At 39.9% G+C, this 72,089-nt stretch overlaps 1 protein-coding gene across 2 annotated transcripts; it reads left to right on the top strand.

Annotated features, from left to right (window-relative positions):
• The first annotated feature begins 19,547 nt into the window (after positions 1-19,547).
• On the top strand, positions 19,548-44,737 carry CD83 (CD83 molecule). Of its 2 annotated transcripts, none has more exons than XM_027862754.1 (5): positions 19,548-19,754; positions 19,938-20,056; positions 39,444-39,675; positions 41,495-41,601; positions 43,254-44,737. In XM_027862754.1, the coding sequence occupies exons 1-5, from the start codon at positions 19,721-19,723 to the stop codon at positions 43,392-43,394; spliced, it is 633 nt and encodes a 210-aa protein (XP_027718555.1). In that variant the 5' UTR covers positions 19,548-19,720; the 3' UTR covers positions 43,395-44,737. The 2 variants fall into 2 exon arrangements, with proteins under 2 accessions (XP_027718555.1, XP_027718495.1); XM_027862694.1 differs by having other exon boundaries at positions 19,935-20,056.
• The last annotated feature ends 27,352 nt before the right edge of the window (positions 44,738-72,089 follow it).

Raw genomic sequence — 72,089 nt, 5'->3', positions numbered from 1 at the left:
AAGCACCAGTAAAGCAAGGGATTCCTGCCTCAGCACTGGCAAAGAGATCCTTGCAATCCCCCTGTGATCAGCCACTCGATTCCCCCTCAGTCTGTGGGTCGGAAGCGGCCCCAGAAGCCACGCTCGAGACTTGCGGCTGAGACCTAGCTCCTCTCTCCCTGCAGTCACAGACTTTTCCCACTGACCTTCTAAGTTATCTTTGGCGTTCATGAGTTGAGAAGTCTGGAAACCGCCACAGCTGCCCGCGATTCAGTCCTCTGAGGCCTGCTGCAGGGTCGCTGCGGCCTGCGCGCTCACGCTGAACTGCGCTCCTCTCCCCGCCCGGCGCGATATACCTTTTCGATCAACCATCCAGGCTGTCTTTGGCTAGAAATTTGTTTCACTCTGTCTTTTTGTGGGTTCTGCTGCTTTAGAATTTGTCTAGAGCCATTTTTTTAGGTATTTGGAGGGGTTTGGGGGAGAGCTCAAGACAGTCACTGCTTTCCCTCTGCCATCTTGGCTCCGCCCCCCATAAATGTTTATTAATTGATTGATAAATCATGGAGACAGAAGTTGGGTTTCCACCGCACAAAACACTTGGTTATCTGAAAATATCCAGGTATTTGTCAGGCATGTATAAGGACATTCTTGTTCAATTATGAATGTGATTAGGTAGCCTCTACAATCCCTTTCAAATGTGACTGTAAATTTATAACTTTTTTCAATTAGGACCTTGGGTTGGTAGGAATAATCCATGAATGGCCCTAGCACTCCAATGACATCCCCTTGACGTCAAGGGAACTGGAGGAAAGTCCCTGGTGTGTTGATACATGCCTTGTAGATGTGTATCTTCTGGATCTGAATAGAACAGGTCTGATGCTTCTTCTGTAGAACAGCCTCTGAGATGCTTGAAGACAGCAATCATGTGTACCCAAAGTCTTTTCTCCTTCAGGCTGACTACCTGATCTTTCAAATAATCCTCAGATAGCTTGTCTTAAGGTTCTTCACTATCCTGGTCTCCCTTCTCTGAATACTGTCCAACTTATCAATATCCTTAAAATGTGGTGTCTGCAGCTGTATACAACCTTCTAGGTAGAGGTGTGTTTGTAAATGTTTAACAATCAGCTGCCTGGGAAAAAAGTGTGTACAATACACTTTCAAGTTTAATTTGCATTATTAACATTTTCTCTGTCACTTCTTAAGTCTAGTCAACTAAGAAAAACATAAATCAAGCTCTGGTTTGTAGCATTTGCTGATTTCCAAGGTATAAATGTTTGCACTGGAAATTTAACCATAGGCTTTCCTCAGTCAATTTAAGCTGGCTCTAGTATGCCCATGCTGCTAGGTGTCTGATCAAGACTGAGTACAGTGAGATTATCATGTTCTGAGCCTTGGACACTTTGCTCCTCTTGATTCATCCTAAAATCAAGTTAGCTTATCACACCATTGATTCATGGTGAACTTGGAGTACACTATAGCCTCCAGATCTTTTTCATAGGAATTGCTCTGTAGCTATGTCTCTCCCATCATATAACTGTTAAATTGAGTGTTTTTGAAACCAAGCATAAGACTTTTTATTGTGGCTGTTCAGTCATGTTTGATTCTTCGTGACCCTATTTGGGGATTTCTTGACAAAGATGTTAGAGTGCTTTGCCATTTCCCCCTCCAGCTCATTTTACAGATGAGGAAACAGGCAAACAGGGTTAAGTGACCTGTTCAGGGTCATATAGCTAGTATTTGAGGCCAGATTTGAAGTCAAGTCTTCTTTATTCCAGGGCCAGCACTCTATTCATTGCACCACCTAGCTGGTATAAAATTTTACGTTGATCCAATTAAATTAAATTAAATTTTATTAGATTTGGCCCAACATTCTTGCCTGTCTGTGCCGGTCACGCCGTGCACTCTCCTCCTATAAAGAGCAGGCTGCCAGGGTCATACTTACCAGTCTTCGGAGCCTACCCGGATAAACACAGAGACGAGCCCCGATCAGGAGGTGCAAACACTCGAGCTTTATTCAGAGGCCATCACAGCAACGCCAAGCAGGAAAGCAAGAGCAAGAGAGCAGGAGCAAGAGAGAGCGAGCTCCGACCCCTACTGCCCCTATATACCTTCCTAGCCCCTCCTCCTCAGCCCGCCTACCAGTGAATGATTGTAGGATCAGATACCAGAAGGGGATGTCTGGGGTTAGCGCTGCACCAAGGGAGAGGATGTGGAAAGGGAGCTAGGCCCGGATACCGGAAGGAGATGTCTGGGGTTAGCGCTGCACCTAGGGAGAGGACTAGACAAAAGGAGCTTGTTCTCTGCCGTCCCACTCCCACGTGGCACAGCCCCCTGCCTCAGGAGCACATGCTCCAGCTACTTTCCCGTATCCTGTTCCTACCCCAGTTCACCACAACTCCACATGGCACAGCCCCCTGCCTCGGGAGCGTGAGCTCTGGTTATTTCCTAATATCTTGTCTCTGCCCCATCTTGCCACAATCCCCACGTGGCACATAGCCAACATCAGACAATCCCTCACACCTATCAAAGCCTTTTTGAATCATGACTTTTAAAAAAAAAAACATTTTAAATTGATTCAATAAAATAAGCTTTTCCGTAACATAGTATGACCAAAAAAGATGATTGCACATGAAATTCCAAATCTATTTTGTTCAACTAGCTATTCCTTTTAAACATATAATAAAATTATCATGTAAATTTCTTTTTTTTCCTTTTTTTCTCCCCCTTCCCCAGACCTAGAGATGACTACCTTTAGACACAAATAGGTATGTATGTGTAAAATTATTCTAGATATAGTTCTATTTATCAGTTCTTTCTCTGGGTGCAGATAGCATCTTTCTTCATATGTCCTTTATAATTAATTTGGGTATTTATAATAGTCAGAATGACTTATTTGCTCAAAGTCTTTCTTAAAACAATGTTGCTGTTACTGTATACAATGTTCTCTTGGTTCTACTCATTTCACTCTTCATTATTTTGTGCAAGTCTTTCCATGTTTTTCTAAGATCATTGAGCTCATCATTTCTTATAGCACAGTAGTATTCTATCACAATAGATCACTTGTTCAGCCACATTGAATTAGTTAAAATTTTAATTAAGCTGAAGCATAAAAAATTCTACTCCAACCCCCCATTTTAACAGTGTATATCTCTTTTTCTTAATTGTGTTTCTTGTAAACAATATACTGCTGGATTCTGATTTTTATTTCATTCTGCTGTTTCCTTTTTATGGGTGAGTTCATCCCATTCACATTCAAAGTTATAATTACTATTTGTGAATTTCCTTCCATCTTATTTTTACATGACTTGGTTAAACAATGCTGTTAGCTAATTTTCTTAGCTTTGTATCATCACCTGTGATAAGCTGTTCCTCTATGTCTTTAATAATAATGGTGATAGTGGTGTTTTAAGGTTTGTAAAATGTTTTAAAAACATTAACTTATTTTATGCTGACAACAATGCTGGGAGGTTGATTGAGGGGTGTGCTGGGGCCAAGTGAGATTAGCTCAAGTGACCTTCATTGTTAAATTTTTTTGTGAGCATTTACACCAAAAAAGTAAGCAAATGCTACAAATTAGAGCTTGATTTATTGCTTTCTTGATTGTCTAGACTCAAGAAAATGATAGAGAAAATGTTACCAATACAGATCAAACTTATAAGTGTGTCATAGGTACCCTCCCCACTCCCCACCCCCCACCAAGAGCTGATTGTTAATTTCACCATTTACCAGAGTATTACTTGGCATTGTTACTCCCATTTTATAGATGAGGAAACTGAGACAAAGCAGAGGTTGTGACTTGCTTGGGTCATATAGCTAGTATCTGAGGCCAAATTTGGAATCAGGTCTTCCTGACTCCAGCCCCACTGTGCCACCTAGCTGCCTCTGAGAAAAAATGTTAGCAGCTCAGGGCAAGGGACAGATCACTGGAGTATTCTATTACAGACTTTTCTCAAAGTGAATATTGGAGAGCTGATAATTAATCTTTGGTTGTGGTCATTCAACAACTTCGAAGTCCACTAATCATACTATTATCTAGCCTACAATTCTTCATTTGTCTATAAGGACTGCATGAGAGTTTTTGTTTTTTTTTTCAAATGCATTGATAAATCTAGGTATGATTGCTTCATCTACAGCATCCCCCTGATTTAACAGTCTAGTTACCCAGTCAAAAAAGGAAATGAACTTAGTCAGGCATAAACTATTCTTGATAAAGCTGTTCTGGTTCTTTGCTTCCTTTTCTATATGTTCACTGGGGTGTAGGGGGTGTTCAGGGAGGACTAGCACCCCTGATGTGATGCTGCCAAGCTCTTCTCAGGGCTGCTCATCTACACTTTTCACCCAACTCTCACCTGTGGCTCCAAGAAGCTGTAGCACGTGCAGTGACCATAACCTGGTAAAACTGTCTTAGCATATGAGCTACAGCAAAACTTGGTCCTCAAACCCATTGGTGAGTTGAGGGGATGTCTACCCCAGGCATGTAAAGACTTCTAGGGTGGAATGGGCTGATAAGAACAATTTGTTCCAATGGCCACGAAAGTGGCTGAAGCAGGCACTATAGAGCTTGGTCAGATATTGAGGATGCCAAGGTCATCCGCTGCATCCCAGGCCATCGCCGGTCTCTTGACTTTTGTCTTGCCACTGGATTTCGATGACTCTGAAATAGAGAGTGAGGCTGATGACCTTGTGCAACTCTGCCTCACTTAAATCCAATTTAAGTGAGAGTCAAGATGTTGTTACCTACGATGTCATTGCTCCTCTTCAAAGACGAAGGATGAACAAAATTATGCTCACTAGCCATTCCTTTAATAATACATTCTAGAATTTCACCAGGAATCCTGTCTGATCTTCTTCAGGCAGAGAGATATATCAATGTCATGGAAAGTTTCTAGGAAACAGAAACAACACAGTCACATCCTTCTAGAGCCCCATGAGCTTTCGTGGGTCTGATTTTCACTTTAAAAACAACCAAATTCACCCAAAGTACAAGGTTGTTGATCTACTAAAAATCCAGTAGCAATACTGTTGACCTTTCTTTCTTCCTGAGTATCTCTAGTAAAGACTGCTTTTAAGTGTACTTAATTGCTCTTAATGCAATTCATCTGCTCTGCATTTCTCTACTGACCTTGAATCACAGAGTTCACATTCATCTTTACATCCCCTATAGAACCTACTCCAGTGTCCAGCCCTTAAGCATTCAGTAATAGTTGTTGCACACCAGTATGTAAAAAAAGCAGGGATAGTAATTATAATCTCAGACAAAGTTAGTGTTAAAAATAGATTTAATCAAAAATGAAAAAGAGAAGCTGTATTATGTGTCAGCAATATTATTCAATATTGTTTTATACCATTTTGAATACCTAGACAGTATAAAATACCTGAATGTATACCTGCCAAAACAGACATAGGAACTATATGAACACAAACATAAGATATTTTTTATACAAATAAACTCATCTAAATAATTGAAGTAATATTTATTGTTCATGGGTATGTAAAGCCAATATAAATTTTAAAATGACAATTTTATGTAACTAATTTATTTATTCAGTGTCATCACAATTAAATTACTAAAAATTATTTTACTGAGTTAGAAAAAATAATAACAAAGTTCATTTGGAAGAACAAAAGGTTAGGAACTTCAAAGAAACCAGGAAAAAAGATATAAATGAAGTAGATTCAGAAGTATCAGACCTTGAACTATATTATAAGGTAAGAGCGTTGTTGAAGTATAAAAAGGATAATTTTGATTATTTTAAATTAAAATTTTCTTGTATGAATAAAACCTATGTAGCCAAGAAAAGAAGGAATACAGAAGATTGGGGGGGAAACTTTCATAGACAATCTCTCAAATAGGATGTGATTGGATTGGAATATTGCTGTGATGGAGGAAATGATGATCTGGTTGATTTAGAAACACATGAAAAGACTTGGACTTATGAGGGAAGATGCTATCCACCTTCAGAGAAACAGCTGATAGGAGGAAATAAGCATAGAGCAGTCTTACATATATTAATATGAGTGTATATGTGTACATATGTGTATGTTTATAGATACCTATGTATATGTAAATATAACCATGCTTAATTGTAGCCTTCTTTAGGGTGGTGGTGGGAGGCAGGGGGGAAAAACAAAGTTAAAAATGCACAGCAGAAAACAAACCAACCAAAAAAAAAAAAAAACCAACAAGGAAGCAAAGAAAAGTTGGGCAGCTTTGAAAATAATATGTAGAATTTATTATATAGGTTTTCTTGAAATGGAAATGAATTGTTTTATATTGAATCCTCTCTTATGGTCTGCTGTGTACATGGCAATGTTTTTTTTTTTTCTTCTTCCCACTTTGTATTTAAGTTTAAAATAAAAATATTTACCAAAAAAAGAATAAAGGGAAGAAATCAACTCAAAAAAAGAGTAATAGTTGTTGCATAAATAAAGGAATGGCTACAACAAAAATCTACTCTAATGTCCCTCAAAAAGCCCTGGGGCCTCTGGTTTGTTCTCCTCTGTTCCACTTATTGCCACATCATTGACTTGGAAATAAAAGGATAGTATCATAGATCTATAATTAGAAGGAATCTTGGAGGTCATCTAGTCCAACCCTCTGAGGTCCAGACAGGAATATGCTGAAGCCAGCTGGTACCAGCTGAAGAGCTGATAGTTAAATTTTCAATGTGATTAATTATACCTCAGAAACCAGCAAATGCTTGCTTTGTTGTTTTGTTTCTTTTCTAGACTAAAAAAGAGGTGATGGAGATAATGTTGATAATGCTGAGTAAATTTAAGAGTATGTTCTCTGTATATTTCTCCCCCCCAACCTATTGTTCTCCAAAGGAGTCTCAGTTTCCTCATCTATAAAATGGAGATAATGTTATTTGCACTGATTACCACACAGTATTCCTAGGATTTTAGAATCTGAAGCACATTTTGGGGTCCAGATAATTAAATAACCCCATCCCTGGGTCACACAGGTAGGATATGGCAAAGTCTGGATTCAAATCCAGGTTCTCTGACTTTAAAGTTCAAGGATCTTTCCACTGTAGCACCTATACCCTTTGAGGCATTCCTCTATTCCCCATTAGATCCTGCTATAAGATGGCAGGACTGTGTTTTCAATGGAGTTTTGCATCCTATTCAGAAATACAGATATTGATCTACCTGATTTTATTGCCACCTTCCCCTCCTCTGTCATTGTTGTCTTCTTCTCCTTCTTCTTTTTCTCCTCCTCTTCCTTCTTCTTCACTATCATCTTCATCTTCTTCTTCTTCTTCTGTCTGGGTCACCAAATTAGATTCAGTGGAACTTCCCCATATATATATATATATATATATATATTTTTTTTTTTTTAGACCAAATTTAGCCTCTGAACATTCAAAATCTGTGTCTCTTGAGCCCTGAAATTTCCTGCTGTTACCATTCTTGGTTCACTAGACTGAGAGAACCCTGCCCTTGGATATTCATTAGTAAAACAGGGAGTGCAAGGCCCCAGAACCTTCTTCCATTGACAGCCTCCCCTCTATTACCCCACCTCTTCCTTGCACGTAGCTTCCTAATTTAGCCCATCCCTGCCCTGCAGAGCTGCCATGGCTACTCCTTCTGAATCTGAACTAAGAGGCCTGGAGTAAAAGCCTAAGAAGTGTGTGGCAGAAGTGTATCATTGTCCAAACATAATAAGAATAATAATGAGGGTGATGATAATGATAATATAAATAATAATAACAATATCTAGCATTTATTTAGCACTTTCAAGTTTGTTAAGTCCTTCATATGTGTTATCTCATTTGATTCTTACAACTCTGATAAGGACTAGAGAGGTTAAATGACTATATAAATACATATGTATGTATGTATGTATATATATATATATGTATACACACACATACACAAAGGCATCTCAGTTTCCTCCTCTGTCAGATGGGGATAACGTTACTTGCGCTGCCTACGTGCACGTAGTGTTCCTAGGATTTTAGAGTCTGAAGGGACCATGGAGATTCTGTTCTCACCCCACCCTCACCCCCTGACTTTAGGCTGATCTCCCAGTTGTAGATCTACTTTCTGGACTTACATTCTCTTTTAGGATAATTCCTAAGATAATAGAATCTGGGCAGACCTTCCATATTGAGCCCCTCAAGTTTCCTTGACCCTCTAGGGCTGGATGAACTTCTTATTCTGGCTGGCCTGGGTCTTATTTGTTCCATCTTCAATCAAAACAGTCTTTAAACTTGGTGATATTGTAATATTCTGCCTCCATATGAATACATGAATGAATGAATGATTTTTGAAAGTATTTACTCTTTACTTTGTGCCAGGCAAGGGTAACAAATTCTGGAGATACAACTACAAAAGAAGTCCTTGACCTTAGGAAGTTCACATTCTAATGAGGGAAACAACATATTTGGTAAAAGATATTTTTGTCTTATTGGAGTTGGTTGATTACCCTTTCTGGAAACAATGATAGAGCTGGTCTGATTACTGTTAACGGTAAAGGCAGTGTGGGTATACAGAACAAAGAACCCGGAAGACCTGGATTCAGATCTCTTCTCTGATATATACCGGCTGGGTCACCCAGAAAAAAAAATCATTTCACTTCCTCTTGGTGGTTTTTTTATAATTAATTTTATTTATTTTTAGTTTTCAACATTCACTTCCATAAGATTTTGAGTTTTAAATTTTCTCCCCTTCCTCCTCTCTTTGCCTCCTCCCCCCAAGACGGCATGCAATTTGATATAGGCTCTATTCATACATTCATGTTAAGCATATTTTCCCATTAGTCATGATGTAAAGAACAATTAGAACTAATGGGAGGAACCATGAGAATGAAGCAATCAAACAAAACAACAAAGGAAAAGGAGAGCAAATAATGTGCTTCCACCTACATTCAGACTCCATATTCCTTTCTCTGGATGTGGATAGCGTTTTCCATCATGAGTCTTTTGGGGTTGTCTTCGATCCTTGCATTGCTCAGAAGAACCGAGTCTATCAAAGTCAGTTATCGCAGTGTGGCTGTTATTGCGTACAATGTTCTCCTCATTTCACTCAGCATCAATTCATATAAATCTTTCCAGGTTTTTCTGAAGTCTGCCTGGTTTATGTTTTTTTTTGGGGGGGGGAGGCAATTGGGGTTAATTGACTTGCCCAGGGTCACACAGCTAGTAAGTATCTGAGGCTGGATTTGAACCCTGGCCCTCCTGATTCCAGGGCCAGTGCTCTATCCACTGCCTGCCCCTCCTCTTGATGTTTTATCAGTTGCAGGAAAAGGAGCCAACCCCCTTTGTAAGAAGGGGCTTCGTCATTTGGGAATTTCCTATACTGATGAAATCAGAGATCCATTCCCTAGGAAGGGGGGAATGGTAGCAAAGTGGGCCATCACCAGTCAGAACACCGTAACCCTGCAAGCAAAAATGAGCATAATTATGGTTTAAAGATAATAGCTATCTTTAGCTTGCTTGTTTCTCTATTGCAGCTGACCACAGATGGCTGTGAAGTCCCTCCTCTTTTGTCCTGACTGCCTCTGTGTGACGCTTAGTGATGCTTCCTGGATGCAGTTCTGTGCATCATTAGAACAGCTTGGGGTGGGTGGGTTTGTGATGTGGTGAGAAGAAGATTCCTTCTGGTCTGACAGCAGTTACTTGAGAAAGACTCATTAGAGTAGGTGGTTGTTGTATTGACATGTTCTCCAGAAGTATTCCTGAAATAATTCTATGGCCTGCAGTGCAGGAAGTATTGCTGGCAGCTGCCTGATGGATGGACACGTTCTCATCTTGCCCACAGAGCTTGATGCACATCTTCCCTTGATGCACATGTGCGGTGGCCTTAGGGCCAGCCAAGACAGTAAGTGAAAGTAAGCAACACCTGGTGCTGTGCAAATACTATCATCCCTCAAACGACTTCTCCCAGGAAAAAACATGGACGCAGCAACTGGAACTCTCTAGTAGAGCTTTCTATGAGAGAATATAGACCCACAAGGTATAGAACTCCCCTAAAGCCCTGGTGCATCAGCAGCTAAATATAACACACGGAAGGGGGGCTGACTGGCTGCTTATTGATGTTGGTTAAAAACCAAACTAGCTTGATTTAGAATTTTCTCATTTATTATGGGGAAAAAACCAAAACCACCTGCTCTTTTATAAATATGGAGATGTGCAATGATAGGGTAATTGAGATGAGCAGGATAACGTGTTAAGGGACTTACTGTAGGGCCTCCAGCTTTGCTCCTTGACCCTCAGGATGGAGACTATCTGAGCACAGAGAGTTCTTAGCTCTAACATGGCTTATTTGCGGTTCTAAGTTTAAACTTTGCAAATAGTGTGATAGGTAAAAATGTGTAGATGAGATTTGTGCCTTGCTAGCCTGTTTGTGAGGTGCACACAATTATCAGTCAATAAATTAATCAATTAACAGTGCCTGCTATGCTCCTGATCCTGTACTGTATACTGACAGTACAAATACAAAAGAGAGACACCCTGACCTATGTCAAATTGCTTACTGTCACAGGGATTAGGGAGGTGAGGGAGGGAGAGAGAAAATTTGGAACTCAAAATTTTTAAAAACGGATATTAAAAATTATCTTTACATGTAACTAGGGAAAAATAAAATATTATTTAATAAAAAAAACAAAAAAAAAACAAAAGAGAGACAATCCCTATTTTCAAGTAGCACAGATTTTACTAAGAGTATTCTACAATGTAGTCCCAGGAAGAAAATACAGGATATATACTTGTAGTCGGAATATGGCATTGAATCTCAAGCGTTTCCAGTATCTCTCTATTCCTGTGCTGGGACTAGCCTATTTACCAACTTGAACCTACTTCAGCAGGTAGGAAAGCCATGTAGCCACTACTTTAACCTTTAGGGCCCTATAAGTAACCTTTGTGAGTGACTATCTCTGCCAATATCATAGCTCATTAGCCTCCACTGGAGTATATGCCAGTTACACATCAGCCACCTATAATCTTAATGAAAATATTTATTGAAAATGCAAGGCAAACATAGGTCTTTATATAACAGTCTACCCAATTATATGCTCCATCAATGCACAAGAGCTATGGGGAAAATAGGCACACACCTAAAGTCACAGGACAGAAAAGTACACAATTTGGGAATTCATGTGGCAAATGAAATTCATATCTCTGAAACTGTAGACTTTGATAGCCTGTTTCCATCTTAGGAACTGTCCATAGAAATTCCTTGACATGCTTAGAGTCTGTGCTGAACAAATGCTTCTGTTGTTAAGCTGTGATGATCTATGATGTGCTTGACTAACACCTTACTAGGCACGACATTTCAACTGTCTAGTCAATTCATTGGCCAGCTTCTCAGCTCCCAAGCTTCTAAGCTCTGTTCCTCGGTTCAGCTGGACTTAACAATAGCAACTTTATTTTTTTTTAACTTTTTTTTTTTTAGGCAATTGAGGTTCAGTGACTTGCCCATGGTCACACAGCAAATAGCAACTTTAGTATACATCATTTCCATCTTCAAACATGGATGATGCCTTTAACAATAGGAAACATGTACAAAAATAGAAATTTAAAAGGATGATATAAAGATGAAATAAATTATTGATAATATATTTTTATTTTTGATTGTTACCAAAGCAACATTATGTTCTTTTACAAAAAGGCATATTTATCTCATTGTCTTTAGTCTTGATCTTCTGACCAGCCACACGCAGCTTTGACTTTAGCCCTTCAGCTGCAGGATCTTTCTGGCCATAAGCAACCAGTACTTAACTTGTGCATTCAGACTCTTGAACTCATGAGGTTTTGTCAAGACTGTGCTCAGGGAAAGAAACACGAAGCAGAAGAGGCAATTCGTACCTTGGGTCCCAATCTCAGGTTCATCTAGTCAAATGCATATTTTGCCATGAGCTCTTCTAACCATGATAGTAACTATGAGGAGGGGGAGGGACAGAAATCCCCTCCACTGAATAGGATAGTCTGGCACCCCAAAGCAAAGCTGATATGCTGAAAAGAGGGAAAGAGACAGAGGTAGACACTTTGTTCTCTTTTTAAACTGAGTGGGAAGCTTTTCCTAGCTCAGATAACAATCATCTTTAATGCAGCCTCAAAGTCCTGGGGGCCAGCAGGGGACTATTATGTCATCTCAAAGCACAAGTAGCTGAGTCAGATCACAAATTTCTACCCACTGAGTCAGAGGGGGCATGCTCAGCTGTATGGAAGATGCCCCAGCTGAGCAGATCAGAAAGGCTCCCCTTATCACTGCTCCTGTGTATATCTAGTACTTTATGTACATTATCTCACTTGGTTTCCACAATAACCCTGTGAGATTGGTACTGCAGGTGTTATCAATTGTATAAACACAGGATAACATAGTGTAATAGTCTTCCTAACTTTTTTAGTTGCATTTGTCTATCAATGAAACATTTTTGAGCATGAACTCCTGATATATGGATATTTATAAATTATATGTACTACTGTGCTACTATATTATATACATAAGAAACATAAAACTAGAAATTAAAAAGGATGAGATAAAGATGAACTACGTAGGCAGCTAAGTAGTATAACAGATAGAGCACTGGACCTGGAATCAGGAAAACTCATCTCCTTGAAATCTGGCCTCATAACACTTACTACCTATGTGACCCTGTGACCCCTGGCAGGTTACTTAACCCTGTTTGCCTCAATTTCCTCATCTGTAAAATGAGCTGGAGAAGGAAATGGCAAATCACTCCAGTATCTTTGCCAAGAAAACACTAAATGGGGTCATAAAGAGTCAGACACATGGTTTTTGGCAATGCAACTTAAATTTTAAGTGTTTTGTTAAGTTTTGATTACTTCATACTAATTTTAGCTAATTTGTGGTTGTTAGGTCACGACCGACTATGAGTCATTTGGGGTTTTCTTGGCAAAGACACTGGAATGGCTTGCCATTTCCTTCTCCAGTTCATTTTACAGATGAGGAAACTGAGGCAAACAGGGTTAAGTGTGGCCAGAGTCACACAGCTAGTAAGTGTCCCAGGCTGGAACTGAACTCAGGAAGATGAGACTTTCTGATTCCAAATCCAGTGTTCTATCCACTGTGCCACCCAGCTGCGTGTGTGTGTATATATATATATATGTGTGTGTGTGTGTGTGTATGTATATATACATATATACACAATTTATATATATACACAATACATGTATATGCATATGTATATACATATATATGTATGTATGCATGCATCTGTATATATATGTATATATATATATATTTAGCTAATAGCTACTATATATGTAAAGGCCAGACTTGCTGCTGATGATAGTGACTATAAATCCACATTTCAAATAACATTCTAGTTAATTTGCCATTTGTTGCCTAAACTTGTCAGATTTGATTAGGTTGTCCTTGTTTTTAACCTTGAAATGTGGCTGATGAAGAGCTTACCCTGGGAGTAGAAGAAGAGTAGTCTCAGCCTTTTCTGCTGCTGTTCATCAGTGTTTCTGTATCAGTATTATTTTCAATCCACAGTTTTTTAAGTATCGTCTATTTTGCCAGGGTTACTTTAGTCACAGCTAGACAACCTGATCTACCAATCCACTTAGCTAGGCATGCATGAACTTCAGTATATCACAACACACTGGGTAAATAAACAAGTCATTCTTTTTTGGGTTGGAGCTTCCTTCCATCAGGACATGTTACCTACCACTTGTGATAAGTGACTCTCACACACAGACCTAGTGAGGGCATCAGTGTCAACTCATGTAGTAAATGTTTCTAAAGCTCAAATTCTTTCTTTTTAAGTTATTAAATGTATGTAGAAATTCTAATATTGTCTTTCAATACCCCAATGGATCTTGTGCAAACTGCTTTAGAGACCCAGGCATAAGGAAAAACCCTATCCTTGAACCTTGGGTTCAAATTCCAGCTCTCGACCCAGGGCAAGCAACTTGACCTCTCAATGTCCTAGGCATTGCTATAAGACTATTAGTTGCAGAAGGTCCAAGGTTCTTTCCACCACTCTAGGCTGTTTTCATTTTCATATTTACCCGTGAAAAGGAGAGCCTAATAGACATAATGCTTTAATCCAAAGGAATAGATTTTTGCAGAGGAATTTTATTCCTTTGGCAATTTTAGACAGTGTGGAAGACCAGTGGGGAAAAGATCGGGGTAGGGTTAGGGGTCAGGGAAGAGTTAACTCCACACCTGCCTAATCACACTGATTACTGGGTTGTTGGCTGCCTCTACTCTGTCTCTACTGTGTGCTTAATAAACCCTATATCATTCTGTCTTCCTCTTTCTCTCCCTCCATCTCCTTCCCTCTTTCTCTTTCTCCCTCCCTCCCTCTTTTTCTCTCCCTCTCTCTCTCATTTTTTTCTCCAAGGATAGCCTGCTATAGCCAATAAAAGGCTGTTCCTGGAAGCAAAAAATCTGGGTTCAAAGCCCTCTCCATGATACATTCTAACTGTGTAACTCTAGGTAAATCACCTAATCTCTCAAGGCCTCAGGCAATAAGTTATAGACAAATAGTTGCTCTTCATTGATGGAGGAAGTTTCCATATTGGGAATTTCCTAGAGGGCTAGAATAACAGGTTCATGCCCTTACCCTCACAGGGACAATTAAACTTACCTCTTATTTCACATGTGAATGGGAACAATGTAAGATACTTTGCTTTTTCAAAGAAGAAAAACAAATAACACATGACATACCGGAATTTATTTCTCGTATGATTGTCTATTAAGTTTATCTAGTTGGAAAGTACAGGGTGACTCAGATACTGGACAAAGGGAAAAACCATACAGGGAAGTTTTTACCAACAAACGTAGTTTATACACTCTCAATATGGAAAGTTTTAACTTCCTTTTCTGAATCTCTGTGGTTCTCAAAATCTCTTGTGTGAGTGCACAGAAAGCTGATGACCTTTTACTCCTTACTGTTTGGCTTTAGGGGGTTGGTTAATGGTGGGGTCCATGTGTGGGGAGGAATGTTGGGCAGGGAGATGGGGTAACAACAGATGCCTCATTGATACATCGAAAGCAGTAACGTGAAGGGTTTGGCAGGAGATACTCTTCTGGATGAGTGAAAGTAGACAGGAAAACTTTGGAAAATGTTTATTTACTTCCTTGCTCAAGAATTACAGTAGCCAGGGCAGCTAAGTGGCATAGCAGATAGAACACCGGCTCTGGAATCAGGATTTCAAATCCAGCCTCAGACAGTTACTAAGCTATGTGACCCTGGACAAGTCACTTAACCCCAATTGCCTCCCCCCCCCCCAAAAAATGAGAGCAGCCAAGGTGCTGGCCCTTAGGGCAATGGTGTGAGAACTTTTGAAAGCTGAGGTCCAGAAGGTCATTCCTTTGACCTAGATGAACCAAGTTGGACAAAGGATCATAGATTTAAAGCTATAAGGAACTGACTAATCTCATTGTACAGATGAGGAAATGGAGGCCCAGAAAGATTAAGTGTATTATCCAAAGTCACTGGAGATGGTGAGAGGCAGAGCAGAATTTAAGCCCAGAGCCTCTGACTTCAAATCCAACCCTATTTCCATTGAACCATCCTATAAGAGACAGGCAACAAGACAAGCAGTTGTGGCAAAGCATCTTTATTGCTGGCTGTCTCTCCCCTTTTATAAGGTTCCTATCATGCTTCAGTTCACAGAGTCATTGACTAACCTAAGAAATGGTAGGTGGGGACAGGCAAGGGTAGCATTCCTGGGTTCTATGCCAGTCATCTCAGAAAATAATAGTAATGCTTGAGTTATGATTTATGGCTTATAAAGTAGTTTGTTCATAACGATTCTCTGAAGTAGGTAACTGTTAAACCCATTTTACAGATGAAGAAACTGAGGCTCTAACAGATTAAGTGACTTTCCCAGGGCCACACTAGGAGAGAACGCATGAGGAAGCTAGGAGGCACAGTGGGTAGAGTGGAATCAGGAAGATTCATCTTCCTGAGTTCAAACTGGCCTCAGACACTCACTAGCTGAGTGACCCCTGGACAAGTCATTTAATCTTGTTTGCTTCAGTTTCTTCACCTGTAAAATGATCTGGAGGAAGAAATGGCAAACCACTTTACTACCTTTGCCACGAAAACCCCAAATAGGGGGTCACAAAGAGTCAGACACGATTGAACGACAAAAATATGAGGCAGGGTTCCTTCCAGAAAGGCTCCTGACACCAAATCAAGCATTTTATCCACTTTGGCTTCTCAACTCACATAACTGAGTAGTGTCCAGATGAACTGTCACAATTTAATGGAAAAGCACGTGTGGAACATCTAACTTTTTTATATATTACAGCATATATGTTTTAAGCTGAGCACAAAAATTCCTAAAGAGCATTTTACCACACAGTGTAATCCATTGTGAACAATTCCTTAACCTATTAAGAATGAAAGTGATCAAAATCACTCAACAAACTGTTAATTTACCATTTGTTTATCAAACATCTCCAATGTGCCAGGCACCATGCTAGAGGCTGGGGGTTTAAAGATGAAACAAAAATGAAACAATCCCTGCCTTCAAGGAACTTACAGAATGATAACACATAAATAAACAAGTAAATGAACAAAATAATGGCATGGTAAATGGGGGTGGGGAGGACATAACTAAGTATATATATAAAATGCATATAAAATACAAGGTTAATTTTTTTTGGGGGGGGAGAACATGCAATTGCGGAGATCAGGAAAAGCTTGGTGAAGTAAGTGTCCTTTTTTTGTCCAATTTTGAAGGAAATAATGAATTCCAAGAGGCAGGAAGGGAAGGGAGCAAGCCTTTATTAAACACCTCCTATGTTGCAGGCCCTGTGCAAGCTGCCAGGCACTTTACAGACCTTATTTCATTTGATCCTCACAACAACATTGGGAGGTGGGTGCTATTATAATCCCCATTTTACATATCAGTAAACAGAAGTACAGTGACTTGTCCAGGGTCACATAACTAGTAAGTAGCCAAGATCAAATTGGAACTCAGGTCTTCCTGACTCTAGTCCTGGTACTTTATCCTGTACATCACCTAACTGCCTAGAGTGCATGAAAGTAAACCAATGTAAGTGTTCACAAGTTGAAGATGGAGTGCAGTGCATGAACATGGAAGTGACATGGTTCACCTATGCTTCAGGAAAATCACTTTGGTAGTTGTATGAAGGATGGATTACAGAAGGGAAAGATTTGGGGAAACAAACAAACATTCCTTTTCAATATGGTTTTCTCTGGCCTATGACCAGGCTTTAAAATGTCTAATTTTCCAAAGACATTAGTGGTCTCTACTTGCATGCTGAATGGTGGATGGGGTGAGGGGTGAGTGGGGGAAGAAGGGAGATAAAGCTCTAGTATTGAGGAGAGGGCACAAGGCAGCTTGGGTGTTTTGCCTTGTAAGAGAAGTAAACCTTAACACAAATACTTGACACAGAAACCTCCAAGAGATAGATATTATCCCAATGACTTTAATATAGTGATTATGTACAATCATAAGAATTTTCTTAGATAAAGAAGGTTCAGGAGAATGGAGATGTCAGCTTGTGGTTTCAGAAGGACAAATAAATACAACTTTCTCTTGTAATCATTTGCCCCCTTTTTCTTTCTAGAGAAAATAAGATAAATCCATCTGTAATCATCTTCTTGAGTTCACTGGTAAATGCCAGAGGGCTTCTTCCCAATCAGGGCTTCCCCAAATTCAATCAACCTTAGTAACATTACACTTAATAAAATTCAGATTGACATTCACATTTTTGTTGTTCAATCGCTTTTTCAGTTGTGTGTGACTCTTTGTCATCCCATTTGGGGTTTTCTTGGCAAAGATACTGGAGTGGTTTGCCATTTCCTTCCCTAGATCATTTTACAGATGAGGAAACTGAGGCAAACAAGGTTAAGTGACTTACCTAGGGTCATACAGCTAATAAGTGTTTCAGGCTGGATTTGAACTCAGGAAGATGACTCCAGGCCCAGCACTTTATCCACTTTGCCACTTAACTGCCCCCAACATTTACATAGGATGTGACTTTAAATATCTGTTTTAACCCGACCCTGACTGAAGTCCAACTCCTCTGCTCCATTGTAGGGTGTTAGTGACCTGTGGGTTCTTAGAGGCTGTGCTAAGGATGGACAGACTGCAGTTGGTCCTGCCACACTGGAAAGGCTTTGACCGTGGACCTGCTGATGAACTTGCAAGGCTGTCGTCAGAAGACTAGTCAGGCTGAGTTCGTAAGGGCCCATCACCAGCTGGGCCACAAGGTGATGGAATGGGGAACATCAGTAGCTCCATGGTGACCTTGATGTACACCACCATGGGGAATCCGTGTGGGTGGATCCAGAAGACATGCTGATAAAATCACAGATCCTGTTGAAGTATCTGAAATGGACCCAACCATGATCCGTACCTATGGTTTCATTTGCTGTTGGGGATTCTAGGTGAAAAAACTCTTATCCATGCAGATTAGCAACTGTTCAGCAATTCAGAGACGTCAAAAAGTTGCCAGAGTCAGTGAGAGGTTAATTGACCTGCCCAGGGTCACACAGTCAGTCTAAGTCAGAAGCATGACCTTCAATACTTCCTCCAGACTCTGAGTACAGATCTCTGCCCGTCATAACTTGTTGCCTTTCATCTACCCACATGGTGTGCCATTTAAAAATAAAATATGTGTATTTGTGGTTCATATGCTAAAGTATTACAGCAGATAGCACCAAAGGTGCTGGCCCTCAGGGCAGTTGTTTGAGGACCCTTGAAAGCTTAGTTACAGTAGGCACAGTTAATGTATGCTGAAAGTATGCTCTTTTTACTAGATAAAGGAGACAGGCCAGGTGAGGAACTGGAGGAAACTGATTTCTTTCCAGGGCATTAGGGACTCGGATCAGGACATCTGGAAAATTAAGATGTTCCTTAAAGTAAGGATTAAGGACTCCCACGGGCTAAGGAGGAGTCCTTGAAAAAAGGATCTGAGATGCTTCACTGAGGCACGTCTGTGACCCTAGGTAATAGAAGGCAAGCCATCTGAGGGCGTGCATACTGTCAGGTCCTATCAAGCTGGAAAGGGTGGACAAGTCTTTAATGGGTTGGCTCAGTCTATCGTCTCAGAACCAGCCCAAGTTCATTAGGCATCATCTACAAAGGCTGGTGAGCCAAAGCAAGTCGTGAGGGGGAGGAGGGGTTATGATATGCTCCTCTTGAAGGAGTTCCCACCCTGCTGAAATCCTGCATCCTTTAAGCAGAAAATGAAAGAAGAGTCCCCCCTCCTCCCCCCGGAGTAGTTCTGGTGGCAGTAGCTAATGGTTGGTGGGTTCCTCTGGAAATCAGAGAAGAAAGGGGCTCCCTGCACTTACTTTCCGAGGCTCCCCTCCACCCCAAAGCGCCCAGCTCTCTAGAGCCAGGGCGGCTGGCAGAGAACCGGGCGAGAGAGGGGTGCAGTGTACCTTGGGGCTCACAGAACAGATGGTACTGCCTCTAGGCAGGGAAGCAGCCTAGTAGAAAGGGAAGAGAAAGTGAAAGGCGGGGGAGAGGGAAAGGACAGCAGGGGGTGGAGCTGTCCACGCCGTTGGGGAGGGGGGTGGAGTGGGGGATGCCCCAGAGTGGCGCAATATCTTGGGGGGAGGGACTGGTCCCCTTAGTCTCTTCTCAGGGGGATTCCCTAAAGCTCAGGGGAACAAGAGTGTGACGACATAGGGAAAGCCCCAGGGTTGGCTAGAGAAGGTTGAGGCCGCTGGCTCAGCTAGCCAGATTGTGAGATTTGGCGTCCTGGGAGGCAGAGCTTAACAGACTCCACTGCGTCTCTGTGCTCAGCCGCGGCCAGCCCCGCTCCCCAAGCCATGTGCCTCCTCCAGCTCCTCATCCTGAGCAGCGGTAAGTGCCAGAAAACGACCCCGAGCTCCCTTCCCTCGGGCTCTTGGGGGTTGAGAGGTGGGGAGGGGCTCCATCACATTTAATTCTCCTCTCGCCACCTTTCCTCACTGCTCCCCATCCATCCTCCTTTCATCCATCCACACTGGCTCACTGCACATTCCGTGTCCCGGCTCTCTCCAGCAGCCTGGTGCTTGGCGCCGGCGACTCAGGTGGTGGAAGTGATTTGTTCAGAGGATGCTCTCCTGACTTGTACAGTCCCCTGGAACCCTCAGACCCCATACACGATGATCTTCTGGCATAAGGTAAGGAAGACTGGAGCAGGGGCAGTCCCTCCTGTTTGGCGGCGTTGGGTCAATGAGCTTGAGCAGGGAGAACTCAGTTTCTGAGGTGTTTCATGCCTTTCGGAGAGTGACCCAGTGAGAGCAAAGGGGAGAGAGGGTATCCTGAAATCCTAGATAGCTCAGAGAACACGCCCTCAACTCCCAAGGCTCACCGTCAGGCCGCCAGGCTCAGAGAGAGGGATCCTTCCACACCACCCAAGGCTTGACTCTTCAGTGTTACTCTTCCCCAATTATAAAAGCCCACCGTCTGAGAGGGAATGTATAATTAGAATTCTTTCTTTCTCTTCTTCTTCCCCCCTCCCCCCACTTCTAACCTGGATTAACTTCAGGAGTATTTATGACTCCTCAAAACCAGAAGGTCCCCAAGGTCAGAAATAATGGTCCATTTAGAACTTGAAAATATGAAATAACTTCATATTCCTATAATATTGTGCCTGGGACATATGTATGTATATATGTACACATATGTGTATGTGTGTGTGTATGTATGTCTATATGTGTGTGTGTGTGTATATATATATACACACACACACACACATATATATCTATATATACAACCAACTGTTGAAACCTGTTTTTTTAGTTCATTCAAACTGTCAACTTTCAGTTATTCACTTTATGGATTACCCATTGCCTCTGGTCATTCTCCGGCAAGGCTGACAACCAGACCCAGAACAGTTAAACTGGGGAATCCTTGAGCATATGTCCTCTATCTATGGGTGTACAAGTGTACACGAACAGATCTAACTTTCCTCATCTGAAAATGGAGGAGTTTGATGAGATGTTCTCTAGGTTCCACCCAACTGTAACATTTTCTGTTTGGAAGAGGTTATCTGATTATATTCCCCAAATGAAATATAAATTAATTTTTGGCATTAGATAGCAGCAGCAGTTAAATTCTGAAAAAAACATGATGCCCTAGTGCTCATCACTGATTTGCTATAGGGACTTAAGAGAAATTAGTCATCTATGAAACTGAGAAATGTTTGCCACCCACATTATAGCGAATGCTAAAAGAGAGCTTAATGTCTGTGTCTTTCATTAATCACTTATTATATATATAATATATATACATATACATACATATTATATACATACACATATATAATATGTATATATATATACACATATATCCCTATATTGCTAGTCCTCTATTTAAAACATTTTATAATTTTTGATGTCTTTATTTTCAAATCACATCAACTTCTGAGTATATCCCTTTCCCTTCCCCCCATTAAGCCATCCCTTTTGATAAAGATTTCAAAGAGAAAAAAACTAGCTAGCACATCTTCCATGTCTGATAGGGTATGCAATATTACACATCCATAGCCCCCCCTTTCTGCAATGAAAGGAGGAAGGTGCTGATTCTCTTTTTATGTGTATGAGGCTTGTTTCCTTAACTAAACTGTGTTTCCTAAGGGCAGGGGACTGTATCTCATACTTCTTTAGCATCCTTCAATGTTGGGGGGAGGGGTCCTCTGTTAATGTTTGGTTTTTAGTTGATGTGAGCATCAAGTGGAGAGGGTGTTTGATCATCATAAAATTCTAGATAGATTGGCAGAAGGCAGAGTCCTGAGATTGCCTGGTTCAGCAATACCTGAAGAACAAATCCTGTTTGTGATAGCCAAGATGAGGTCATCCAGCTTTTTTCCAAAGACTTGTGGTCACAAGAAACTTACTACTCTATGGGGCGTTTCATTCCATTTTTGGACAGCTCTGATAGAGGGGAGAGGGGTGAAACGGAGGAGAATAAGCATTGGTATAGCGACTTCTAAGTGCCAGGCACTGTGCTAAGCACTCTACAAATGTTATCTCATTTGATCCTTACAACATAATGCTGTTATTATCCCTATTTCACAGTTGAGGAAACTGAGGCACATAGAGATTAAGTGATTTGCCCAGGTCACATGATTAATAAGTATCTGAGGCAAGATCTGAACTCAAGTCTTCCTGATTTCAGGCCCAGAGCTCTTATCCACTGCTTACCAGCCTCAACCTTATATTTAATTAAGTGGAATTCAACTGCCATTCATTAAGTGCCTATCACTGTGTACCAGGTACTTGGAGATACAATGACAGAAATGAAAACAGTCCCTGCCCTCAATGAGCTTAAGTTTTATTGGATGGAAATACAAATAAGTAAATATAAGATAAAGCCCTCAGAAATGGGGAGTGAGAAAGACAGAGGATTTACTTAACAATTTGGAGAATCAATCACATTTACCTCCCTGTAACTTCATCCACTGTTTCCAGCTTTATTCATCAACCATGCCTCAGGTCTTTCAGGTATTTGAAGACAGCTGCCATACGTAACAGAAAGAGCATTGCATTTGGAACCACAGGGCCTGGATTCAAATTTCAACTTTTTTATTTACTCGTTTGCACGGGTGATACTTCCAACCCCCAGACTTCACTCACTCCATGTTGCCTATTGAAATATTTTCCTTTTTGGCCTAGATCATGTACCACTCCCTTCATGAAGCCTTCCCCAATTTCCTCCATTGGAAAATGGTCTCTCTCCTCTCAAATTTCTTTTAGAAATGAAACAAGAATTTATGAAGTTCCTACCAGGTACTGTGCTAAGTACTTTATAAATATCTCATTTTATCTTCACAACAACTTTGGGAGAGAGATGCCACATTTTCCATTAACCCCAGTTTCTATTTGAAGAAACTGAATCAGGCAGAGGTTAAGTGACTTACTTAGGGTCACACAGTAAGTATCTGAGGCTGGATTTGAACTCCAGGCCCATTCCTGTATCCACAGTGCCACCTAGCTGCCTATAGCATTTTTCTTTGGATCGCGGATATTCTTTCTTCCTTGGTAATTATTTGTGCACATATTACTTATCCCTGCCTCCAAATTAGATTATAAACCCCCTAAAGCCATGGACAATGTTGCTTTTCATCTTCATATCTCGGGTTTTTTATATAAAGTATAAAAAAAATTGAATTGAATGTTCCCCAGGCTAAACATTCTGAGTTCTCTCAATCAATCCTTAAATGGCAAGGTTTTATATCCCTTCACCATCCTAGCTATCTGCTTCTGGCTCTGTTCTAGTTTACCAACGTCAATGCATCTTCCATTCAGTCACTCACATAATTTTCCTAAAGCTCAGTTCTGATCATGTCAACCCCTCCACACTCAATAAACCCCAGTGGCCCCCTATCCCCTCCAAAACCCTCTGGCATTCAAAGCCCTTCATTACCTAGCCCCCTCCTACCTTTCCAGTCTTCTTACACCTTACTCCCTAACACCCACTCTTAAGTCCAGTGATACTGGCCTCCTGGCTGTTCCCAAAGAAGGCATTCCATCTTTCAGCTCTGGACATTTTCTCTAGCTGTCCCTCATGCCTTGAATGTTCTCCCTCCTCTGCAGGGAGGACTACTGACCTCCCTGCCTTCCATTAATCCCAACTAAAATCCCATCTTTTACCAGACCTTCCCCAACCCCTCTCAGTTCTAGTGCCTTCCTTCTGTTATTTCCTATTAATCCTGTATGTAGCTTACTGTGTATATATTTGTTTGTGTGTCATCACCCCCATTAAACTGTGAGCTTCCTTGGTGCAGGGACTGCCTTTTTTTTTCTTTTTTTATATACCTAGCACTTAGCACAGTGCCTGGAGCATCAAAGGTATTTAATAAATGTTGATTGATTGATTGATTTCCTAAGATGTGGTGCCTAGAACTGGATATAATATTCCAAATTTTGTCTGACTAATAATAAATTTCACTTTTATAGTGCTTGAAGGTTTGCAAAGAACTTTACATATGTTACATTATGGATACCTCACAGTACCTCAGGAGGTGGATGCTATTTTATCAGATGAGGAGACTGAATGAGTTGCCCAGGGTCATATGGCTGGTATCTGAGGCAGAATTCAAATTCAAGTCATCTTGACTTCAAATCTTTCACTCTGTCCACTAAGCCCCCTAGCTGCCATGACTAGGGAAAAGTACAGCAGTAAGGTCACCTGTCAGTACAAAAACAGAAGTAATTTTTTCCCATTTAGTCATTAGTCATTTGAAATATAGCAAATATGTTTTTATTCTTCATGATCACTCAGCTAGCTTTATTCTTGATACCTCTGTATTTTCTTCCTTAATTACTTAAGGGAGGAAACCTCCCCCCCCAATCCCTCCGGGCCCCCCCCCCCCCCCCCCGCCCCCGGCACCAAAAACCCCCCCACAACAACCTAATAGCTCTGAGCTAGACAGATGTGGAATTAAATAGTCATTAAAAGAGGGGTAGATGTGAAGAGAACCTACCACCCTCTCCAAAGGGTAATCAGCAAGCAATACACAAATCCCCAAGGGTGTAATTAAAAAATACTTCATGAAATAAGTGGAAGAATTTTTAGACTATAAAGTTCCAGCTGCTGTTAAGTCCAATCTTTTTGTATTAGGTCATTTGGAATGATGTGGTAAACCTTAGTCATTAACCTTTGCCTCTTATGGGCCTTTAACTGATGCTCTAACTGTACAGCTGTGGGTGGTTGTTTTTATAGACATATTCCTTGCATTATTTACTCTGCAGGAAATCTTAGGACTTTATCTCTCCTCATTTTCAGCCACCCCTGAACATTTTCCTTTTTCTCTGTTGTCTGTGAAACCAGGCCATTTAAAATGAAACTTGGGTTTTATTAAAACAACAACAACAACCCATTGAGTGTTGGGATGCAAAGGAGTAATCGCTATGGCAATAAACCAATCAGAGATAGCTAAAGTGAAATTTATTAGACTTTTCAATGGTTCTACCAAGTTTGGGTACATCCTGCAGATGTTTGTGATTTTCCAGCCCAATAATTATATGTTTGTATTGATTGTATTTGTGCCACAGAGAAGAAAGCAGTGTTTGGGGGGGAAGGAGAAGGAAGGAGGGAAGGCCTGTGGTGAAATGTTATTTTATAGAAGAGAAAACACCTTGTAATTTTTTTCCATCACTTTCTTGTAAATTGTACAAATGAAGCAGAAAGAAAGTCACAAAAAGAAGAATTTTAAGTAGGTGTCTGTGTCAGGTTAGTTATCCCAGCTTATTTTATCTTTAAAAGAATGCATATTTTTTTAAAAATCATTTTTCTCTCTCTATGGCACTGAACAGGATATTAGAGCAAGTGGGTTAGGCAGATGCCATCTCTGAAGCTGGTTTCCATTGATAGGCATACTGAGCAAATTCCTGTAGAATCTCTATATCATTATTTCCATTCTAATTACTCATAATTACAAATTCCATCGAGCATCTCTAGTCTTCTGGGCTTTGTGCAGCACACAATCCCCGTCCAAATGGCATTGATTTACTTGGGATAAAAATCAAGCCCATACAAGTCATGCATTTATCAAATAATTTTAACCAAAGAGCCCAAAACCCTCTGTAGACAGTGTTCAGTTTGTTTTTACACAATCCATGTGAGTCTACGAGGGATGCCATTTTGTTCTACTGATGGGGAAATAATTGGAGATATAAAAAGGTGAAGTTTTCGATGTATTTCCAAGGTAGTGAGTCACTAGTGAGATTGTTCTCAGGCTGAAGTACCCTGACTCCATTGTTTCTTCCACTGGACCCTGGTTTTTCCCAAATGAGAACCAGCCAAGGCCTCTTGTGTTTTTTTCTGTCTTCTTAATCCTTCTCTGGTTTTATGTGCCTCTGCTGCTATTCACTATGCCTTAATAAGAGTAAATGAGCAAAAAAAGAGATAAGAGAAAGACCAAGAAGTGACTGTCTTCGTATAGTGGTCTATAGCCTATGGCACTATGCTATGTATTGGGGATACAAGGAAAGGCAAAAGATAAGGAGTTCACAATCTAACAGGGAGACAACACATATAATATTTTACTCAAAATGACAGAGAATAAACAATAGTTGTCAATATAGGCATACATATCATCTACAAATAGACTTTTGACTCTCATCAGCAACTGGAGTCCCATCTCACTTAGTTGGGTTGGGCTACCAGACCTCTAGGGCAGCTAGGTGACACAATGGATAGAGCACTGGCCTTGAGTCAGGAAGACTCATCTTCCTGAGTTCAAATCTAGCCCCAGACACTTAATGGCTTTGTAACCCTGGGCAAATCACTTCACCCTGTTTTCCTCAGTTTCCTTATCTGTAAAATGAACTGGAGAAAGAAATGACAAAGCCCTCCAGTATCTTTGCCAAGAAAACCCCAAATGCAGTCATGAAGAGTGGGACACGACATTAAACAACTGAACAACAACAAACCTGACAAAAGGGAAGGGAAAGAAATGAGAATTTAGGTAGCATTTATTTACTTGGGATAAAAACCAGGTACTGTGCTAATTGCTTTTAAAATATTTTCTCATTTGATCCTTACAACAAAACTGAAATGTAGGGTCTATTATTATCCCCATTTTACAGTTGGGGAAATAGGCTAAAAGAGGTTAAGTGACTTCCTCAGGGTCACACAGCTAGTAAGCGTCTGAAGTTAAATTTGAACTCGGGTCTTCCTGACTCCAGGCCCAACATTCAACCCAACACTATGCTACCAGCCAACTGTGTACACATGAGGTTGTGTAGTTTGTCCTTCGTTCTCAAAGAGGACTATGACATCAGGGAGGTGATGACATGACTGGCAATGAATTGGATTTGAGTGAGGGAGGGCTGTGCAAAGTCACCAGCCTCAGTTTCTCCTCCAGCCATCTAGACTTAAGATGGAAGGGAGGAGGAAGTGGGGCATGTCACATAGAAGAGAAATGGAGGCTCTGGAGTACAGAACTAGGAACAATGAGTGGAGGATAAAGAGAGAGATGGTGTAAGGAAAGAAACAACTTCCTAACAAATAGTGCTGTTTACAATTAGAATGGAAGAAAGGGTTGGATGGCCACTCTGGGAGTAAGTAGGCTACTGAGGCTATTCTTCTCCAGGTGTGGGTTGGACCAAGTGGGCTATGAAGTCCTTCCTAACCCTGAGATCCTGTGAGTTAAAAGACCCAGTTTCCCCAGCTGGCTTTGACTCTGAAGAGGAGCTGTGTCAGTGACTTTGGGCAAGTCTATGGACCTCAGCTTCCTCATCCAGAAAAGAAAGATAAGAGTCATATAACTTCACAGGTTTGTTGTGATGAGACAAGACAATTCGGGTAGAGCACGTGCATTACCAGTAAGTATCAGTTTTTTTTGGTTATAGGAATAGCTATAATTGATGGTAGCCACAAATAGCGATGTAATCTGTTAAAGTATGCAGCTGACGCTGCCGTGATTGAGAGCTAAGAAAGATGTCCTGCCTACGTAGAAGCCGTCCAGGATGAGGTAAAATGAAAGAGGATCTAGTCTAGGAACACCCGTTTGGTCAGGGTCAGGGTTGAGTAGGGATGCGTCATAGAACAAGTGACCTTTTTGGGATGAGTTATAAGGGAAGAGAAAAAGGGGTAACAGTTGCACGTGTAAAATCAGACTTTACATTTTTATTATTATAACAGCAAAATTGGGTCAGCCCAACAGTCCGTCCAAGCTAGCATTTGCTCCCTGACAGTGGCATCAAAGAATGTTTTGTGTGAGATTCTGGTCATTAGCATTATGAAATGCCTACTATGTGCTGAGGGTCAAAGACAGATTTGAACCTTCTGGACTTCTCCTTATCCTGTTATATGTTATAGTCATGAAATAATCTAAACATTTCTGGAACTTAGTTATGTTTTCTGACTATTATCTCTTGAAGTGACAAGTCATAGAAGTCAGAAGAGGCAGACAAGGGCAGAGTGCATTGAGAGAGATGAGAGGTTGGGGTACATGTGATCTGCAGATCTACGAAGAGGTACATTCAGCCTGGAACCAGCAGCTGGTCCCTGTTAGGCCTCATTAGCATCTTGGTCGCTAGAACCATCTAGATAGCAGAGATTCCTGGGCCAAATTGTGAAGTAGGAAAAATTTTCTTTTAGGTCCTTCCCATATTACCCCATTAATCACTCTTTCCTACCACCACTAGGTATTCAGTCTCCCCTGCTGTGATGCCCTATATGACCTTGTCCTCCCAAGCCAAATCAAGTCAAAACTAGTCTTTATTAAGTGCCTACTATGTATCAGGCACTGTTTGAATTATTGGGGGTACAAAGAAAGGCAAACCAGTTCCCCTAGGGGAGGAGATAACATGTAAGCGACTATGTCTGAATAAGAGATATGCAGAATAAATTGGAGCAGATATATGAACAGCAGGGGGAAGGCACCAAGATTGAGGACTGGGAAAGGTTTCCTGAAGAAAGTAGGACTTTAGTCGACATTTGAAGGGAGCCCTAAGGTAGAGATGAGGAGGGAGAGTTCTCAGCATGGGAGACAGCCAGTGAAAATTTGTGGAGTCAAGAAAGGGAGGGTCTTTTGCTAGTTACCGTGAGGAGATCAATGTCACTGGATTGAAGATTATGTGGATGGGAGGAAGATAGGGAGGATTCACATTATAAAGGGCTTTAAAAGACCGACTCTCCAAAAACAAAACAAACAAAACCCCACACAAACAAGCAAACAAAACATTTAAAGCACTTTCTCATGACAACTTTCTAAGAGGCTGGTAGAATAGTATTATCGTGCCCATTTTATAGATGAGGAAACTGAGGCTCAGGAATGTTAAGTGGCCTAGTGGTTAGCTTATTAAGGGTCAGAGCCATGACTTGAACCCAGACCTGTCTGATGTCAAAACTAGTGCTCTTTCTACTATCCCATATTGATAACCTGAGGGGAAGAAGGAGTGAGGTGTCATAGTTTTAAGACCATCTATAAACTTTTACTTGCCATTTGGTTCTTTTAGTACTGTTGGTATGTACATAGGTGTGCTAGGCTTGGAGTCAAGCAATCAATAATAAACATTTAAGTGCCTACTATGTGCTAGACACTGTACAAAGTGCTTGGAGTTAGGGAGACTTTAGTTTAAATCCAGCCTCAGATACCTAGTAGCTGTGTGACCTTGGGCAAGTCACTTAACCTATTTGCCTCAGTTTTCTCATTTGAAAAATGGGGATAATAACAGTACCTACCTTTCAGAGTTGTTGTAAGAAACAATGAATTAATATTTGTACTTAGCACAGTGCCTGACACATAGTAGGTGCTATATAAATTCTAGCTATCATCATCATCATCATCATTGTTAGATCAGCAAGTGGACATTTATTTCCTGGAGGAGTAAAATCTTAGCAATCATGATAATTATCAAATGGCCCGATTTCCACTCATATTCCCCTGGTGTGAGGAGGGAATAAGGGAGGCCACCAGCCTGGTGGGTGGATTCCCTGTGATAAACTTACAGTAGCCCTGAATGGGGCAGCCAGGTAGTGTAGTGGATAGAGTGCCAGACCTAGAATCTGGAAGATCTGAGTTGAAATCCAGCCTCAGACACTTACTAGTTGTGTGACCCTGAGCAAGTCATTTAATCCTGTGTGCCTCAATTTCCTCATCTGTAAAATGAACTGAAGAAGGAAATGGCAAATCACTCCAATATCTTTGCCAGGAAAACCCCAAATGGAGTCACAGAGAGTTGTATGCAACTGAAATGACTCAACAACAACAACCAGGATAGGAGTCACACAGGATGGACCGAGAAGACAGATTCTAATGATTTGGATGTTATTACATAGGGAATAATATATAGAGAAATATTAGAATATAAGGCTGAAATATCCTTAGAGAACAATCTTTTGCAAAATTGTACTCACAGTAGTAAAGTACCTTGCCCAAGGTCACATAGCTAGTAATTAATTAGGAAATGAGTCCTTATTGAATAATTCTGAGCAGACAATCAGAGTTAAGTGATTTGCCCAGGGTCACACAGCTAGTAGGTGTCAAGTGTCTAGTCTGAGGCTGACTTTGAACTCAGGTCCTCCTGACTCCAGGGCCAGTGCTCTATCCACTGTGCCACCTGGCTGCCCCTACTGTTTTTAGTTGATTGCAGGCTCTCCCTTTGGGGTCCTTCAGTGACATAACCCGGTGGAGGGAGAAAGCATGAGTGTGGGTCCCTTCACTGGGAAAGGACTCACTCGCGGAATGAAGACTACATTCTTAGCCAGGAATAGAAGTGGCACCTCTGAACGTCACTCTTGTTCCTGTCCATAAATCTCAAAAGAAGCCACAAAGGTCATGCCTTTTAAAGAGCAGGAGGAAGGAAGGAGCCAGCTGACAGTTGTAGAACAGAAACAATTTTTTTCCATGACAAAAGAGGGAAGATGAGTGGTGTCAGATCCTCCTGGTCTGGGCTGAGTACCTGGATAAAAAGCTATAAAAGGACAAGAAGTTTCAGAGGCTCCTCTTGGTGAAGCAAAACCAGTTCCCCACTTTTGCCTCAGCCCACCCTCTCTAGGAAAGGTAAGATTTCATGATAGCAAAGCCCGGAGTCGAAGTTGACCCTCACCAGAAAGGGGCTGGAGGAATCTGTGTCAAAATATAAATGTGGGAACTTAAGTATTTCAAGGAAACAGCTAGGTGGCTCAGTGGATAGAGCGCTGGGCCTCTAGTCAGGAACACATCTTCTTGAGTTCAAATCTGACCTCAGACTCATCCTAGCTGTGTTACCCTAGGCAAGTCACTTAACCCTGTTTGCCTCAGTTCCCACATCTGTAAAATGAGCTGGAGAAGGAAATGGCAAGCCAGGATGGGGTCAGGAAGAGTAGGTCACAACCGAAACAATTGAACAACAACAAATGAAGTTAACCATATCCCAATTTTTATAGTAGTCATCAATGTATCTCATCCTCCTACTTATCTTTGTGTCCATAGTGCTTGGTATAGTACTTTGTACTTGGCAGTTCAGTTTGTTAGGAAGAGATTATGTGAACCAGGAAAGTCTCAAATAAAGATGAAAATGCTGATATATGCTTGATGAATTCAACAAAGATTTAAAGATTTAGTTTAATTAAAGATTTAATAACACACCTACTATGTGTGAGGCCCTGTGCAAAGGCCCAGCTTAATTCCTTGGTCATTTAAAAACTATTAAGATGAATCATTCTGGTAACACCTGTAAATCTAGCCTTGTCAATTAGACTTAGTAAATTCCAAGGAAGAAAACCATTTTTCTAATAAAACTACCCTTAGAAAAAAAAAAAAGAAGCTCATGTTAATGCTAATACATTCTACCCTCGTTATGACATCAGCCTGGGAGCCAAACCATTTTGCATGTAATAAAGAGTTGTTTTTATGATGAATGGGGATTATATTGGCAGTTTAATTGAGTTAGAAGCCAAGGTACATGAGGGTTCGTGCACAAAGAATGCAATAAAAGAAAGCTATTTGATAAGATTGGAAAGCACTAGGTTAATTTAATACCAATTCTGTGCTTTTAAATATATTTTACCAAATTATTAGATGAAATATAGGCGAAACATATACACACATATTTTGTCCTGATCTGTGATTTCATGGGCTCAGCTTTACAAGTGTATTACAACCTAGTATCTCAGCTTTGTCATTCAATCATTTCAGTTGTATCCAACTCTACTGCCTTTCCCATCCATATTCATATATACTCTTGTTATATTTGAAGAAGTCTGTACTTGGGGAAAAATGGTGAAGAAATGAAAGGGGGAAAAAAAAGACTGCTCCCAGTTAGGGAGTAGAACTAAATGAAATGTTGGTGTGGTTGGGATTTGGTGCTAACAGTTTTCCAATATTCATTCAATAACTGTTTCAAATGAGTTTTTCTTTCATTTGAAAATTCTTTTGTGTGGTTTACAACTCAATTAAAAAGAAAGAGGAATATCTCTATGGACTCCAGTTTGGCATTCAGTGTGGTTTATTCAAGTCCTTGGTTCATGCTCGGGTTTAGTCCAAATGCCTGCCCAGATGAAGATGCCTGCCCTGTTTAGTCAAATTAGTGGCCTCAGAAGTAGTCAAAAGAGAAGTCATTGATGTCTCATCTCTTTGATCTATTGTAGTTCAGTTGAGGAATGAAACTGCTGACTGAAAGCTATTATGAAAAGGACACAGCATAAGTAAATACTATCAAGAAGAATTGGGCTGTTTTGAATGATTAGTGTCCAAGTTGTGATCTAGCTTTTAAAAAATTAGTTGGTTGAAATGTGCCTTTAAGCTTTTCTCATCAATAGTTTTTTTTTTGTTTTTTTGTTTTTGTTTTTTTGCTGTGAATGAATCATAGGGGTTTTTGCCGTTGTTAGAAATGACTATTTCAGAGCAGCTAGGTGGCACAACGAATAGAGCACCAGCCTTGGAATCAGGAGGACCTGAGTTCAAATCTGGCCTCAGACACTTGATACTTAGCTGTGTGACCATGGGCAAGTCCCATTGCCTAGCAGGGAAAAAAAAAAAAAAGAAAAAAGAAATGATAGTTTCCTAAAATGCTCTAAAGGGGAGCAATGATATATTCATACATGCAAGCCATTTGATCTTGCCCATAGTTGATCTTTTTGTCCAGTTTCCAGGTTAATAAGAAATTCTCAAAATAGGAAAGTGGAGGATCATTTCTTTTCTCTCCTGTTTTTCACCCCAACTGTTCTTGAAGTCAATACTCTTACTGCTTTCTCCTTGGGTTGTCAATCAGCTTAGGTGAATAGTGCTCATAATAGCACTTATCACACCATCTCTTAAGTCCCCATTAAAAAATTTTTCCCTATGAAATTTCCCATGTGTGCCATACAACCCATTTGGAGCATGAACCATTAATATAAAAAATATAGCCATCTTTAAGGGTTTTCTTTTCAGAGGGAGTTGGTCACAAGAGGAAGAACAGCTGTGATGGCTAAAAGGAGGAGAATTTGCTTTGAAATGTTGAAGATGGTGAAAACATAAATTTAGTGCTTGAAGGACACCTCAAAAGTTGTCTAGCTTGGAGGTGTCAAACTAACTAATGACTGAAACCACACAACTTCCAAGTGTACTCACCCCAAAACAGATTCAAATGCTAACTGGGGAAAGTTTGATAACATAAATAATACTTCCCAACCCCAACTCTCTATGTCTGTGGTTCAGCTGACATAGCAGGCAAAATAGAGAAGAGGGTGTACAACTTTAAGGGGGTATTTCCATTGTAAAAGGAGTCCCTTCCACTGATCTCCTGTACTCTGAGCACGACATTTAAATGTCATGCCATTTTGTGTTCCTCAAACAATTAGGGCAAGTGGTTTTATTGTCTACTTAGCCTAGCTTGATTGTGGTTAAATTAGGGCAAGGGGCCCCAAACTCTCTGGAAGCATAGAACTTGCCACAAATAATAACTGTGGTGGTCTGCTCAAATCTACTATTTGACTAGACATATGACACCCTTCTTTGTTGGCCCCAAATTCTTCCAGGTGTAGGGCTTTGGGCTGAGGAGAGGAAGAGGTATGGGAAACATGGGATTTTGATATAGAAGGGTCCTTAGACACCATGTGGTCCAACAGCCTCATTTCACAGATGAGGTGAAGTGAGGTCAAGTTCATCCAGATCAGTAAATACCAGGGCCAAGGATTTGAATTCTAGTCCAGTAACTCAGATCCAGAGCTCATTCCCCTCCTCTACGCCTTTCCTTCTGTTCATTCCCTTTCTTTTGAGCAGGACCTTGTACGTAGTAGGCAGCTAACTGATGTTGCATTGAATTGATTGCGTTGTTTTGAATCACTTTCCTTCCATTCTTCCCATCTACCATTAAAAATGGCCGGTGGCATTCAGAAGACTTTGCCAATGGCCCGTGGAAATGTGACCATAAAAACAAGCCAATTTTTGTTATTGTTGCTGAATTTTTAAAAATGAGTTATCTCATGAAGCTAGGCAGAAGGACACTGCTGGCAGGTCCCTGATCCCGGGCAAGATTCTTGCTTCAGTAATTCCCAGCAGCCAGCATGATAATGAAGCCATTTTTATGTAAATGGACTCAATAGTTTATATTTTTGCTGCCTCCAGTGGGATGTACTGCTTTTCTCTTGAATTCCAGACGAACAGTTGGGAATTAGAGAGATGGGTGGACAGGAGCCATCCACTTCCACCCGGCACCCTCCTTCCTCCTTCCCCCCCTTGCCAGCAGAAAACCAGGTGTAGATAACCTGGAAGTTCCTGTCATTCATCCAAGTTTTTGTCATTTCAGATGCAGGAGTTTCTATAGACATATAGTCCCACTGAAATTCAGCGGAAACAAATCTGGGCTGAACACATTTTAAGGTTAATTAAGAGAGGAGAAGCAGGATGTTGCAGAGGTGTGGGGACTGTAGCTGCCCATTGTCTCTTGCACTAATACCTGCGGTGCCTGGGCAGAATTAATTAGTTAAACTGGCAGCAGCTGAACAGTTGTAGCATCACCTGGAGGAGACTTGGCATGAATTAGCACTGGATTATCCCTGGAGCCTGACCTGTTAAATGCCCTGTCTAGCAAGTGTGAGCATGTGTCTGCCAAGATGCTGGGGGCGGGGGGAGCTTGGGGGGCGGGGTGAGAGGGGGGAACTGGAGGAGGCAGGGCCAGGGCACATGAAGAGGCAATATTTCGTGTTTTAATTAGATTTGAAAAGCTCAAGTTTATGCTAACCCAGATATGCGTTTAAGAAGCTGTCTGACTTCTGTCTTTGTTTTAATCCGCATACTTAATTGACCTCCCTCCCCTTCCTAATATCTGTAAGGCCACATGTTCTTTACCTTTCTCCAGCAGGGCTCTAATAATTATTTAGGAAGGAATCTTTCAACACCTAAAAGATGGCCAAGAAAATTAATTCCTTCTCATAGACTAGTTCTAGGAAAGACTTGTTTGTGGAGGTTAGGGCTCCAAGTGAATCTTCAGGAAGGAATACTCAGGCTTCCACCAGAGGTCTCTGTAGCCTCATGGAGGATGACTACTAAACAGAACTGGGATGGAGGGATGGAAACTCGGTCTTTCCACTGATCTGGTAAACTCCCAAATTAATAAAGGAGTAATAGTAATGGAAAGAAACAGTGTTTTCTTCTCCAGGGGAGGTATCATGAGGACCTCACAAGCTGTTCCCTCAATTTCCTGTCTGTATGCCTCAGTATTTATTATTTTTCTTAAAAGCAAAGGGGTGGGGGAGAGTTCTCAGGAAAACAGACCTTTATAGACTAGACTTCATTGTAAAGTAAAAAGACTGGGAACTTGCATTTTAGAACAAAGGGAGTGGCAACAAAATCACTTCATTGATCATGTCTATATTCATAAAATGCTTCTTGGCTGCAGGCACAAACTCAGTACAATTTGCCGTAAATGTTAGCTCTTCCTCTCGGTCACCGCCGCACCCCCGGCTGTCCAAGCACTGCCTGTTTGAAGGGTCTGTCTACAAATGATAATTTGTCTTACTTATGCAGAACTCACATTTAGAAAGCTTGAAAATTATGTGAACTCAATGGAGGGTCAGGTGGTGACAACTTTTTCAGATTAGAAAAAATAAGAACTGGTAATGGGGTTAGGGGTGGGGTGGTGAATGATATCTTCTAACCTCTGCACATAGGGGAAGTTGGAAACCAGAAACTGCAGCACTTGGAAAGGACATCTCCAGCTTAGTTAAAAACTGACCAGTCAAGTCAGTGAGTGAAAAATCTATCACAGAAAAGTAATGTGGTTTAGTAATTGAAATACCACTGGCCTTGGAGTCAGAAGATAAAGATTCAAATCCCGCTTCTGACACTTAGCTAGGTGACTATAGTCAAGTTGCTTCAGTTCTGGGAGCCTCAGTTTACTCATTTGTAAAATGGAGGCATTAGAAGTAACCAGAGTCCCAGAGCACTAAAGTTAAAGCATGTAACCAGCCTCCTTCCAGAGAGATGATGCAGAATAAGGTGTAGAATATGACTTACATTTTTGGACATGGCCAATGTGGGAATTTGTTTTGCTGAACTATACATATCTGTAAGAAGGGCTGTTTTTCTTTTTATAGTTCATTTATGGGGATTGGGGAGGTGGAATGGAGAGATAATTAAAACTTGTAAAAAGTAAAATAAAATGAAAGTCTTGGATTAAATGACCTTCAAGGTCCCCTTCCAGCTCAACCTTGTGATTGAGTTGTTTGCCTAAATTCAGTCCAGACCTTTGACCTGCTCTGTTATGGGTACTGTGTTTTAGGAAGATAACTCTCTTTATACTTCTATAGCGTGACATAAAAGATGAGGGGCTTGACTGATAACAGACCTAAAAAGGAGGTTCCATTCTTATTTTTCTTCTCCCTCTGGTAGAGTTCATGACTTACTTTGTGACTTCATGAATAGTTGTAAGAAGAGACCTTTTAAAAGACCTTTGTGGGCTAGCTCTTATATTCATTCTCTAGTGATGACCTGTGTGTTTAATTGGCTCATTTGGTGTGGATCTACCATTTTCCAAAAGACATTTTCCCAGGCATTCTATACAACCTCTAATGTCTTATTGGAGGTCCCTTCCATCCACTAAAATTCAGTGATTCTATGAATAATAAATGAGTAGCTGATGAGTAAATGGATAGCTATCTGAAAGGAAACATTGCATTTTATTCAGAGAAAATAAGTACTATCTATGTAAGGACAACAGAGTGAATCCATGCTAACATCATTATTGCCAATACTAAACATTTATTGAAAAACTACTTTGTACAGGGCACTGTGTTACATGCTCAACTTGCAAAGAGATATGTCATCTCTTCCTTCAATATTGAATTAATTTTATTCTTATTAATCATCTAATTGGAGAGTTAGGATTTATTATTGCTGTTGACCTTCCACTCATTCTTAAAGATCTAGCTCAAAGGTGATCTCCTTCATGAAGCCTTTCCCAATACTTCTGGGGGAAAAGAATGTCTCTCTCCTCTGATCTCATGGGACTCTAGCTAGGTGTCGATGCAATGTTGGGCCTGGAGTCAGGAAGACCTGAGTTCAAATCTGGCCTCAGACACTTACTATCTGTGGGACCCTGGGCAAGTCACTTAATCTTGTTTGCCTCAGTTTCCTCATCTGTAAAATGAACTGGAGAAGGAAATGACAAACCACTCCAGCATCTTTGTCAAGAAAACCCCAAATGGAGTCACAAAGAGTTGGACATGAGTGAACAAAAAGTATTATATTTATCTATGGATATCTTAATCTCCCACTAGATTATAAACTCCATGAGGGTGGGCTGTATCTTAGTTATTTTATACCTGCCTCAGTGCCTAGAATATAGCACTGTAGTAGGCACTTAATGTTTGTTGAATGAATGAAGAGGAAAAGAATATATCCATAAAAAGTTAAAAATAGAAGGTAATATATGGTAAGTGCCAGATGGGTAGAAGAAATATGGTAGAACACAGGACCTAGAATCAGAAGCCTCTGACTGGCTCTGTAGCTTTCAGCAAATGGTTTCATTTCTTTGGGATTTAGTTTCCTCATCTGTGAGATTAGACATTTGAACTAGATCATCTCTAAGCATTCTGTGATCCTTTGTGCTAGGCTGTAGATGTCATTGTTGTTGCTGTTGAAATTGCCCTTTTTTGAAGAGGATCAATGACATCGTGCGGGCAGTGTCTTGACTCCTCGATGAACTGGATTTAAGTGAAGCAGTGCTAGGCAAAGAGAACTCAAAAGAGGGACACATCCCTGGGGCTGATGGAGTCAGGGAAGACCACAAAGGAGGTGGGCGCAAACTGGACCTTGCAGGATGGCTAGGACGTGGGGCATTTTAGGTAGGTGGAACAGTATCAACAAAGAGCAAGATGTAAGAATGCACGTGGTGTCTTTTGGGAGAGGATGAGTAGATCAGTTAGATAGTTTATCTACAGGGGCAGTGGAAGATCGATTAAAAGATATCGCGGAGGGCCTGGAAAGTCGCATCGAGGACGTTGTACTTCTAGTCTGTTGGCAACGAGAAACTATTAAAAGTGTCCGGTCAGGGAGTGATCTATGCAGGGTGATATCTTAGGAAGAATAGAATCTATTTAAGATATGCTCATGAAAAGCAATGAATGTGATTGATTTTATACCTATAGGTGGAGTGGGCTGCCACCTAGTGATGGAACCTAGTGATTTCCCTCCTCTCATATAACAGCCTATCATTAATGCCTGGAATTCTACCATTAGAGATTCATTCTTTTGGGGATGAATATGTAATAGGATTGTCCCTTGTTAAAATGAGAATACCCTTAAAAAGGGTAACAACCAGTCATTTACACTTTTATGTAAATTTAGTTATGAGCATCTTTCTGAGGGCTGAGAGGCTGTGAGGTGGGGAAGATGGGAGAACCTGAGGATTGGGAGTGAAAGCAATTCCTCAGGGAAAAGTAAGGGGGATAAGGCAATAATGAAAGCAATTAACTTCTTTGTAAATTTGTCTGATAGTGAAATCCAGTGTACAGTGGCATCCTTCAACCTAATATTTAAGTTTTGGTACTTGAAAAAAAAAAAAAAGACTTGAGGTTATATGTCTCTTTTTTGTATCGCCTAGAAGCCTGCACATAGAAGCTTTGGACTGACTGACTGAATTACGCGTACATGTATCATGGTTTTTGTTCACTTGCTTTTAATTGTGTCCGACTCTTCATGATATCTATCTAGTATATAGCAGGCAATGTGGTTTAGTGTGAATAATGTACAGGACTCACAGTCTGGAGCTGGGTTTGAATGTGGCCTCAGACTAGCTGTGTAATCACGGCTAAAGAATCAGTTTCAAATGAGATTAATAAGCCTGCTCTGTTTAACTTCGCAGAGTAGTTGTAAGAAAGATGCTTTGCATACCTTCATAAGCTATAGAAAGGTGAGTTATTATTATATTAACCTTAGCCAAGAAGCCTCCACATGGAAGAGGCCTCCAGAGAAGGAAGGGGGTCTATCTCTGATCAGCTTTTCATTTTTTGTTAAATAATGGATCCAGGGCACTTTATGATACTTTTGCTGATGGGCCCAGATTTTCAATTCACACCAGTATAAGGAGTAGCAGTAAGAAATCAAGAACCTGGAAAAATCTTTTATTTCACAATCGAATTGGCAGTTTTTTCATCATCTTGAATTTGTGCACTGTTGTGGTAAATCAAGAAATTATGTATCATGCATTACGGCCCATTGAATGTCAGCAACCCAAATTTGTCCAGGCCTCAGCAGCTTTCTTGTTCCAAAGCAGATATTTTATTAAGTGTATGTAATGGCTTTTTTTCCTTCTTAAATCCAATGTTTTCTTTAAAAACAGGATTACTACTGCTTCTCTCAACAGTTTATACATGCAACTTTGGTATTTGTGTTCAGGGTTTCTGGCTCTTGGTCTGTAAAATGCAGTGCTATTATAAGGTGGTAGATAAGGCATTGTTTTTGGGGTCTGAAACCACGGCCAGGGTTCCAGTTCTGGCTGAAGCACGGGCTAGACGTCTAACCTTGTGCAAATCATTTCCCTCCTATAAGCCTCAGTTTTCTCATTTATTAAATAAGAGGGTGGACTAAATGAATCCTAAGGTCATGTCCGGCTCTGAAATTCAATGAATCTATGATTCTCTTTACAGATTAATGAACAAAGTGGAGAACTGACCAAGATGCTGGGGATGAACCTAAGCCTTAGTGAACAATTCCTTGATCAGAAAGAGATAAATGGCTCATTAGAGGCCTGTCCTTCAGAAAAGTGTTCCCTAAAGATCCAGAACACTACCTGCCAGCATGTTGGGACTTATAGATGTACTTTGTGGGCACCTGGAGAAGAAAACAGCCCAAGTGACACAGTTGAATTGAAAGTGGCAGGTATGTGGTTTATTGCAAATTGTTATATTTACCATAATCAACACTTGCTGCAAAGCCACTACATGTACAACATTCTACTAGGTACTAGATACAGTAGCTGAATCTAAGAAAAGACACGGTTATGGTCCAAGGATAAGGTATCAAGGCATTTTCCCTTCGTAAGATATACTGACTTTAGTTTGAATAAGGACAGAAAATATTTTATAAAGGAAATATTTGGAGATGATTTTCCTACCTTAAAGTGAGCTCATCAAATCATATGGTTAGAGCTAGAAGGGTCTTCTATGATCATCTAATCCAACTCCTAAAGTCCCTTCCAGCTTTAAATCTGTATTCTTATGTGCCCAAGGTCCCGTGTGTACTAAGTAACAGGATTTGAACCCTTTTCATCTGACCTGGTGTTCTTCCCATTACACTACATTGCTTTATTGGGTATGACTATGGCAACTCCCCAACTTTATTTCATGGGATATCCCCAACCAAGCACCTAATTCTCCCAACAATAAGTCATTAACTTTTTTTTTAAACCCAAACTGTTATTTTATTGATATTGGCAGCTTCTGGTGAGGAAATTCCTTTACCAATACAAGAAAGCACCTCCTTGGATATATAATCTTTAAGAGTTGCCTAGAGCAGTGAGGTCACACAACAGATATGTATCTGAGGTGGGAATTTCACTTAACTAATTAAACTAAATTCAAATGATTATAGTTTACCAGTTAGTATAGTTTACCAGTTAGTGTGAGGATGATTCAATCAGAGTGGATATAGAATAAAAATACCCAATGCGGGAAAAAGTAAAAGGAAACACTGGTCTGGGAGTTAAGACATTTTCTAGTTCCAGTTCTGTCCCTTGTTGGTCTTACTAATTATGTGTCTTGCCAGCTTTGTAAATCATTCTAACCAAGTTAATGTTTTCCTGGGCCAATTTATTCTGCCATCTCTAACCTGCAAAGGAAATAGTATCTTTTCCCCAGCTCTCTTCCCTCAACACCCAGTCCAGGACTTTAGCTGAGAGCTCTAGAAACAAGTTTCCACTTAGAAAGCTTCCTTATTGATAGCAAGCTCTTACTTAGTGCTTTAATTGCAGGGCAGCTGGAAGCACAGTGAACAGAGCAGGGGGGCTAGAGTTAGGAGGATGTGAGTTGAAATCTGGCCTCAGACACGCTGGGCAAATCACTTAATCCTTTTTGCCTCAGTTTCCTCATCTGTAACATGAGCTGGAGAAGGAAATGGCAAACCACTACAGTATCTCTGACAAGAAAACCCCAACTGGGGTCATGATGAGTTGGACAACAATGCTTTAACTACTCCTTCCTCATTTAACTGTCCAATTAAGCAACTAAGAAATTGGCAGATAATTGGGTTCCCTCCCAATGGGATGAGTGAATATAACAGAATGTTAAAGCTGGAAGGGACTTAGAGGTCATTTAGTCTAACCATGATACTGAGAACCTAGACATGTCTAATTATTTGCCTACAGTTCCATAGCTAGAAATGGCAGACCCGGAATTTGAACAAAAGGCAGAAACAGTACATCCTCTCAAAGATTATAAGTAGCATACAGGATTTGAACCCAAGTTTTATAGTGCTTTTTAAAACACACCACCCTTCCTTCCCTATGGCTATTTGTCTCTTCTTTACTTCTACATATGATACCCAAAGATCATGGTGCTGATGTTGTAAAGGCAGGAATAGAAGTGGCAGAGAAGAAGATTTTTTTTTTTGATTGGGAACAATGCATTTGAGATAGTAATAGCCCTTTTATTGGATGTAAAAACAAAATCCTGAATAGACGATTTGTGCTTTTCATTGAAAGGTTGTACCATAGAACCTGAAGGTGACAAGTATAAGAAACACCGAGCTGAAGTTTTCTTGCTGTTGTTTCTTGCGATGTTTTATGTATTTCTCATCGTTTTTACCTGTGTAAGTATCTTCTTTAAGAAGTCCAATTCCTTTCAGTAAACATTTATTAAGTGCTGATGATGGTCAAGTTACTGTGCAAAGGGCTGAGAATAGAAACATCTGTTACTCTTTTAAGAAAAATTAAAAAAAAACAACAACAGGGAGGTTGGGAGGTATTCAATCTAATTCTGACTTAACAGTATGGGCAAAAAAATTGTTGGGGGGAGTGTTAAAATAAACTTGTTTGTGTGTGTGTGTGTGTGTGTGTGTGTGTGTGTGTGCGCGTGCACATGCACACATCTGTGTTTCTTTCCCTGGACCTGTGATTGCACTAGTGTATAGAACTCCAGGTGTGAAAGGCCCTTTCACCAATGAAGAAAGAAGATTCACCCCTAACATCCTTAGTGAATTGCCTAGGGCGCTGAGGGATTAAGTATTTACCCAGGACCACCCAGCCAGTACCCATTAAAGGCAGGACCTTAACCCAGGTCTTCCTAATACCAAAGCTGGCTCTCTATACCTCACACTGTGCTGCATCTCTGTTCTCTAATAAGCACTAAAAATGGCATGTTTCTGTTTTCACTCTGAATACAGTACACTTTGAAGTACATGGAGCTTGAAAATAATTTCAGGAAACTTAGCTCAGGCATTATTGTGATGATAAAATGAAATCATGTATTTGAATATGCTTTGATACAAAGCCAAAGATTGTTGAACAAATTCGAAATAGTTTGTAATTACTAATCATTAGTAATTACAGTCACAGAGCTCTAGAAAAGTCCATCTTATTCAAAGGACCACACATTTGTTGGATGCCTACTATGTTCCAGTCATTGCTGGGGAGAAAAAACAGCATGCGAGACAGAGTCAGTCTTTATAAAATCCCAGGAGCGTGAAGTCTAGCAGGGGAAAACAATGCATAAACACACAAAAAGATAAATCCTTCTACAAGAAAGGCAGCACATGAGAAGAGAGCAATATCTTTGCTATTTTGCATGTGGCACACGTGTGTATTCCCTTCTATGACTGTTATTCAGAAAATGAATTTTAAGAGGGATGTAATCTAAAGAAACTCATGATACCAGTTTGGAAGAGGTTCACCACTCCCAGGACAAAGTCCAAAAGGGAGACAGTAGTGGGGAGGAGAAGGATATAACTTGAGGGATTACAAAGGAGTTGTCTTGCTGCTCCCTGAAGACCACAGGTGGGAACTCACTGATTTGGCATTTTGGGGATAGTAAAGCCCTTTACTGCTTCTGGCAGGTCTTAGGTCACTCAGCACTAAAAGGCTTGAGCTTTAAGATGACGAAACAATCCCTCTCCTGGCCATGAACATTGATTCTTCCTGCTTGGTGGCCAGTAAGGGGCTTTGTCATTCTGGAAGTGCCCAACAGCTGAGCTAGCACACGTGGTCCACTGCAAGCAGGCAGGAAAGGCCTGCATAATCCCTTCATCCCCAATCACATACTTGCACAGACTCAGCAAGTGTTTGTTGAAACTATAATTGAATACATAAGTCTTTTCTTCTTGGGCTACTTAGTGAGCTTTCTTCCCAGGAAGGAGTTATCTAGCCACCATCATGAATTAACATTTTAATTCTATTGCTAACTAGACTATTTTCATTTCTTATTTCTATTACTCTTTTTATTTATTCTCTCTCCTTTTTTTTAAAGAAATTTGCAAGACTACAGAACATATTTCCAGATGCCAACAAACAAGGTATAGAACGAACTTTTCTCCATGTCCGCTTCCAAAATAAGAAAAGTGTTCAACAGATGGGTCCAACAACAGGTGAGAAGATAGACTTGGTCTGAGTTTTCCTTCCATGGGCTGTTTTTAGAACACCAATAATTTGCAACCTTTCATGGTTCTTTGGGTCAGCCAAAAGAACAAAGACACTCCTGTGAAGGGGGCAGCATTGCTAAGATCACCATTCTTGAGATGACTGAGAATGGGTCCACAGTGCCCATCTAGAACATGCCTTAGGATGGACCAACCCATTGTTCATGTACTTTTGAGCTTCTGATGCAGAGCTTTGGAAATATGGAAACATCATCTCTCAGGATGATCCCCTACTACCAACATCTCCTTAAGGATCTCCATCAAGCTGTGTACTCTGCTCATTGGCCAACCACGTGAAAAATCTTCTCCTTTTGGAGAAGGTGAGTACTGACCTAAGGACTTCTTATGGCAGCTACTCAGTGAGACATTGTTGACAAATGCTTTTATGAAAAGTGAATGTATGAGACTTGCTCTTGCTTGGGATTCCCTAAGGGCAGACAGCTATCTGCCCATATCTCAGAGGGACATCTTGGAAGCTGCTTGAATTTTGTTACACCGACATAGATGTTTCCTGTGTTGGAGAAGACTGACAAGTCTCGATACGAGGTGGTGGAAATAGCTAGTAAATGACTCCCTGGCTTGAAGGCCCCACCGTTATGCGTATTATGTGTACATTGAAATAACAGGTCAATGAACCAATTTTCGGTAATGCCTTTTCATCAGGGAAAGGCATTTTCAAGGAAACTGTGAAGAAAGATGCCATGTTGGAAGAACACATGCCCTTTAGGGGATACACACAGACATACACACAGAGACACAGAGACATCCAGCCCTTGGTAGTTAGTAAGGGAATTTTCAGGCTGGAATCACAAATCTCCTATGGAGCCTGTGCCAATTACTGTGTCTCATGCCAAAACTTGGTTCTCTTCTCTGTTGTTTTACCTGAGGTCATGAAGAAATTCTTCAGAGCTAAAAGCACTACCTATGCTAATGTACAAGTGTGATAAGGATGCCAAGTTGGGGCAGTTTTACTTCCTAGTTCCCTGATGCAACATTTATGTTATTAAGTGTGAGGGCTCTGGGTCAGAAGGCTCTCCTGAAAAGAATTGGGGAGAAGGGGGAGAAAGAGGGAGGGAAGATGGAGAGAGAGAGGGGAAAGAGAGAGAGAAAGAGAGAAAGAGAAAGAGAAAGAGAGAGAGAAAGAGAGAAATGGAAAATGGCTCAGTGCCATACATATTACTTAACACATTCGTATTACCTTTGTACCTGTATTCCCCCCTGTGCCTTTCCCCTTCCCGGTTTGTCTTTGTATCCCTAGTACTTAGCACAGTGCCTGGAATATAGTAGGATTTTAATAAAATTTATTTTAATTGAATGGAATAAATGGTGTTTTTCAAAGGAAAATGCTGTCTCTTAAGGGTGGAAGTCCTTTGTCTGTCAGAAGATGAGCAAACAGAATTACAGACCCACCAGAAACCAACAGCTTGACTGTCACTGTTATGTGATGCAGGGGACTTAGGGAAGGGGATCTGCTTCTTTTCTTTGCACTGGCAAAAACCTGAGGCATTCAATTAGTTTCAATTTTCTGGGATTTCAGACTTAGCATATTTTTGTTTTTAAGAAAAACGCCTCCCCCTACACCTTTCCATTTTTAAGTATGAGAAACACTTCTTCCAAAAAAACAAACAAACAAACCAAACAACCCTACAGAACCATCAAATATTATTTATTTATTTTTTAATCACTACCACCTTGGACACAAGACCTAACAAACTGAATTGATTGGGTGTTTTGTTTTGTTTTGGGGTTGCTTGCCTGGAGCCTTTCAGCTACTTCACAGGAGGAACGTTATGGTTTCACACTTATGATGTTTCATTTGTCCAGGAAAGCAATGTTTTTGTGGTCCTTTTTTGGCTATCAATTGACCTATGGAGCTTAATCTATAGCTACTCTGGATTATTTGTTGGGGGAAGGGATGCAGTCATAGATATAGTAATATCAGCACCACATTCTTTTAAAGAGTCCCCTCACCCCAACTTGATTTGATAGTATTCACACCAGGCGAGTTCCATACTATAAGAAATAAAACTAAGGCTGCTCACCTCTTAGGTGCTGGAGTGAGAGGAGAGGCCAATAGTGTCGTGTTTGCATGGAAAAAAATGAAATGGAGACCCAAGTCCCATTAACTCAGTCAAAACAGAAAAGCTTACCAGGGTCATTTAAGTTAGAGCACCTACTTTTTCTTTCCTTTTTTTTTTAATAGAGCTATTTTTTTTTCTTTTTGATGACTAAATCTTCTGAATAAGTGCCCTCTCTCTGGCCTGTGTATAAATGATATGGGGCTTAAGGCTATTCCAATAGCAATCGCTTTGTTAAAATCAGCAATACTGTCCTCTGGTTAAAAAATAATACACTGATTGGTTGTAAAGAGAGACCTGTTCTAATAGTTGGTGAGAACTCATTTTAATCAGTGGTTAGGATTGAATGTTTTATTAGGTTTATTTTGTGTTCCAAAGAGGAACAGTTTGTTTTTTTCACCACCTTCTTGCCCTCTTTTAGGGGTAAGTATATTTTAAAACATAAACAATTAAAACATAAAACAATTAAAAGTTTTGCCACCTATTTCTTTGTTCTCAATAGTTTGTTTTCCTAACTAGAAATCTTAGAGCCCAAAGTGATTCACATTCTTTTTACGTAACAACCCTGTTTTTTTCACAGAATTAAACATATGACTCCCTTTCCTTCCTACTGTCAATGAGGCAGGTCTTAAATCACGATAGGCAGAAGAGGACAGAACCTTTAAAAAAAAAAACAGTTTACAGAGAAGGAAATCTTACAATCTCTTTCAGAAGCCTTTTCCCATGTTTAACAACCATCATTCTTCTATAGGGAAATTTCCCCTTATAGTTAATAATAATGACTTACATTTATAAAGCACTTTCAGGCTTACAAAATGATTTTGTAAATTATCCATGATACAATTTTGTCTTTTCATCTTTGAAGCCAGGTGTCAATCTGCCCTCACTCTTCTCCAAACCAAATAATCTTCATTCCTCTCTCCTCATTAAATATTTGACAAATATTTGTTTAGCATCTTACTATGTACAGGGGTACTTTTCTAGATGTTGAGGGGGATTCAAAGGTTAATTAATAAGAGGCTGTTTCTGCCCCACAAAGAATTTAGACTCTAATAGGGGAGTTAAGATGTATTTAAAATAACTATACTAGAGATTGGGACTGTACCTGTGAAATTATTGATATAAGGGACTTCTGTTTGAGGAAACCATCTGTATTAATGCAGGTTGGCACCTTTTCTTCATCTTAAGAATCTTAGATAACTTCTGGTTTGGGAGAAGTGACTTGCCCACTGTTACAGAGTTAGCACATGACAAGGTCATTTCTCTTTACTATCATACAGCCTTTCTGTAATTCATCTATGCATTTAACTTTTTCTATTTTGTGTTATAATTTATAATTAATTATATCATATACAAATAGCTACTACAAAATAGAAAAATAGTAAATAAATACATGAGACACAAAGTTCTTTTTGAGGTCTGAGGAAGAAAAGATTATTTTTTAACCAGGGTAGGGGAGATGAGGGAAGGTCTCATGGAGGAGGTGGTTTTGAAGGCTGGCTAAGAAGTAAACAGATGGAAATAGGTGAATGAAGTCATTCCAGCCTTTGATGAGGGAACCCCAGATGAGGGAAAGGAACGTATTCAACAGACTTCAGTTGCCCACTTTAGCTGGAGTGCAGAGTGCATGGTAGGGTAGCATTGTTCAGTATTAGGCTGGCTTGACAAATTGTAGTGAGACCGTAAGCCAGGCTAAGGAGTTTGGACTTCTTTCAGTGAGCAATGGGGAGCTACTGAGTGTGTTTGCATAGGGGAATAATGTGATCAGAACTGTGCCTTAGGAAGATTAAGGCGACAGCAGTACGCAGCAGGATTAGAGTGGGAAGAACCCCAGGGAGAAGGGGGATGCCCATCCGTGGGGACAGAGCTCAGGACTATTACCCCCACAATAAATGAAAGAACACTGGAATGTGCCGTAAGAGCTAATTTGGTTTGGTTTACAGCTTACACGCAATCAGATTGTTGGTATTGGACACATAACTGGACTAGGACTTTATGCTTTTTTGCACCTGATTGAGTGACAATTGCTTCTAAGCACTTCTTATTTCTTATGAAGTTACATCTCATACCTGTTGTTCGACTGACAGCCCCTACTTCCAAAGCAGTTTGGAGAAACAAATATGTGTTGAGAGCAGTATAAGTAGGTTGTGGGAGAATAATGCTCAGTAAGAATGAGCATATCTTAAAAAAGAGGAAAATGACCCCGTGTCATATTATTATTATTAAGGGCAGCAAGGTGGTACAGTGGATAGAGTGCTAGGCTTGGAATCAGAAGACTCATCCTCCTGAGTTCAAATCTGGTCTCAGACGCTTACAAGCTGTTTGACCCTGGGCAAGTCACTTAACCCTATTTGCCTCAGTTTCCTCATCTGTAAAATGAGCTGGAGAAGGAAATGACAAACCATTCCAGTATCTTCACAATGAAAATCCCAAATGGGGTCATGGAGAGCTGGACACGAATGAAAAACGACTGAATGAAACAGCAACATATTATTATTACCTTGAGTTGGATAAAATCACACGCAGGCTTGATCTGTTTTGAAGCTATGGGGTATTGTTTCACAAGCAGTTGAGTCTTTTTCTCCCCTTTCCCATTTCTTTGTTTCATCCTCCCCAGGAGACCCCAAGCAGCATATAGTCAGGTAACAAAGGACTATCATGAAGAATGCCATCTAGGTGGGGTATATTTGTCTCCATGATTCCCAGGGAATTAGAGTGAAGGAGGGAGGCAAAACTTGGGGACTGAAAACAAATCTATTACTTCCCCCCCCCCGCCCGGTTCAATGCACAAATATGTATCACATCCCTTTGTGTAAAGGGAAATAGACCTCACCTAGTATTTCCTTCAGATTCTGCATGAGAAGAACATTGTTGTATTCTGCATCATTAGAAAGTGTTTCTTCCAATTGGCCTTTTTTCCTCTCTCTTTTGCAAAGTAGCCTATTTGTAGCTATCTAGTCTCTTGTAGATTAAGGTATATAGCAGGGATAAGTGGGAAGGAATTCAGACATAGATGTGCTTGGAAGGACCCCACAGAGTTAGAATGCTTTTTAAAAAATCTGCAAATGTGTGTGTGTTTGTTTCCCTGTGCACCTGAAAGGCCCAGTTGGACAGCCCATAAAAGGCTCCTATCCAGAAACAACAAAAGCTGAAGTCAGAAGTCAGGGGACACAAGGCTGAGAACTAATAATAATTTTGCACTTACACAGCAGTTTTCATCGGAGGACCTTGGAGTGCTTTATAAACACTAATTAAATTGTCCAACATCCCTGTGAGATTGCTCTGTATTACTCTTTCCAATTTACACTGGGTGGGGAGTAAAATAAATTTATGCATGGGGTAAAGCTGGAACTGGGCCATCCTACAGTGAAAGTTGTTTTGTGGACTCAGAAAAGGCAACAGGACTCAGGGTGTCAAACTTCTTTTCTACATGTACACAAAGCCATTGCTTTTCTCCATCCTGACGCTATGCAGACTTTACCACAGAGCAGACGGTCTTGTCTTGAGAACTCTCCGGTCCCTGCCCCTCCCCCCCCTCCCATCCCCATCTAGGGCTGATTTTATGTGTAGGCAGAATAAGCAGGTGTCTAGATACTACAGTTTGAGGGGTGCCAAGAGGCCCCTGTGTCCCCAAACATCTGTCCCTCAAGTCTGTCAAGGAGTCTGAAATTCATCATTGAGGTCCTTTCTTTTGAATCTCATGCCTCCCTTTTTTCAGGTGTTATTGCTTAAAATGCAAAACGACTACAGTAGTGATTTATATTTTAGTCTGAATTAGTGTCTCCATTTGGAAAACCAAGCATTTTTAATACTTCCTCTGAGCAAAAGGCAACTGTGTTTACAAGTTAGCCTTCCTCCATGCTGAGAGGTAAGCACGGAGGGACTGGGAGATGTGACCAGGGTTTATGATGAGTAGGAAGATAATTTTGAACATGGGGCACTGACCAAGGAAGGTAGGCTTTGATACAGTGCCATAACAAGGAAACTGCAAAGCACAGCACCACTGAGTGCCTAGGCTGGCAGGACTTGTTTTTGAAACAGAAGAAAGGAACACAAAAAAGGGAGGTTGGAAGAAACCAACACTGCTGCTTCACCCAAGCCAAATTTTGCCCACTTCTCTGTTTTCACCAGACCAGCCTTGCTCTCGGGATCCTGCTTCCTTCACTGTCTCTGGGGGAGAGAGCCAAGGGTGAACCTGAGGCTGTTGAGACCAGAAGTAGGATAATAGAGGAGGGAGGTGGGATTAGTATGCAGAGGAGGCAGAGGTTAGTATGGAAGACCAGTGTCCCCTACCACTACCTGGCCTCCTGCCTCTGCTTCCCATTGTGGTGGTTGGTCATGGGGGACAGGAAGGGCCATGCTGCCTTCATCATATCCCCACAGCATCTAGCTCAAGTCCTGAGCAAGCATGTGCAAAGGAGATGAGTCAGGAATACATGTAGAATTTAGAATACACGTAGAATAAAGTAAAAATTGCATTTATCATACTCAGCTGGGAATCAGCCTAAAATAACTTACAGGAAGTGAAAGCCAGTGAGCCTAGCTTCCTTACAAATGGCTCTTTTACTCAGCCAAATACATAAGCCCATCAAGAAAAAAAAAATACCCCACTTCCAAATGGTCTGACATCCAGATGATTTTCACAGCTTTTAAAAGGTTTTAAAACTTATGCTCCTTGTCCTCTCCTTCAGCTCTACTCTCTACTCCACTCCATTCTCCTCTCCCCATGGCCCTGGCAATTTTGCCAGAACTGTAATACCTTTACCTCACTGGCCACAGGTAAATTCCACCTTCTACAGAAAGACTTTCCTGATTTCCCTTAATTCTAGTACCTTCCCTCCATTAATTACTTCCAATTTATCCTGTATAAAGCTTCCTTGTATATAGGTATCTGCATGTTGTCAACTATGAATTCCTTGAAAGCAGGGACTCTTTTGTCTTTTTGTATCCCCAGGGCTTAGCACAGTGCCTGGCACATAGTAGGCACTTAATAAATGCATATTGACTGACTGAAGGACTAATGTTAACCTTCCTGGTGTTAGATTGAGGCATAAGAATCCAGCCACGGAAAAACGTTCAGAATTTAGAGTCAGGAGAGAGCTGAGTTTGAATGCCACCTTTTATACTTGCCCAGTTGTTTGATCATGGGCAAGTTAAAACTTTTCTAAGGCTCAGTTTCATTATCCTTAAAATGGGCATACTAATTTGGAATATTAACTCACAGAGTTGTTGTGAGGCTCAAATAAGATGAGTGTGATAGCTTTGTAAGCCTTACAATCTCTAGAAATGTCAGTTTTATTCTTTCTGAACCTTTAATTCAAGCCTCAGTCAAATCCTACATAGGATTCTAAATATTTATGGGCTTCAAATAGGGTGGGGGGGGATTTTTCTCTTTTTCCTTTTTGTCCTCCTCTTCCTGCTCCTTCTCTTAGAATTTAAATATCTAAGTTTTTAAAAACAAGTATCCTATTCTCATGTCTCCTCTGGCCGCAGGTTGAAGGGCTGTCTGCCTTCCCTCTAACCACCAGAGATCTATCTCCTTACTCACCACATGAATTACATAAATATGCAATTCTTTGGCCATCATTGTGATCGTTATTATATGATCTACAAGAAGTCTAGGATGATGGACTGTACCAGTACTACTACTTGTTGCATATGTTAACTCTCCCTGAGTTAACATCAAATAGGGTCAGTAGGCAACCAGAAAATGGCTTTCTGAAAGAACCAGAGGCACCATTTCCTAGGTAGCCAACACCACTAGTAGTACAAGAATTGGTCCAGCCCAACAATCCCTCTAGAAGCAGATGACCTCCATCAAACGTCCTTGGTAAGGAAGGGGATGTTCAAAATGGTGGCCAGACATGGAAGTTTCCCTCCGACAGAGAGCAGTGAGTTATATCTCACTGGTAAGCTTGATTTGTGCTGGAAGCCCTAAGGGAGCAAATAACCCAGCCTGACAAGTGACCTTGACAGAATGACAGCAGTTATATTTTCAGTTGGTTGAGTCAGTTTTGACTAATTTCTCTGGAGCATTAGGTGCAAACACACTCTACCAGGCATTGCACATGCATGTGTTTGCCTTTTCCCCTTTGCTGTTTAAAATGGTTGCACTGTGGACTGCATAGGAGACATCTTAGTCTTCACTGGTGAGAGAAAGTTTCCTTATTTCTCTCCTGATTTCCTTCTACCCCTTGACTCAAAGAGCAGTGATGCAGTACGGATAGATGCGGCTCTTGTTCTAAGCCTGTATAGCAAGTGCTAGCATTTAGTGACCTTCTGCACCAGTAATTCTGTCCTTTGGGGACTGAAATTGATTTTTTACCTCTTTGTCTGTGAGCACAACATGAGTACAGCTGTTATTGATGCCGATCTCAGGTGCATGTTTAAAGGTGAACTGCAGGGCTTTTAAAAAGATAAATAGAAAAAGTTGTTTTAAGAAGACTCTTATGACCTCTACAAATACACAGTATGCATGTTTAAATTTAAAGGGCAGTGTTTTTTAGAGTAGCTTTTAATTTCCCTGTCATCTAGGAGAACTGGTATCTATGGCCCTGAGAAATCTCTTGTAGAAATTGCCAAATTCCCTCTCTGATCCAAATCATAGCTAAACTTGTTCTCGAAACTGGCTGTAGGCCCTGTCCAATTCTGAGGCATTTGTCCCCAGGCTCCATATTCTGAAAAAATGATAATTATCATGGTTCTGCCATAACTTAACTGTTTTAAGCTAGATTCACATTTAGATTTTTTAAAAATTCCCCTTGCCATTGCTGATGCCACCCTGTATGCCAGGTGGAAGAATACTGCATCATCGTTCCTTTGGGGGTGGTATAGGTCAGAGGTGTCATGGGCATGCAACCCAAATCAGATTAAAATATAATTGGGAAATATTGAGCAAAATAAATAAAAGTACAATAAAAGTTAGATAATGTTAATAAGTTTTCTAAATTAATATGTGCCCTCAGGAATCTTTCTGTAGTGGCCCCTGTTTCTATTTGAGTTTGACACCATTGGTAGAGGTAACCAATGGCTAATGGGTAATGTTGATGGGCTGAGGCTGTGATGAGGCTCATGATGAATTCACAAGTGGAATTTTGATAAATGGTCCTTGCTTAGGGAGTTTTTAAAGGGTCTCAACTTTTTCTCCAAAGTTGCCCCAGATCATTTTCCAGGCTTTGTTGTACATGTAGATACTCTTGCACTATACAGATCATCACTACCGATGTGTTTGCAGGTATCAGGACTATGCAGGTATCATTTCAGAAGCTAGTCTTTAAAGATACAGTCTGCTGGCTTATAGGGTTTTCTAACTCATAATTCAACCCAACTAAGTATACAAAACTTTGTGCTGGTCACTGGTGGTAATGCTGGCAGCAATGATAGTGAGAAGAAGGCAAGGATAAATAAGACACAGACCCTGAACTTGGGGAGTATATAATTAATGAGGGAGATATATAGTATGTACCTAAATACATAATACATGTACATAATGCAAAATGGAACATAATTGGTGTGTAGCAGAAGTGTAAATCCAAGAGCCAGAAAGATCATTTCTGATTTTTTTTGGGGGGGGTGGGTCTGGGAGAAAAGTAGGAAGACTAGGAGATTTCATGGACTAGATGAATAAAAGGGTATGTAGGATCAATAGGTAGAGAAAATGAAAGAAGGTCATTCCAAGCATAGGGAATGATGTTAGTAAAAGCAAGGAGGTAGGAAAGAAAAGGATGTATTCAGAGAATGGCTAATAGTCCAGTTTGTTTAAAGAATTGAGGGTATGGATATAAGTAATACAAGATGAAACTAGAAACACAAGGTGGTATCAGAATGTAAAAAAGAGGGATTTGAAATTTATTTGGCAGGGAGCCATTGAAGACTTTTGAGCAAATACGATCATATATAAAATAAATATAGAAGTTTAATGATATATGGATAGTGGGAAGAGGGAGGGAGTGGAGGCAAGAATACTGTTGAAGGGGCTATTGTACCGAAAGAAGTTAAGAAGGGCCCATGCTATGATGTGAGAGATGTTCCAGACAGAATCTGCAGGTCTTAGCAACTCATCAGATGTGGGAAAAGAGGGTGAGCAAAGAGTCAAAGATAACATGCTGCTTCTAAACATGGATGACTGGATAAATGGTGGTACCACTGACAGAAATAGTCAAGTCAAAAGGAGGGACAAATTTTTTGGAAAAGAGAATGAATTCAGTTTTGCACATAAGGAGTTTGTAATGTTGGTGGGACATCTAGGCAGAGATATGCAGAAGCCAATTGGAAATATGAAACTCGAGCTCAGGAGACAGGTATAATTTGGGAGTAATCAGCATGGAGGTGATAACTGAAGTCTTTGGACTGAATGAGATTGCCACCTCATTGTGAGCATGTTTTGTTTTTTTGGAAAAAAGTTACTGAAATATGTTGCTCAATTTTTATAATTGGTCTTCAGGATATGAAGGGAGAAGGTCATATATAATTGTTACTTGGGGAACCATGTGATGCCATTGCTAGCAATAACCATATGCTGCAACAATGCTTCAGAGCTAATGTACAACGAAAGTTTAGAGGTGCTGCTAGTTTGGCGAGGAAAATAAACAGATGCCCTTCCCAACCATTTCTGTGCTTTGCCCAGGAACACATTTGCACATACTGTGGTTCTCTGATATACAGAAGAAATAGTCTCTTTCAGTTAATTAGTTATTACTGTACATTGCTGTGTGAGATCTCTGGCAAACTGAGAAACTGCCAAATTTCCTCTCTGCTCACTTGGACAAGAAATGGAAAACCTTTTCGCTCAAATAGAAAATAAAGTTTAATTTGGCATCCCACTTGAACATCAGCCTGAAAATACACATTTAGGCTTCTTGGCAGGATAGGGAGGAAAGAACGGTAAGGATTCAGGGTCCTTGTGCTAGACACAGTTGGTTATGACTTCTTTCTCATTGGCCTCCACAGAACTCTGGGGTTGGTGCAATCTCTACTCCTGAGGCAGGACCTCCTTTCTTCTTCTCTTCCCTAACAAAGAGGAGGATGATCAATGGAACCATTGAAAATAGTGTCACCCTTTGTATATATTCTTTGGAGTGTGGTATGTATTGTTTGCAGTTTGAAATTCCTTATCTGTATGTATATATGCACTTATACATATGTATAAATCTGTTGGTATGTGTGCATGCATGTATGAATATATATGCATACAAATCCATATATATACATGTATATATATGCTACGTATTTCCAGTAGAATGCAAACTCCTTGAGGGAAATGACTTGTTTTTGTATTCCCAGCACCTAGGACAGTACCGGACACATGGTTAGCAAATAATATTTGTCGATCTGTGTTGGCCTTATTCCATCTTAGCTACTTCCTTTTGTTAAGAAACAAACAGTCCCATCTGTCTCTGTGTGGCTTCTCTTTCTATATCTTGGTCTCCCCACACTTAAACATGGATATCTCACCAAAACTATAAACTCCATGTGTCTAAAACCTAGTTCATTATTTTATTAACCCTCACCCACACAATATCTGGTCTTCCTGATGCATTTTTTTTCTGTCAATGACACACCATCATTAACCTAGTCACTCATGTTTGAAGCTCTGATTTTTTCCTCAATCTCTTTCTCCATATCCAATCAAGCCCTAAAGATTCTACATCTGATGTATCTCTCACATTTTCCTTATGTTCTTGCAGTCAGAGCTGTCATCCTAGTGTGTCCCATCTAGACTACTGAAGTGCCCTCTTTTTTATGTTTGGTTCTTTTATTTTTACATTTTAATTTAAAGCTTTGAGTTCCAAATTCTATTCCTCTCTCCTGCCCTCCTCAAGATGGTAAATATCAGATAAGGGTAATAAATGTGCAATCATGCAAAACATTTCCAATTAGTCATTTTGTACAGAAAGAAAGTGAAAAATAGAATGCTTCAGTCTTATTCAGTCAATATCAGTTCTTTCTCTAGAGGTGGATAGCGTGTTTCATCATTAGTCCTTTGGGATTGCCTTGGACCACTGTATTGCTAATGGCTAAGAATAACTAAGTCATTCATAATTCTTCATCAAACAATATTGCTGTTACTGAGCACAGTGTTCACCTGGTTCTGTTCACTTCACTATGCATCAGTTCATGTAAGTCATTCCAGGTTTTTCTGAACATCCTGCTTGTTATTTCTTATAGGACAATAATATTCCATTATAATCACATACCATAGCTCATTTAGCCATTCCCCAATTGATGGGCATCCCTTTGATTTCCAATTCTTAGCCCTAGAACTGTGACCATGGTCCCTGCTCCTCTGCTGTGCTAGTGTTCCTCCTCATACTGGGACTAAGACCCAGTACTATGACCCACATCCAAATATAAGCAATGCAACAGTGTCCTACCCCTGGTGCCAGCAAAGGGATCCCTGTAAATCTCCTTCTGACCTGTTGTCTGATCCCCTTACCATCTGTGGGCTGAGAGGTCTGGAAACTGCCACTGCTGCCACTGATTCAGTTGCCCTGAAGCCTGCTACTGGTTTGCTGGGGCTTAGTCTGTGCTGGACTGCACTCCTCGCTCATTCTGGCACAACAGACCTTTTATGCCAACCTTCTAAGTTGTCTTGGGCTGAAAAATTGTTTCACTCTGTCTTTTTGTGGGTTGTGCCCCTCTAGAATTTTAGAGTCATTATTTAAAGGTATTTGGAGGGGTTTGGGGGAGAGCCCAGGTAAGTCCCTGCTTTACTCTGCCATCTTGGCTCTGACTGATCTTCAGTGGCCTCTTAAATAGTTTTATTGCCTTCTATCTACTGATATAATTCAAAATTGAAAGACTGACTTGAATTCTTTCCATGTATTGGCTTCCTAATCCCCAAAGGTCTTCTTGTGTGGGACCCACACAAATTCCCAGGGCAGATGAATCACATCATATGGTAGAATGATCTCATCTTCTGTTATCTCTGGCTGAGTTTGTAGGCACACTGACATCACTGATGAGGCGTGGATTACTCAGTCTTATGTTTCAAGCATGCTTGGTAAGCCACGCCACAGAGTAACAAAACCTGTGCTTTCCAATCAATGAACACAACATATCTGCATATCAAAGTAATCACTGAAAAAAAGTTGAGATTCAAAAAAACTTCCATGTTTTCCTCCCCAACCCCCCAAATACAACTAATAAAAAACCATCACAAGATGATTTTACTTCAATACACGATCTCACTAATGTGGGCACTATCTCCAACAACACTTGTTACAATCCATCCATGTCTTCTTATTCTGTAAAACTCTAATCCATTTCTCCTTGTAAGTTGGGCTCAAAGCTTTGCAAGTATATATGCATAACTTGCATACATGTAATAAATATACACATATTATTTATGTATCTAAATACAGATAGTATAGATACAAACATGTGCACATGGGTGTATGCATGCATACACACATGCAAGTACACATACATATATAAATACATGCATATATGTGTACACACATATTAAAGACCAGGAATGTGGATAGGCAGAGGGTGATAATGGCCTTGACCTGTGGGTTTGGTTTTGTTCTGGTGCCATCTACTTTCCACTTATTTGGATGGGAGAGCAGAAGAATTTTGTAATTAAGAAAATGGAGACCCCCAAATCTAAATAACTCTTGGCAGATAGAGGTAGGGTAATCTCTAAAATTTTTCTGGATCGAGAGTTTAGCATGCAGAAATTAAGCAGCAAATTACTTTGATTTTCTGAACTTATGCTCGAGAGAAGTCTAAAAGAGATGCAGGCCTCAGTGACCAGGACATATATATATATATATATGTATGTATGTATGTATGTATGTATATAACAGAATTAAGCCCAAGGGGAATAATTAGACCAAATGGCTCTGTTTCTATTTTTCAAACAGCTTGGATTGTGGCAAAGACTTTCCTTCTGAAGAAAAAAGCCCATTCTAGCCAAGACTCTGAAAAATATACAGATCATTTCTTATGGGAAAAAAGCCAGGAAAGGTGTTTCTTCCAAGAAGGTATTTTTTTCTCCTGTCTAGTTCAAAGACCATGTTTGCTAGGGATTCAGCTTCCAAAAAGGCTATAGCAGGACGAGTCTGAGAGCTTTAAGCCAAAAGATCAATGGTAGAACCTGCTCCTCTTTTGAGCTCCTCTTATGAATTTGGAAGTCGGAAGCAGAGAAGAGCCATGTGCTCAATGAAGCTACAGCTGAGAGTAACCAGCAGTAACCATAGAATAGTAGAGCAATACCGAGTAGAAATTTCATCAGGGTACAAAGTCTTGCAGAGCGCTTATAAACCTACTAGGGGCATTTCCAGAAATATCCACGTGCCTGATAGAGACAATATGCCTGGTAGAGACTGCAGGTCTTCTAAGATTAGCTGAGAGCAAATTTAATGGGAGCAACATGATGATCTCACCAAGGGACATAGGTATCTCTTTGGTGGTGGAATCATGAGTTACCTCCTCTATGTATGTGCTTTAGTTGCATATGTTCCTTACATTTGTGCCCCTCCTCTAGTGCCCCATGGGTACACATTTTTCCTACATGTGCTTCTCCACAGGTGTCTACTTCTCCCACTGAGGGTTATGTATATTTCTGGCAAAGTTGGCTCCAAGTTTATGAGAGAAATATTTTATGACTCCTCTTCTTAATAAGCTATTTCAAAATGTCTTTGGTTTGCATTGAATCCTTCAATTGACTACTTATATATTTATAATTCTTCCTCATAGAAATGCCCTTCTAGGATTTTTTTTCCCCTTAAGGAGTGGTCTGTATGTTTCTCAGAGCCTTGGCTAGAATAGGCTTTCCTCTTCAAAAAGAAAGTGTTTGCCACAAATGTATGTAGGAGCTTATGTTCTATGACTTTAAAGAGAAATGAATCCACAGAATACCTTAAACCTGAAATTACCTTGTTTAGGGGATGTTAGGGGACTCATGTGTGACCCAGGTGTTATGTTTTTACAAAACCTCCATGGGGATCTATATAACCTTCTCATTCTTTTCATATGAGATGAATAGCAATGGAACTCATGGTCTATCCACTAACTATCCCTCCCACACTATTTCCTGAAGTCTGTCCAAGTTCATGTCTGTTGCTTCCATGACACTATCCATCTCATCCTCTGTTATCCGTTCCTCATTTTGCTGTCAATCTTACCCAACATAAGGGTCTTTTTCAATAAGTCCTGTCCTTTCATTATGTGGCCTAAGTATTAAAGCCTCTGCTTCAGTATTTGCCCTTCCACGGAATAGTCTGAACTAATTTCTTTAAGTATTGACTGATTTGACTTCCTTGCAGTGTCCAAGAAACTCTTAAAAGTCTTCAATTCTGCGGCACTCATCTTTCCTTGTATTATGTGTGTGTGTGTGTGTTTGCGTGTGTGTGTATATGCAGATAGATATAGACAGATTGATACACACACACACACACACACACACACTGCTTCTCCTGCCTAATTCCTTTTTTGTTGTTGTTGTAGCCTGCTCAAACCCACCATGCACCACTCTATTTCCTTTTTGGGTGATCCTCAATTACAATTCATCTGAGATAAGGGTATTTTTGTGTAAGACTCTGCCTCTTTTAAGTAGTGACCTTTCATATGGAGAAGTTTAGTGTTGAAAGAAGAAGAAAAGTACTTTTGCATAAAGAAAAAGAAATCAAATCAACCCATAGAGGATGTAAGGTATTGTCTCACGGAGGAACAGCTTGGTGACTGGAAAGAATAGGAAAAAAAAAACCTTTGCCCTAATAATAATTACTAAAAATCCGTGTAAAAACAGTTCTCAGTAAGCTGTGAGAAGTTTGATTGCAAAGGATAGAAAATGAACTTTGGAGAAATATAAGTGCTTAAATCATCTGATAAAGGATATAGGTCAAGGAGTTTTAACCTGGGATCAATCAACTTTAAAAAAAATCTTGATAACTGTATTTTAATATAATTAGGTTCATTTGTAATACTACATATTATTATGCATTTTAAAAACCATTATTCTGAGAAGGGGTCCATAGGCCTCTTCAGACTACAAAAGGGATCCATGGCACACACAAAAAAATTAGGAATACCTGATGTAGAGTGATGCTTCTTTTGTTTATAAACAATCTGATGGCTTAAAGGGACAGAGAAAGAACTTTTATTTATTAATACCTGCAAAAATTCAAGTATAAAGAAATTGTCAGAGACACAGAGTGTTAGAAGTGGACTTCTTTGAAGATTATGAAATGGTTGAAGCTGTAGGGCATTGTGTTCCCATAACTCGTTTGCATGTAACTGTTTTAAGGCTTAAGAAGTTAAACCTCACAAAATGAGAAATCACGTAACTGCTTAGAGAATAAGAGGATGATTAAATAAAGACAGTTGATTTCACAATGGAGTTTGGTAAATTTTTAACTGGTAAATGAAAGGTGAGTACCAGGAGGCTCTAATTTAAACTAATGAAAATAATGGGAAATGAAGAGTGGTAAAGAGCCTGGCAAGAGATTCCTGATTGATTGGAAAAAGGGTCTATCAGAAGAACAAGTTACCTTCTGCTAAAACCTCTTGTTTAAGAGGGTAAGGAAGGGCTTATAAGCTGTTTTGCTGTGAGCTCTTTGTTGCTACATGCTGACTGGTCAATGCAGTAGCCTGGTGAATGAATAGCTAGTGGGGTTTGTATGCATTGCCTTGAATAAAACAACCTAATGAACTTGGCATTCTCTGACTTGACAGACACTACTATTCAAACTAATAGCATAACACTTCTTTAACACCCTTGTAAGGTATATTATAAGCTGGAAGAGCTTGTAAATATTTGTTGGTTTGAGAGTAGAAGATTTGTCCAGATGGAGAGTAGTAAGGATTGGAGAAAAACAATTAGCAAAGAAGCAGCTTCATATGATATACATGTTCTTGATTAAGCCAATAACATCAAGGCTTGTCATTCTGAATTTTTAATTACTCAGAGCAAATGGATTTTCCTTACACATGGGATTCTTTTCCAGGTTGCTGTAAGTATGTGTTCACTCTCCCCAACATATCCTAAGAGCAATGGTGGGATAGGGTTTATTTATTCATTAGTAGATTGTGATTTATTTATTATTCATGCCTTTGTTTTAATATTTTTATTACCTGTGATGTTGTTATTACTTCTTCTGCCTTACTACTGCTAAATAAAATAGTTTTGTTTGAAATACAGATATGCCATCATTTTGAATGACTGGATTAGTACAAAGTAGAAGCATGTTGGTGGGAGCTATAATGGTGTATTCTCCCGCAACAGGCTTACCATTAAGATGTTCTGAGGATTTGGGTATGATTGTGTGGTAGTGGTTCTTCTCTGGGATTTTAGGTCAGTCAATATCGAAACAGGTTGTAGTAAGTGAACCAGTCTGGAGTGTGATAATAGGGGTCCACGGTCCCAGAGTGAGAGTTGTGAGATGCTACCAACATGAGTAGACACACTTCACATATAAATTAGACAGGAAGAAGACTCTAACTGAGAAAAATGACAAAAAAGAAGAATTCCAAGGGAACAAAAATCACCTAACAAATAGTTGATTATATTAATCTACTGCTGTGCTAGAGAGAGATTTTGGGCATGAGATTAGGATTAGGAGTCTGAGCTCTAATTCTATTAATAGCTCCTTTTGGAGTATATGTTGCTTCCCACAAATTGAGCTACTTGAAGTCACAGGCTGTTTTGTTTTTTATCTTTGTAATCCCACTGCCTAGCACAGTGCCTGAGACATAGTTGATAATTAATAAATATTCTGTTTTTTTCAATGGCTACATGGTGAGAAGAGTGATCTACCAATGAGGTAGTATTAAAAGGGATAATAAATTAATGCTCATAAATATTCAATGTAAACAAGATCTGTCAATGGAATATGTAAGCCCATTATATCCATTGTTCCTAGTTCTGCCTACTAGATCTGGAAAGAATAAGTATAATTCCTCCTTTTCATGACATCTCTTTGCATATTTCAACACAAATATCATATTCCTCTGGTTTTATTTTTTTTAAAAAACCATCCAGGTTAAACCCATCCCCAGTTTTTTCAGCTGTTTTTCAAATGACATAGTTTCCAAGACCCATCACTATTTTGGTTATCCTCCTTTGGACACACTCCAGTTTGTTTATGTCCTTCTAAAAATGTGGTGCCCAGAACTGAACCCAGATGTGGTCTAAACCACCCCAGAGTACAGTGGGAATATCACCTCCTTTGGTATGTACATTATATTTCTTTTGATGTAGCTTAAGATGGCGTTAGTTTTAGTAGCAGCTGCGTCACACTGTTGACTCATGTTGGGTTTGTGGTCAACTAAAACCCCTAGGTCTTTTTCCACAAACTACTCTTCAAATATGTCATCTTCATACTGTATTTGTACAATTAATTTTTCAAAAAAACACTTAAATGTGGGCTTTACATTAATCCCTGTTAATGTTAATTTCATTTGTTTCAGTATATCAAAATCTTCTGAGTTTTGTTTTGTCAACCAGTGTCTTAGCTCTCTTTCCCATCTGTGTCCAAAGTCATGACCTTCAACTGGAAGATGAATTGAAAATAACTACCAGTGTCCCTAAGTACTTTAGTTCATGAGTTTTAGAAAAAGGTGGGTAGTGGTTGGTAGGATTAATCAGTTTCAGAAAACTCTCCATTATGCCACAAATACATGCTTCAGGAAGACAATATACATCATGTTATATCTACATATGATTGCCTCTATAAGCTTCCATAGGGATTCAACAACTATCACTAGATAACAGTGTCTCTTTGAACTTGGACAACCAAGATCCTGTGACCTCTGATCAGATACATTCCAAGGGCCAGGGAATGGGATGTCCCAACCATTGACCATGGTCAGATCTTCTCCTAGGTACAAACATATTGTCTTTCAGGCAGTAGACAACAAGGGCACAGAAGCACATCACCCCTAAGAGTCACAAGCACCACAACTTTCTCTACTCCATTCTCAGCATCCTTCGTGCTATACCATGCTGCCTCACTAGTAAAATTAGTACAATCAAGTTTAGGAGTCTATACTATTGTTAAGAAATAAGGAAGATCCAAATCACCACACCTCCATACCTTTTGTTAGGGTAGGGCTGGGCATGATCCTATGGTAGCCCAAGGCCATCCTCCTCCCAAAAAGAAGACAACTGGAAGAGCACATAAACACAGACATGAGGGGACATACTTAAGGATTCCTCTTCTGGGTCTGTGTTGCTCAGCCATAATCAAAAACTTTACCTGGTGACCCTATGGTGCTATACTGCTGCAAAAATATGCAGCCTGCTGAATATCACCTGTGTTTTTCCAAAGATGACCAGCAGTGTTCTCACTGTCTGCTTCCTTTATCTTATGTCCATTTTTTAAAAACTAGAAGCCTTAATTATCCGGTCATTTGTGCCTTCTCTTGCTAGACTCTGAATTTTGCTCCAGGAAATCATATTTGATGTCTTAAAAAGTTTTTGAGCTTGAGGCTATGAACCAATTTCATTTGTCCTTCCAGACAAGATATTTTATTTAATTATCTACAAGGAAATACAAGGTCTTTGCATCGAAGAGCACATAATATGGAAGCACTAGGGTCCACCAAAACCCTGGACTCTAGGGGTCTTAGTGATCACAAATTGTATCCAAAGATGCCACAGCATTCCTTGGATTTTTTTTGTGAAAACTCTGACCTGTCTTCCTTTTGGTAATGCAATCACAAAAGTATTATCCAAGGTTTGACTTGCTTCAATGACATCTTCTCTTTGAGTTCATATAACTGAGCTCTTCTCTGGAATCAAAGAATTCTACTTTCTTCAAAGAGAATGTTCAGTAGATAGTCCCTGTTGTGAATACATCCCAGAACTAAACCAAAAAAAGGGTGTTGTTGCTTCTTATATCCTTACTCAATCGTCTTGGGGATCCAAAGCAGCTTCTCACAGAAAGAAGTGACTGCCTAAAGACAATCTTAAAATTTTGCTCCAGTGTGTCTGTAAGAACATCATGTCTCCCAACTTTAGTCCTATTTACTGAAAAGCATTTATGAGCAATGATCTGGGTAATTAATCCCTTCCTGCCCATTCCCACTCCCACTCCTCTAATGTAGACCCTCAGGACGTTCCGGAGCTGTTGTAATGCCTCTTACAGGTCACTTCCCTCTCCCCTCCATCCTTTAAACCACTGCTAGATTAATCTTCCTCCTCTTAGTTCTTTTTATTTTACTCTTTGTTCAAAACTTTTTAATAGCTCCCCTATTAATTACTGAGTAAAATCTGAACTCTTTTGCCTGGCATTTATTTAAGGCTTTCTTCAATCTGAACTCATTCTGTCACACACTAAACTCTTGCCCAACTGTACGAATCATTGTTCCCCAATCATGCCTCGCAATTTAATGTCATTGTACTTGCCCTCAATTCCAGACTATCTATACTCTTCTGTTTGCTGTTTAATTCATTTCCATCCTTTGAAGCTCAAGCCAAATGCCACCTCTTCAATGAAACTTTCCTTGATCTCCCCAGTTTGGGGATCATTTTTCCTTCTCAGACTTTGTAAAGTACCTTCTTTTGTACCTCTCAAAGATTTATGTAGGCATCAGATCCTTCAATTAGACTATGTTTCTTGAGGGTAGATTGTTTTATTTAAACCTTGTATCTCTCATAGCACCTCATCTACTGCTTTGTATATAGTACACGTTTAATAAATGTTTATTGAATTCAATGAATTTGATGTGGTGAGGAGAATATGTGAACCAACAGGGAATTCAGAATAGTGGAAAAGAGAGATTTCCTGGCTGGAAGGATGGAAAATCTTGGGAGGAACTGGGGAGAGTGCAGGATGAAGTGTGACCTGGAAAGCTAGAGGAAAGAAATAAGATATTTGTGGAGCCAGGGGAAAAAAAGGTCCATGGAGGGCAGGAGATATTAAGGCTGATTAAAGGAATGGGTGACATTACTATAAGTAACTTCTGTAACTTGTTCTTCTGGCCTGATTTAAACCAATTCCAATCCAGCCTGACTACCAATATTTTCTTTCTTTCTCCTTTCTCAGACTTTTAAACTTTAAATAATTTTTTGAGTTAAAAGGTAATGTAGACAGGAATTCCATAAAACAGGAATTCCATAAACTACCTCAGACCATATTTCACAAGAAAAATGACTGTAGTTTAGAGTTTTCCGTTCTCCCATATAAACCCTCAAATATTCCTCATGCTTTTCAGAGGACTGTAGAATTTCTGTCCTCCATCTCCAGAGATGACTTGCCTCAACTTTCTCCTTCTACCTTTTTGGGATCCCTTATCTGTGAAATGAGGGTATTGGACTAGATGATCTTGAAGGTTCCTTCCAGTCCTAAAAATTGCAAGTCTGTCTAAAAATCCTCTAATTCATTTCTGATCACTCCAGTTGCTAAACAGGACCTCTGGTCACCTGCTGTGCTACCTTCCTATTCCTCCTCCCTCTGCCCTGGAGCTATGGATGGACAAATAACCCCTCCTTTCTTTTCCTGAACTCAAATCCTGAGAAATGCCCCAATTCTCATGACACTTTCCACGTGCTGTCTCTTATGCTATACAGTTTTGTTCACACAGGGTTTCACAGTAAGGAGGTATCATTATACACACATACATATGTGTGCATATACACGTGCATGCTTGTGTATGCACACATGTACATATAATATGCATATATGTATATATACATTATATAGTATGTGTAATATACACATACATACATACATACATATATGTATGTATATACAGATACACTCCCCCATATATATATACTATATATAATCCTTCAGAGTTGATTTTTTGGTTACAATTTTGTGTTGTGCTCCATGTGCTGGGTGGCATTCTTCCCATTATTTAGAGGTCCCTAGTACATGCTCAATAATGTGACTATCAATGAAAGCATTATCTTGGTATTACAGAAGGCTTTATGACTCCTGTGACTAAACAGAGATAAAAATGTCTCATTCCCTAATCACCATGAAGGGAAGAACATAATTTCCTTAAACTCTGAGATCTAAGAAACAAAGGAAAACCAGCATTAAAACCACTATCATGAGATGGGGAAATATGTGAATGAAAGAAGGTTCCCTTCTATCATGGTACTTGTGGTGGTGTCTCAGGACTTGAAAGAATACCATAAAGAAAGAAATGAAAACAAAAAATACTACACTGAAAAAAAGAATCTTCTATATACATAGCAATTTAAAAATGTGTTTTTGCTCATATACACAAGTCTTAAACCTCCTGGGTTCTTCCTATAATTTCCTTCCATTTCTCACTCCAACATAACAGCTGTAAATGGCTTTGGTAAATTGTGCTACTACATTTCCATTAACATTAGCAAAATTTATGTCAACTGCACTGACAACAATGTCAGCCTTGAAAGACCCTCATCTTCTCCTGCCTTGAGAACACAAATCTGTGTTACACCTTCAATTTCTCGTATATCATGGCACCATTTGTCTAATTTTTTCCCATAGTGCCATATTCTGGACACAGAAGACTTGATGCTCGTCAATCAGCTTTAGTGTCAATGAGGTGTATTCTCACGCTGTACCTCTTCACCCCATTATTCTCTCCTCCCTTACAGTGGGCTTTTCATCCCACTGAATGACGTTCTCCTTGCAGCCCTGCTAATGTGTTTGTGTTGTGATGACTAAAGAGAAATTGATTTTAAGGCCATGCTGTTGAGTATGACTCCAGGGGAACGTCCATTATTCCATAAGCAGAACTCATTCTATTGAAATCTATACAAGGTCTTAAGATTCTCAACTCACTAGGCATTATTATTCCAGCATAACAGTGTTTTCTGTAAATCTCACAGTGTCAGCAAAGTTAAAGCTGACAGTATGTCCAGGGCATATGTTGATCTACTTCAGTCAGAAACAAAGCTCCACTAACTTGGAGGCACAAGGCAATTATTTCCTTGAAAGGTGTTGCATTCATTCCTATTGCCTTGGCCAACTAGTTTTAGAACTCACAGGAAAGGGAAGGTATGGATTTGGCCCTGAGGACTGCAAAGGTGCTGGTAGAATCTCTACTCAAAAAATATTTATCCATGGACCACTGTGATTGAGTCCAACATTTTGATGGGAAAGAGAAAGCTGAAATAATAATAAAAAACCCTAACAACTCTGTCACAAGGCTTGCTTCATTTTAGGAAGGGAAACTAAGACAAAATACAGTCATTTGGTTACAGGGAAAAGGAAAGTATTCATTTAATACAAAGGAAGCTTAGATACTGTTTAAAAACTCTTAAGGAAAACTGAGGGAAAATGCAGACCAAATGGGGAAGGTGATATTTGAGTTGGGATATAAGGTCCCTTACAGTTCTAAATCTGTTATCTATGATCCTATGATTTAATTCATGATCTACAAAGCTATAATAAAAATTTCTTTAAACATGTCAAATGGGGGGAGCCAGTTAGAGAATGAATGGAATCATCTGACCACCATGATACAAAAGGGTCTTTGGGGATGATAAGGAGGAAGCAAAGACTCAGTGAGATCTTTGTTTGGGGATGCCACATCAGAAAGATTCTCACTTTCAAATTTTCTTTGGAAGCAGGTTGGTCAGAAATATTAGAATAGTGGTAATCTCACAGGGTGTTCTGGAAGTAACTGAGGAGTCAGATGTGAATAAATTGCCAGGACTGGGCAGACCCATCCACAGGTCCTAAAAAATTCAAGGGTGAAATTGTGAACTGGTGACCAAAATCTATAATACATTACTATAAATAACCACTGTTAAGTACCCTCCTGGAGGCCTTGCCAATTGCCTATCCATAAAATGGGCTATAGAGCAGTCCCTGGGAAATTCAGTCTGGTTAGCTTCACTTCTATTCCTGGTAAGTCAATGGAAAATATATCAAAGGATAAAAACCCTAAATAGTTAAGTAAGGATAAACTATTAGGAGGAAGGCAACTTGCTTTTCATAAGAGGAAATCATGCCTGACTACTCCATCAGGGCTCTTTGAGGGAACAAATAAATAGAAGAACAAGTAGGAACCATTTGAAATTTATTAAGACTTTGAACAAGCCTTTAATTGGTTTCCATACCATTGATGGTTTGAAAGAAAGTTGGGAATTTCCAGACAAGGAATGAAGGCATCAACAAGCACTTCCTTGGTTTGGGAATGCCGAAAATAGGGTTCCTCAGGGATAAACAGCTCACACTTCTAGAGCACTTTCAGCTTGAGAAAGCACTTTCCTGACAGTTGTCCAGTAAGGGAGGTAGTAGGAGTGTCACAGGTACTCAGTTTATAGAAGAAAAAATTAAGGCTTAGAGTGATAAGTGATCTGTTGAGTTTACAAGCTTGGAAGTATGTATGCTTGTATTCAAAGTCAGACATCTCACTCTACAACCTATCCCTCTTCTCTTACGTTGATTCTTAGGGCCAGAATGTCTTATTTAACATTTTAATAAATAATTTGGAAGAAAGTGCCCATGGCAAATCCACAGGGGGCATTATGGTCTTCCAGTTATTTTAATGACAAGTGGTTGGAGGAAAATTTAAGGCAATCAATCAACATTTATTTTTATTTATTTATTTCTTGAAGGCAGTTGAGGTTAAGTGATTTGTCCAGGGTCACACAATTAATAAGTGTCTGAGGACAGAATTGAACTCAAGTCCTTTTGACTCCAGAGTTGGTGCTCTATTCACTGTGCATGCCACTTAGCTGCCTCTAAATCAAGTGTCTGCTCTGCGCCAGGCCCTCTACTAGGTGCTGGAGATACCAAGACAATAATGAAAGAGTCCTGGTGCTCAACAGGATTATATTTTATTTGGTGAGATGTGCACATTTACAAGTATATGTAAAATAAATGCAAAGTATATAAGCACCTACAAGTTGGCACAATGGATAGAACACTGGGACTGGAGTCAGAAAGACTTGAGTTCAAATGCTACTTCACTTACTAGATGTGAGACCTTTGCCAACTCACTTAACCTTTACCTCATTTCTTCCTGTGTAATAGCACCTAAGTCATTGTTGTAAAGATATATGTTGTAAGAGAATATTTGTAAAACATTTTGCAAACCTTAAAGTAGTATATACATGCCTATTATTATTATTATTATTATTATTATTAAAAGAAAAATTTCATAAACACTATGAGAGGCACATTATGGGTAACAATCTCCAATGAGGAAACATGAAGGTATTTAGGGAAAAATTATCCATATTCTACTTATAAAATGTCAGGCTCTGGTTAGAATTTGCTAATCACTTGGATAAATAAGAATATAGAGCAGTGCTAAGCTTCCAGGGTGTTAAAACAACAACTACTACTACTATGACTACTACTACTACTGCCACTACTACTGTTGCTGCTGCTATTGCTGTTCAATATGATAGCTGAGCCCCAGCTAGTGGTTTTTGTATTGTGAAGAATAGAAGAGGTACTTTAGGACTGAAGAAGAGTAAATATTGTCTCAGTTTTCAAAAAAAAGCAAAATGAAAAAGTCTGAATACTGGAGAACAGTAAGCTCGACTCAATTCCTGGTAAAATTTTAGAAGAAATTACTTAAGGGATTGCTTAAGTGAACGTCTAGAAAAGGACATGATCATTGCAAAGAAGCAGCACAGATTTATCAGAAACTGAATTAAACTCATCTAGTTGTTTCTTAGGGTTACTAGACTGGAATAGAGGGACTGTAGCATCATAAAAATGATGCATTGAGTTTAGACTTTCAAATGGATCTTTGATCTCAATGATTAGGAAGTTCCCTCCAATAATGAAGATCACAACCCATCCATGCCGTTTGTCCTATGTGACTCTCACCCATATCCTCCAAAAAGTTCATTTTCTCATTGTTCCGTTGGTTTCTATGGCCAAAAACAATCACCACCCAGTGGACAGACTTCTGATGATGTGTTACTCTGTATTCAGCTAGGCTGAAGCTAGATAACTACTTTTTAGGTTTATTATAGTGGGGATTTGAATGTCGGTCAGAATAGATGTCTGCTGAAGTCCCTTCCAATTCTCTGATTTTATGATCCTTGAAAAACAGACTCAAGTTATTGCTGAGTCTATACTTGAAACTTTTCCAGTATGGTAGAGACTTCCAAAGTTTTCTGGAAATTTCTGGTCTGATAGCATAGTCTTTAAGAACCCAGGGTCACCCTCCACATAATGATGAGGCATTGGACTAAGACTCGGTGGAGGAAATAACATTTTCATAGCACATTAAATTTTATACATTGCTTAGCATATATTACCTCACTGGGATCTCCTAGTAATACCATAAGATAGATACAATGGGTATTATTATCCCCATTTTAGAGGTGAGGAAACTTAGGCTCTGAGAGTTGCAACACCTTCTCTTTCCTCCTCTCCTCCACTTTCTTCATCTCTGGCTCTTAACTATCCCTAGCTTTCTTCAAGTTTCAGCTAAGATTGTTGTTCAGTCACTTTATTTGTGACTGATTTGTGTCTGATTCTTCATGATATGATCTCATATCTGAGGCTGGATTTGAACTCAGGTCTTTCTGACTCCAGGCCCAGTGGTCTATCCACTGTTATCTAGGTTTTCCTTTATTTATATCCTTAGCTCTTAGTACATTGCCTGGCATATAGTAGGCTCTCAATAAAGTCTTGTTTACTTGACTTGTCCAAGGTCATATGACTAGTGCCAGAAAAAAATGATTTGAGAAAAAGGGTTTCTTAACACCTAATTTAGTCATTTATCCAGAATCTTCCTCCATGTTGGAATGTACTTGTATTATCTTCTAGGTGTACAGTGGATAGAGAACTGGGCTCAGAATCATGAAGACTTATTTTCATGAGTTCAAATCCAGCCTCAGACACTTACTAGTGTGTGACATTAGGCAAGTCATTAATCCTGTTTGCCTCAGTTCCCTCATCTGTAAAATGAACTGGAGAAGGAAATGGCAGACCACTTCAGTATCTTTGCCAAGAAAACTCCAAATAGGGTCAGAGAAAGCCTGAAATGACTAAACAATAACAACAACAATCTTCAATATTACAACTTCAGGTGTAAGAATTATTTTAAGGAGGCTAAAGAAGGACCAGAATTGTGATTCTCTCACTGAAATGTACAAGAGGCAAACTGAATTGATAACAATTAAACTTTGCAGGATCCAGAAAAAAAAATCCCTGCTGACTGAAAACAAAACAACCCCCCCCCCCAGTTATTCAGTCAAAGCACTTTGCACATTTAGGCAGATAATAAAATGCATGTTTGAGCATAAACAACAAATTACATTAAACAAGCCATGCTATGTACCTCCCCATTGGAAACATGGTAGAAAATAAAGCTCACACATCTGCTAAATGCAGGAAACAACCAGATCAGCAAGAAATGAATTTTACTTTGAAGCTTTAAAAAAAGTGTTTCAATAAGGGGAAAGAGGTAGGAGGAAAGTGGATTCAAAATAAGGGGGAAAATGAGGCTATGTACTTGAGGGTGGCCTTTGAAAATAAGGCCCGAAGCCATTTAAATATCTTAAATAGCTGAAGAATCCCACAGCATTTCCTCTTTCTTCCAAAATCCTTTGTTTTTCAATTACATCTGATAATGTAGAACATTTTGTAAATTGATGTGATACTGATGTCTTGGTAAAATACTTGCATGACAAAGATATGACATCCAATTTGATCTTTTCATAATTAAAAAAAATCATACAACATCATAATAAAACAGCAGTGGAACCAGATGAGTTAATCTTTCCCCCTGAGAAAAATACAAGTCATCATTTTAAGAAATAACCCCCTCCTTCTGAAATATTGAAAAAATAAAAGAAATACATCTTTTGTAAAAGGACCTTTGATGTATAGAATCCACAACCTTTACATTTCTTCCTTATAGATCCTAATTTTCTGGATCAACTAGGATTAAAAAACCAAAACATAGTTTTAAACATCACTCTAATTCCTCCTGGCTCAGATGCCTGGGGTAGTGGTCAGGCCAAAAACAATTAAACGGTATGTAGGTCAGATCGCTGGGTGATAAATTCTACATCCCCTTGGATCCCTGCTCTGAAGTTTCTGAGGCTAACAGTACAGCAGGTACTATTTTGAGCAAAGATGAAAGAAAGGCGCTTCAAAGAATCTGAAGGCACAGTGCCTAACTTTTACAGAACACGTGATGGGGGCTGCAGGAAGGCGCTCTTAGCTGCAAGAACAGCCTGCTGTCACGGGAACAGCCAGGAAACTAAGAGACTCTATCTGCAAAAATCTTGGGTTTTTGTTTTGTTTTTGTTTTTTGTTTTTTAGCAGGAAGCAGAGTAGGAAGGATGAAGAGAAACCTGCTGAAAATGATCAGTTAACATGTGGAAAAAAGCACTGAACTGAAAGTTAAAGAGATTGGGTCCTAGTCCCAACTGTGTTGCTCACAAGCTGTGTGAAATTATACAATTCATGAAATGTGTGAGGGCCTCAGTTTCCTCATTTGTAAAATTGGAGACATAGTGTCACAAAGATTCAAGAGGAGGGGTCAAGTTTCACAGATTTGAAGATTATTTTGAATGGAAAAACACTTAGCTTTTTGCCAGTGAGAGCCCAGCTTCCTTTAAATTTAACTTAATTCAGTTGGACAGCTCCCTGATACTGGTGATACTGGTCATCCCTTGGTGATGGTGGTAATTACACCAGAGCTTGATGTTGAAGTGGA

This window comes from Vombatus ursinus, unplaced genomic scaffold (genome assembly GCF_900497805.2).
Source record: "Vombatus ursinus unplaced genomic scaffold, bare-nosed wombat genome assembly UNPS02000577.1, whole genome shotgun sequence".
Classification (NCBI taxonomy): domain Eukaryota; kingdom Metazoa; phylum Chordata; class Mammalia; order Diprotodontia; family Vombatidae; genus Vombatus; species Vombatus ursinus.
This window is presented reverse-complemented; position numbering and strand designations above follow the sequence as displayed.

Bases quoted from the DNA above. Each gene is read 5' to 3' on its own strand.
- CD83 (XM_027862694.1), top strand. From the start codon at position 19,721: ATGTGCCTCCTCCAGCTCCTCATCCTGAGCAGCG. The intron at 20,057-39,443 runs GTAAGGAAGACT...TTCTCTTTACAG, and splicing joins CGATGATCTTCTGGCATAAG to ATTAATGAACAAAGTGGAGA. The intron at 39,676-41,494 runs GTATGTGGTTTA...TTTCATTGAAAG, and splicing joins AGTTGAATTGAAAGTGGCAG to GTTGTACCATAGAACCTGAA.